Below are 71,681 nucleotides of genomic sequence, written 5' to 3' on the forward strand. Positions count from 1 at the left end.
AAAGGGTGTTGGGATGGAAGGGAAGGGTTGAATGATGGGAAGTACTGACTTCATTCTCCTCTCGGACCATGATTTTATTTATGCTTTTGAGTTAGTGTGCATGTGTGCGTGTGCGTGTGTGCTTTTGAGTTTGTGTGCGATAGTGTGTGTAAACAAGAGCTTCTTAGAAACACCGCAAGATCCAGAGAGTCCCGTTCATGGGAGGACACCTCCATTCACTGAGGTGACACTCGATAAGACCTCAAACAGCGGTCCGTTCAGATCTGAAACCTCCTCATCTATACCGCCTCGTATGTACGCATGCCAACAAGCTGCGCCATAGCCTAGATATCCTCAATGACAGGCTCAATTACCCTTAATAACCATTATTACAGTGAGGGTCCAATTAAGAATATAATTTCCTTGGGAATTTCTAAATAACATAACACGAAAACATTTAGAATTACCTTGGCATTTGTTGGACAGTGCTTTTTTTGTTGCATCGTTTAGTTTGATTAAGTTGTATTTCACTTTTGGGGGTATTTTCTGCGTGCCTACTCACCATTTCTCTCGTGCGCCGTGCTGTCACCTGCGCCCCGTCCTCCGTTTCTTGCTCGGTTCAACGAGACGTTACCGACTGCATCTAGCACCGGCGTGCTCTCGTGCGTGTATAGGATTTCCGTGGCGTCGTTCTTGAAAGCTTGGCAATTCTTCAAAAGGATGCATAGTAGGAATAAGAAGTTGCACGACTCGTACGCCCTCAAGTACATGGTGGCTTCGGGATGTGTGTGCGAAAGGAGAGAGTGGGTCCCGTGTCAGGTGAAGTGATGCTGCGCGCTTTGGAGTCGATCAACTGGTCCAATAGCTGCTCTTTGCCTCTTCTTATAGCCTGTCCTCCTCCTGCTCTGGCACGCGGCTCAGGTGGGTCTCTTGAGGAATCTCTGGTTGGGTCGCACCTCATTGCAGTGAATATCCCGCCCATCATTTCTGGAAACGTTGCAGACCCCTCCCTGTTGATGGGATTAAGGGGCTGCCGGAGAAGGGGATCGGGTCGTCGTGTGACAGTGTGACTCAATCAGGTTGGAAAAACGCGCAGGAGTTTCACCAACGACAATTTAATTATGCAGTATCCATACTGAGTTTTTAGCTTGCACCTTTGATAATTCAATTGTTGAAATCACTTATTTTACGATACCATGCATTAAGCAAGATGAATAAACCAACACATGAAGGAATTCATTGTCTGTTTATTCAGAACAATAACAAATAAATTAATGACGGACTCATCTCTCGACCAAAAATATCAGATTATCAGAGCATTCTTTTCATTGCCTAAAATCAAAAATGTCCCTGAGGTTGAACATCTTGTTCTATTTTGCTCATTTTAGTCAGAACTGTATAAAATAACCATGTACATCTATATCAATGCAAAACTCCCCAACAATGAAGCCTTTCCATAAAGATAAATAATGCTGGTCATTAAAACTTCTGATATTTTATTCGGTATCTCGCCATGGCAACAAACCGAATGTCCTCCTTGGAGAAGTTCCCGTTCAGTTTCCCTGACGTCAGGACCATCGTGTTGCCAAACATGTCAAACATTCAGGGGGGTTGGGGTCAGGAGTTATTCTTTCTTACAAGCTGAATCGAGCTAGACTTGCGACCAACCAGCAATTTCTTTGGTTTGGATCCCCCTTGAGTGACCACAGGATCTCTCCCGTCCCACAACAACATGAACCATCTCCTCCTTCCATGCAAAGCATTCAAAAATCCTCCTGTTTTGTCAGACATCTCCTGACACTAGGGACACATTTAAACAAATAGGTCCATAAATCATCTCTTCAATCAGTAACGTTGGCTTGCTTTTTAGCATGTTTGGAGCATCATTTCAGAAATATACGTTTGTAACCAAAAAACGTGCATTGGAGCAACCAACCAGTGGTTATCTTCTGGATTTCCCTCCATGAGATAACTAAGATGTAAAAAACACCCTCTGCCTTCAGAAAAGCACTGGTTGGTGGTGTTCCCAGTCAACGGCAATGTTCTCCATCGTATTCTGACTTGTCAGCCCACTTGTTTCATTCAAGGGAGGGAGGACATCGGATACGGTCCTGTGTGTGTGTGTGTGTGTGTGTGTGTGTGTGTGTGTGTGTGTGTGTGTGTGTGTGTGTGTGTGTGTGTGTGTGTGTGTGTGTGTGTGTGTGTGTGTGTGTGTAACTCACACCCAGTGTCTGTCACTCACCCTCGCGCCCAAACCTCTGGGTGCTGTCAGCCCCCAGAGGTCTAATCACCCGGGTCCTAGACTAACTGGAGTCATTGTGTGTGCTCTGTACAAAACAAGGGGAGATATAATTACTCTTGTGGGGAACAGTCATCTCAGCCCTTGTCTCCTCGCTGATTTAAAGAGGTGATTTGCACACCATTATGCATTGAGGGTAAGGAGAACCCCATATCGCTATACCTGCTGCTGTATGATGGCTGTAAGACAGCGGTAAACAGCATGATGTAGAGCTAGCCATCTTTTCCTGCGCGAGAATATTTTACATTCTGAGAGAATGAGGACTTTTGGAACATCCTTTAAACCACACGGTTGCTCTCTCGTCATTATCTCGTTATTCAAGCTAATATTCAGCTATATCTAAAATACTGAAATAGTTTGAGCCCACTGTGTACATCAGATTTACTTTCTATATCATGTATGACAAACAGCTGTTACAGCTAACAACATCAAAGCATGTTTCAGCAAGAAAAAGCTAAATGGCACCATAATGGCAATCATTACTCTTAATAATCAAAGCCATGATTTCTAAAGAAAATTACTATTATTCGAATGATTGATGTCAAGCAATAGGCCCATCAAAGAACGCTTCGGTGACAGACATCTCTGGCCTGAATGCATTTCAATAGGTAAACCCCATATCGTGTATTGTTTACACTGTGTTGCTGGTATTGTTCGTTTGTCTTTCCGTTTCCTTTAAGCCTGGAGCTTCGCAAAGCCCACTTCCTCGCGTAAATGAAAGACAACATTTGCATTGCCCTCCTCCAGTTGGACTAACGCATCGACTCCTTTAGAAGCACTTTGTGAAACCGAGTGAAATGAAAGCAAAAAAGAATAAGTGAATACGATAGGTGTGTTGTGTTCATGCCATGTAAAGGAGCGGAAACTTGAACCGCCTGGCTTGATTTTGTGTCCAGACTGAGTGGCGATGAGGAGCGAGTGAGGAGTGCTTCACCTTGGCCCCCTCCCATGGGATATGAAAGGTGCGCTTGGTTAATAGGTTGGCCTTTTGATGGGCGCCGTCCCATTGCCCTGGAGACCAGGAAGCGCGCCCTCATGGAGTTGGTAGCGGTATAAGGGGGGGGGGGGGGGGGGGGGGGGGGGGGGGGGGGGGGGGGGGGGGGGTTATGAGTAGCCTATGACAAAAGAAATGCGCAACAGCTGGAACAAAGCCAAGAAAGAAAGGTCATACCTGAATAGAAGTGGCAAGGTAACCAACAGGGAAAACTTTTCTTAGAATGTAGACAATTGATGTGGGCTGTGTGTTCTTCTTATAATTATTCGAATATTATGGTCTACGTCACGAGAAATAAACCAGTGTGTCTTGTGTGGTTTATCAAACTCTCGTGAAAAGGCGCCCTCTTGTGGTAAGATGCCATCACTGCCGTGCATTTGTATTACACAGAAGTTACGGAACATAACTCCTAATAATATGAACTGACGTATAATAACTACTGAAATATAAATAATAAAAATTCTCGTTGGATTTGTATCTAAAATTTATAAAATATGGTTGTTTGTTATCATCCAAATCAGAATGAGGCGTTTACTGGCGTCTGTGCGTCTGTTGATCAATTCGCGTGAAACGACGGCTTCTTGTGGTAAGTTGCTATCACTGCAGGTCAATTTGACAATTTTTAACAGAAGATGAGGAAAAAGCAAAAAAATATAGGCCTACCAATACCAAAAATATACCAAAAGAAAAAAAAAAATAGGTGTTCTTGGCGGTGGTGTGGTCATCTCAACAGGTTGCTGACATAAATCTTTTTAAAAACAATTTAAATAGAAATATGATAATATCACAAAATATCAGATATCTCCCACACAACATAAACTATTTGTTATGATCAGTTTATGGCTTAGGTTTGTGGTTATTTATTGCTGTTTAAGATGGACTATAAAGCCTATCATAATTTACAGCCCAGTAATTTCAGTTGTTCAGCTTTGTAAAAACTTTTCAAAAAATATAGGAGGGCAATTTAGTTTCTTCTTGTAGGATCTTTATAAAGAGATGTCTGCATATGAATACATAATATGTTAGACTGACATCGCCAAACGAAATGCATACTGCAATTGTCGGAAACCTCTCTGTTAATTTTAGATTTCAGAAAAGGTAGAAAGTGTCTCTGGCTCAAAATTAAGAAATCCTCCCAACTACCACAGTGCATTGCCCTCGCTGTACCCGGGCTGTACCACCCGCCTGTTTCCGTTTGGAGGGGGAAGGACCCATTAGCGCGAGCAAACTTTGTGTAAACATATCCCCATGATACGTTGACTAGTTTAGACTTCTGCTCTCGTTTTCATTTGTATATTACTGTACAGCATAAAAAGATTTGCTAATTACATATCAACACAACCTTTTCTCCCCAGTTGAAATAAGTGTTTATCTAGGCCTACTTTAGTATAACACACACTTGCAAACTTTTCGCTTTTCGGCGACAATCTTAGTTTGTAGGGCACTTTATCGTTTTATTTACTGTCATTTCTTATTTATTTTATATTTTGCAATCTACTGCATCAACAATCTCAATAACTGCAGGACCTTAAGCCTTTTTAGTATATAGTGCAGTCACCTTTTAAGGCCAATTGTTATTGTGTGTATTTATTGTATTGAGCTCCTGGATGGCTTTATTGATCCCCATTGGGACCAATACAGTATCTATCTATCTATCTATCTATCTATCTATCTATCTATCTATCTATCTATCTATCTATCTATCTATCCATCCATCTATATAGCCTTAACATAGCCACACATTTACATGTATGCAGCAGTAATTATCCATTTTAATTGAGCAAGCTCTTTTACATTTTATTGAGGTTTTTTTTATAAAATAACAAATAACTGTTGCCAGACAGAGAGGGATGCCCTTCTTCTCCTGCGCTGTAGGCGGGCAAGGAGAAGACGAAGGGTTTGGGTGCACTCCATCAATGAACGGAGACAAGAACAGGGGGTATGCCACAATCTGGTCCAGGAGCTCTGTGCAGATCCTGAGAGGCACGCCAATATTTCAATTCGCCACTAAGTGTGCAATGGCAGAACCATATGGTGCAGCCTATATGATGACCTATAATCTAGTTATTATCCCTCCCTGGTATACTCTTTTGCATATATATGTATATACTTTTTTTTGATCCCTCGGGATAAATACAGTGATGTTATTGCTGTGCTGGATTCAGTAGCCAGTGTATTTTATTTGAGTGCTCGACACTTAATGTTATTTTTCCTTAAATCCAGAGAGACAGTTAATACATGATCTGATACCAGAGAGACAGTTAATACATAACAATGCATTTTTGAGCTTTGCCTGTGTTTTCTTTTACTTATCTATTTTATTGTATGAGAATGTTTCTATGTGAAGCACTTTGAGTCTGCTTCATACATGAAAAGGGTCTATATAAATGAAGTTGCCTTGCCTTAAATAAAAATATATAGCTTTACAAGTAATCTGGTTTCTACCGACATGGTGTGATTATATGTGACTTGATTTCGTCTATTTCCCATTATGGTTAATGGTTTGGGTACTTAGTCCACCATTGTTGATTTCTCACCTGAAGAGCCAATCTCCAGAGCTATGGCTCGCCAGGCAATGTCCTTTTTGGTGTTGTCTTTATAATGACGGGAACTTTGGTCATATAATTCGACATACTTTTCCACCTCGACGACCAGTCTCTCATCGTCCATTCTCTCAGAATAGTTTTCTCACAAACGAAAGAGGGCGACATCCAGTGGTGAGGAGTAGATATAGAGGTGCCTCCGGGACCCGGGATGTACAAACCAGCTTTTAAAAAGCGTTTTTTTCAGGGGCGGCGACGCTAGGGAATAGAACATTGGCTCGAAGACTAGTTGGGCGGCGCGGCGCGGAACGCTGCCGGGCAGCTAGTCGGCGCCGGTGTGGGCTAGTACATCCGGAATAATGGGGGCGGAGTTTTTGACGCGCCGCTGCGGCGCCGGTGTATTTGGCACCCAGTGCAACTTTATGTAAACATTCAATGAAAAATAAACATTCAATTTCTAGTCTTTTTTACACGTAGTAAGTTTCAATAACTCCATACCATTACATATCGACATTCAAGGAGCAAAGATGAGACGTCGTTGTGTGGTGAGAACTGATAGAAAATCGTAAACAACAACAATCGCCGGTGGGGAGAAGCCATTTTTCCATTGACTGGAAGCCTGCTTTATTTATTGTAGGTTACAAAAAATAAAGAAAATGGCAGCATTGTTGTTGTTATCGATTTTGTATCAGTTCTCACCACACAACGACGTCTCATCTTTGCTGCTTAAATGTCGGTATGTAATGGTATGGAGTTATTGAAACTTACTACGTGTAAAAAAGACTAGAAATTGAATGTTTATTTTTAAGCCTCGAAAGTTGCACTGGGTGCCTTTAACGCGGTTGGTGTGGCCGTACCTTAAAGGCCTAAATACACCTGTCTATATAAATAACTGGCAAAACTCAAAATCAATTATCAGTACTCCACAGCCAGGCAGTTAAAAGGAAAGCCAACCTCATTACACAGGATCCCACCCACCCACCCCCTGCACAAGTCCTTCCAACTTCTGCAATCAGGCCGCCGATATATAGAGTACCCCTTTCTAAGAAAAACATACACAAAAACTCATTCATACCAATTGCCATAAACAGCTTAAATAAACAATGAACAATTAACAAATAAACCCTGACGCACTTTACACTTTACACATATTATCCACAGCTTTTATCTTGTTTAATTTTTCCAGTTTTTAATATCTATACTTGTTTTAAGATCTATCTATGTGTGCTCTCAGAAATCAATGTTGTATGACTGCCTCAGTACATTGTCCTGTTTGAATGTCGAGCCACGTCAAAGATTTTCTGTTACGACAGACAATATAGTTTTCTGAATCTGAATCTGAAAGTGCCAAGTAATAGGCTTCCTAAAGATTCCAAACCACCAAAGTAAATTAAAACTGTGTTAAGTTTTATGGTAATACACAGGGATGTGTTGGTAATATATATGAATAGTAGTAATGTTATTCTAAACGCAAAAAAAAAAAGTAAACATGACAGCTTCAGTCTCTCAAATATAAAGATTCTAGTATATGTATGCTATATGATTGAAACTGTTTATCCTCTCCGTGTTCTCCGACATGATGGAGGAATGTACTTTCATGGACATGTGTCCCTGAAAGTACATGTGACATGTGTCTTACGAACAAATTAAGGACTGTTTTTAAATATTGCTGTTTAAAATGAATGTCCATTCGTTCACAATTCCAGCCAAAGCCTCTTACAACATTGAGAGTGCATACATGCTATTGATTTATATTCTTTATTTTTTGTTTCTTTACGATTGTTTGGTTTCCTTATGGATGAAACGGTGGGCTGTAACAGAGAAGGAATACTGACCTAATGACAATAGCCACCGGGGGTTATAATTGGTCTTGTAGTCATACCCAATATGTATTATTTGGATTATTTGGATTACGTGCGCAAAAACAATTTGTTTTTCTTTACCCATTTGAATAACAAATTCCCCTAAACATTTGCCTTACACGTTAGCTTTGAATTGTACTGAGGAGAAAAAGGCTATATGTATGACATCAATGACATTTTGTCTAGACACATTTGAAATCCAAATAAGTCCTGCTGTACCTCTAAGAACAACAACAGCCTAGGATTCACTACATTGCAATCACATTTACATTTGGTCATTTAGCTGACGCTTTCATGCTAAAATGCATATAAGTTAGGCTGAGATAAATGTATCCATACAATCAAAGGATAGATGTATCCATACAATCATCAGAAGGAACTGATCACTTAAAAAAACTCAAACAATTTTTGTTGGTCTGATTCCTCAAAGAGATCTTACATGTTTCTTTGTTTACTCCCCTTTGGTTACTTTGTGTTTTTTAAATCTATGTAAATAAGTAATGCGAGAGGCGTCCCTTGTGTGTTTGTAGTGGGCTGGATTATCTGACTATTTATGGTTTCATTCATCTGTAATTTAATTCAAACACCCAGACAACTGCAGATCGGAACACTGACATGTAAGTAGGCCTACCTTTCAATAGATAGTTGTTTCAGCCATTGTTGATGTGTGTAATACTAATAATAAGATCATCATTAGATAAAACCTAGCGATGACCAGCGCATTGTTGTTGTTTTGTGGCAAAAAGGCTATAAATGTTTTGCAGTCGTAATGGCTCTTGAAGAAAATATATTATGTTTGTTAATTATTCTATGAATTGAGAGCTTTCAGGTTAACCTTATTTAGGTCTATATAGCAATCGTGAAAAGAATGACAGGAAATGTAGCTCTGCAAACTTGAGCTATGACACAAATGCAATTTGACAAAGATCAAATGCATACACAGACATACCTCTTCCACACAGGGGTGTTAAGGACCATTTTGCGCCAAGTCTGTTAATTGTTAGCCTAAACGAAAACTTGTCGCTTGGTTGTAACAATTCCCATGTATATTTATGCATTGCAAATTTAACCATGTTGATTGATTAAAGTGTCATTGGTATTTTATTTTGCAGTAAAACAAAGTAAGCCTATGGATACCCGGGTGCTCCTGATGCTCGTCCTTTCAGGTAGGCCTATAGTTATGGTGTACATAAATGTCATTTATTTTCACTATGAATGTCACAAGTCTCATTCAAACATGTGACGTTTCTACTGCAGCCATTATAAATATCTTGACTAGAAAATCTGTCAATAATAACCAAGGCCTACTCCAATCACGAGTCAATCCATTCAGGGAAATTTTCTCTATGAATTGTGTTAGTCAGGTCTACTTAACAAAATAAATCCAGCTGAATGTGGTTTCCAACAGTTTTACATTTAATAAAGGCTGTGGTTAAAGTCTGATTACGACCCATAATGTTTGTACGGTCACCATTAGCCTACATAGGTTTACGTGGTAAAAAAAGTGCAAAAAGCCTTTTTGCACAAAACCTTCTGATAACAACGACACACCTCTTTGCATTCAAAGGAGTATCCTTCTCTGTTGCTGGGCCCGTCAACAAATACATTGCAGTTAACATCCCGATGAGTTGGAGCGCTGCTCGGGAGTACTGCAACAACACTCACCTGGACCTGGCCACCGTCACGACATGGGAGGACCTGCTGATGCTGAGAGCAGCGGCGGGTGGTTCGACGCACTGGATCGAGCCGAACGAGGCCCTAGAAACTAGTACGGAGACCATACCCGTGAACCCAAACCCATGGAAATGGTCCTTAGGGTCTATATCAGAATATCTTAATTTTAAATCGGGTGAGCCTGTTGTTAAATGTGCCATCGGGGTGTGTGTGAAGATGGAGTCAAATGGTACCTGGATTGACCAAACGTGTTCTTCTCTAAACGATTTTGTTTGTTTTGCTGGTAAGAGAAGATTTTGTGTTTGACACATCTTTTGATTTTAAATGCTATGGAATTTTTTATATCTCAATTTAAAAACAATTGATTTGATACCCTTTAAATATTACTTTCAAAACAAGGTAATCTGACTGTATTCGCTTTCAATGTCAAATATTGCATTTCAGGTTGTAGTCCTACTGTTTCAAAAATAGGATTACCAAAATAAATAAATCAGCATTCACTAATTCAGATAAAAAAATTAAGGTTGCAGATATTTGAAATACGATATCCAATACTCTCCTATTGAAGTGGTCAAAATACGGACAAGAAAATTCAAGGCATAAAATTTAAACTGAAGTAGGACTGCAAAGGAAAGGCTCAAGCAATCAAAACTGAATGTACGCGAACCGACTGCTATCATCGTAGCTGTTGTTTTGTGTTATGCATTTTCTGAACCCCTTTTTTCTGAAACGCTTATTGAGGTCCGAGTTTGACATAACTAACAAAAACCGGACAACTTACCGGTGCCCCAACAGTCCTCCCTGTTGGCCAGTGTTGGGTTTAATTCTCAAGCAGTTTTCCTCGATCACATAAGATGCGATTGCATTCAGTCTCGATTGCTTAGGTCTTTTCTGCTGCTGCTGCAGTTTTTATGCCTTTAATTTTCCGGTCCGTATTTTCAACATGAATATGAATAAGGAAAAACGTATTTCGAATAACTGAAAAAAAAATGTTGTATCTGTCGTACGGATCAATGTTATGAATTAAATTGTTTTTATAAATACGACATTCAATATAATTTAACACATTAGATATGACACATTAGTCTACGCTGTTTTCAAATGCCTTTACTGTATAAACAACTGTGACGACTGAACGCTATATATTTCTGCCTTAGGACCTCTAACAGATAAATTATACCATCTCGTCCAACTGAAGCTGACGTGGGAGGCCGCCAGAGACCATTGCCAATTGTATTACTATGACCTCGCTGTGATTGAGTCTGCCGAGGAGATCGAAGAGGTTTTGTCCACATTAAATGCATTAACTACTTCTGCATGGATCGGTTTATACAGAGAGCCGTGGGTCTTGTCTGATGGGTGCAAAGACGTTCTAATTTACTGGTCTCCAGAACCAGAAGAGCATCCAGAATTAGAAATGCCTCCAGAATCAGATAAGCATCCTCCCAGGGGCCCTAAAAGTAAAATTGAGGAACCCACAGCCGACAATTTGGCGCAATGCGCCAAATTGGTTTCGGGCGGAATAAGTGACCACGACTGTGAGGATGTGCACCCATTTATCTGCAATAGAGGTGAGCAGCCGATTAAACATGCAATGCATCACTTTTTCTCATCATACATTGCCTATCTTATTTCTGGCAGTATTATACTGGTCTAAATATTAATATATTCCCTTCTCTGTGTTGCTCAATGCTCGCACAGCTCTAAGACAGAGAAGAACAAAGATAACAATGCAGTCCAGCTTGGATCTGACAAACCCAAACGCTCAGGACAACATCCTACTACAAGTAAGACTACCCACATATTTATCTTAAAGCTGCATTCAACACTTTATTCAAACCCCAGAAAAGTAACCACCTTCAGTTAAACACTTGTTATTTATGAATAACAGAATCAGATGATCCTGAACACTTATTTACCTATACCCTTACTTTTACCTATATTATTGCTTTATATATTTACTCAACATCAATATTCCACAATCTTCATCTCTAAATTAACATCTTTTTGTAATTTACTGCAGAATTAACCACCCTTGAAATCCAAGGGTGGTTATTTCTGATTTGCTAAAGTTGTCTGTGAACATGGAACAGGAATGTTACTTGGAGATAACTTGATCTGTGTGTTCGTCTACGCTAGTCAGCAGTTTGCATTTAGTTATTTAACTTCCCAATTCAGATTGTGTCATGTTCATAATGAACAGTTACCATATCAACTTTAACGCTCTCTTTGCTATTGATGAAGACAAAGATGATTTTAGAAGAATACATCGTTTGTTACAGCTGTTTCTGTTCCTCTACTCAGATGTCTGCACGTCTAGCCAGCACCGGAATGACTGCCTTCCACCTTCGCTGGAGCACTCTGCCACAGAAACTTGATCCAACTGTCTGGAAGGCTGATGAGGACCAATGTTAATGTTAGGTTCACAGAGTTGCATGGCTTGATCACTGGCTCCCGCTTCTTGAGTAGTAGAACTATATTTTAGTTTGTGAAATGTATTAAAAAGTATGATGGTGGTTAATTCATACATTACTTTGAAAAACTATAAAATAATAGCCGTTCTTTCGTTGACAAGGATGCAAAATGTAGGCCTATATCCCTGTGTACTGTACACTGGAACATTTATATTGATATGTATTATTGGAAGCATATATCTTGTGTGGCTATTTGGTAATTTTTAAGACAGGACGGCCCTGTCTTAAAATTTTAAAGTTAACTTGTTTTCACTAAACTCTTTACAAGCAAATTACCATAGAAAGCAACCTCGTATAATTTAAACTTCTTAAGTTGTTGTTGCCGAACTGTGAGTATATCAGCATAGTTTAGATTGTAGTTGTTAGCTGCAGTTAATTAGAAAATAATGTCATCACAAGTGTGGCATGTGGTCACAACCATGTATGCATCTTCATTCTCAGAACCCATCATCCAAGGGAAAGCGCTGCATAATGAGCCGAGTTGTAGTTCATGCTCAAGGCCCTATGAAGAGCAGTCAAGACCATGTCACTGAGTCTTGGTTGATGCTTGAGAGAACAGATTCTAATGGCTCTGTTAAATTGTCAAATATGTTGTCATAAATACATAATCTTAAATGTTATAAAACTTTATTATTTACTTGAACTAAATCATAGATGGAAACATGTATTATGATATAAAATGTAATTTGATACAATTTGTTCTAAGATATAACATGTAATCATAGACATTGGAAACAGACATGTTAGATTTGTAAAGACATTAATAACTTCAGTTATGTGGTATCTTCATGTGTCAAGTCTTTAGAAAGTGAAGCTCAAAACATTTGTAAACATGTCTCCACATATTCCTCTGATCTCAAATCTTAACGGCAAAATAAAACAAACTTTTCCAGTCTCCAGTCTTTACCACTTAAAAAAACGATGACAGAGTTCCTTGACGGAGGAACTCTCCACCTATCCAACCAATTTCATGTAAACAACTTTAATGTACCCATCAAAATACAGAGATCTCCTCAGTTATGACTGTTAGTCATAACATAAGTTAGTCATCAGTCTGTTCTTTTTTAAATTCTCTGTCATAGGGTATACACATTAGCTGTGTGTTCCAACTTTTATCAGTGCATGTGTAACTTTTCAAGGTTTTTAATTTCCCTTTTGTACAAACAAAATGGATGACATCTGCCAGCCTCCATTTAGTTCCTGTTTGAAACCATAACCCAACCACCAGCCTGGATTCGGTCTCTGATTTTACAGATTTCAATAGCCAGAAAAATCGAAATCAGCAACATCTGGTCGTTCATGGTTCCTCTAACATACATAAAATGTAATACATCCTAATAATCGAGGTACGGTTATTCAATGAGGTATGAAGGGAATTGTGATATATATATAATGTAGAACACAAACTATACAATCATGGGCTGCCACTGACTGACTATAAGGGTTTTACACTGTTCAAAAGACGACCGTCTTTCCTCTTCTTGTCTGTGATATCCCTCTTGGATTTCCAATCCTCACTGGCTTTTCAAACCTAGAAAAAGGGGCCCCGGCACCCGTATGCCCACAGGGGCAATGCTGTTCATTATTGCAGTGGTAATCTGATGAAGGGCAGATATGTCTAAGAGTATATCCCCTCATAACATGCCATCCACTCATGACACGCCCTTAAGGAACCTACACATGACGAGCTTTCAGCCTCATCGTACCAATGTTATCCTATAGAGTTGAGACGTCCAACCTTGCGCTGAGGCTAGCCTTGGCGTGGCACACAGCCCAGGTTCGTTTCACATTCTAGAACTAACGTGATCTAAAGACGGGCATTTCTTTGTTTCTAAACTGTGATCCAAGCTTAATGAATTAAAGAACTCTGTAGTTGGATGGCTTCATTCCGATGCCCACCCTAGCGCCCTTTGCTTTGCTGAAAGCTCATTATGCATTGACTACTTTGTGCTCAGCTTTAATATGTCTGAGGTTATATGTTTATACACCCTGCCACGAAGTGGAGCTTTCAATTTATATTGAGCCTGTATATTGCCATTCCACACATTACATATTAAAATGAGTGTTAAATTCAACCACAGCAGGCAAGGGGAGGGAAAAGTGTGTGAAGGTGGTGGCAGGCATCTGCATTGGCCCATAGTACAATATTCCCCAGGCCTCTCCAAGAGTGTGTATACCAGTCATGGCATCTGTTAATAGTACGCTGCCTTCAGACATAGAAGCAGGAGTCTAGAGGTTGAGTGAAGAAACACATGGGCTGTGGGACAGAGCCCATGTGTGGCACTCCACTCCAGCGGTTCTCCGCTCCAGACAGGTTCCTCTTGGGGTACTCCCCTCCAGAAGGGTTCCCTTTGGGGTACTCCGCTCCAGACAGGTTCTTCTTGGGATACTCTGCTCCAGAGGGGTTCCCTTTGGGGTACTCTGCTCCAGAAGGGTTCCCCTCTCCAGACATGTTCCCCGCTCCAAACAGGTTCCTCTTGGGTTTCCCCTCTCCAGACAGATTCCTCTTGGGGTTCCCCTCTCCAGAAGGGTTCCCCTTGGCGTAATCCTCTCCAGGCGGGCTCGCCTTGGCGTAATCCTCTCCAGACAGGATCCTCTTGGGGTTCCCCTCTCCAGAGGAGGACTTCCTCTTGGGCTTCTCCAGGTCCTTCAGGTCCTCCAACATCTCCTGGATCAGCGGGGGCATTGAGATGGGGATCTCCGTCTTCAATGTGACTACACGCTCGGCACCTGTTGTCACATGATACGCTTATCATGAGCAATAATTCCGCTTCCTTCTCCATTTTTTACTCAAACCATTCCTTCCCTTATATTGAACTATATTGACTTGACTTTGACAAATATCCTTTATGCATATCCTTTTTTTTGGTTAATCAAAGCCTATTGACCTTCTAGGACCTCCTTTGGAAATCATGAGAACTCGGACCATTATGTTGAGTTCTGAATCCAATCCTCCCCTGGATTCCCACCCAAATCACCAATATGGCCGCTAGGTCACTGAGGCCTATTTCGCAACCCGGGTTACCTTTGGCACTGATGCAGCGCAGATCGGCGATCTTCATGAGGGCCTTGGGGAACACCAGGGGCATGCTGGGCCGGCGCTGGCGGGAATAGACCTTCAGGGCCTCCAGCAGGGGCTCCTGCAGCACCTCCACCTTGGAGGGCTCCTCCAGGTCCTGGCGGTCTGGGTAGGAGGTAGGAAAGACCGCACGGTTTCAATAAAGGTCTGGTCGGGAGTCACACGACGTCAACCCTTTGAGGGCACTCTGAAACCGAAGTACCTCCGGACACCAGGCAGATGGCGCTGAGGAGCCCGCTCTCAGTCTCGTCCATCTCCAGGGGCAGCAGCTGGCCGGCAAACGTGAACACCTGGTCGGTAAGCGGACCGAAGCCAGCGTTGTGGACCTGGGTCCGGGTGAGGGTGAGGCCGTCGGAGAAGGTCATGGTGTCCTGGTCCGGAGTGTAGCGCGTGCAGATCCTCAGGATCTAAATCAGGAGACATGATGTGTGTTGGGTGTGAAATGATAAAGGTCTGATTGTTTGTGATAAATGCAACGCTTTGTATATTGTCTATTATTTACTAATTTAGCACCTAACAAGCGCCTAACACTCTAATGTTATTTTACATACATGTCATTAAAGAGCAGGTAGAGGTTAGGCATCTTGTTCAAAGACGGTTGCAGGGAGCTTGCGGTAATTGGTGTTTTAACCCAGGACCTTTTGACTGGGACAAGCACTAGCCACACTTAATTGTTACATTCGAATCGTACATTCCCATGTATATAGAGTGATGTAAATATTCAATGTACATGGAAAATATCGAAGGGATAATTTCAGGATTTCTCTAGCGATAGTGGGGCTATCCGCCGGCTACTGCTTAGGTTTAATGTAAAATGGATGATATTTGTTTTGGGTTATGTGATCAATATGCTGAATGGGGAAATTATCCAAAAAAATGTAAAGGTCTCTCGTCCTCAACAACCTCAGCACCCTGGTAACGGAGAGAAGGGAAGCAGAGACTAATCAATACATTAACTTGGCCTTTCAGCTTCCATGGATCAATCCCCGCAATTTATTGATATAATTGTTTCACAGAAAATAACCCACATCTCCAGGGCTAAATAAAGTACATCTTATCTTCCAAATGACATTAAGGCCAATTCCTGCTTCTACTCACCAGGATGTCAAGGCAGGCAGTTTTCAGCAAAGTGATCTGGTCGGCCATGGTCAGGCCTGTGAAGCCTGGCACTCGCTTGGCGAACTCCACCACCTTAATGATGCACTTGGTGGCCAGTTCGCTGAACTTATCCCAGAGCCCAAGGTCCAGCCGGACCCTGTGGTCGGAGCTCGAATGCTACGATGGGAGAGGGGGGGAACGATGGGAGAGACTAGTGGTTAAACAACATCAAATGACCCACAAATACCCACGGAGGACTACAGAGAGTAGTACACAGAACATTCAAAAAACATAAAGCATTTTTAAGGACTGTTGTATAAACGTTATTATTTATATATTAAAAAATAACATTTATAACAAGGACACTCCAATTTATTATATAGGGATACTTCTTTCTGTGCGGTCCTCAAAAGGAATATATAACCGCCCAGAGAGAAGCGTACAGTTGATCCATGATGTCACCATGGTGACCACAGGGCTTACCATAGCGACCTGGGGGATCACTGTGTTGTCGACCTACCATGGTGTACTTTCCCAGCTGGCCGAGGGCGGGGAAGGTGTCCCTGTGGGCCCGGCAGATCTTCTCCACCACCAGGCCCAGCTCTGCGCTCAGCTCGTAGGTCTCCAGCACCGCCATCTTCACTGCCGCCGTGCGCTCCTTCTTCTTGTTGCGGTCATTCCTCACCGCTGGGGGGAGGACCGGAAGGAAGAAGGGAGATCAGAAACAGAGTATGGTTCAAATGGCGTTGAAAACATTTGAGTGGCGTGGGAAACAAACAAGGGTCCATGGGAGGAGACACGTGTGTTTAAAGGCCTTTTTAGGACATGCTTTTTATATTTGTAAAGAATCTCTCCCCGCACCTCCCCTCCCCTCCACCTCCCCTCCTCTCATCCCCTTCTTTCCTCATCCCTCACTCTCTCTCCCCCGCCGGTCTAGCTGCCCTACATACGAGTGCTGTGTAAATCCTGGCTAGCAAAGAACTCACTCGATTCTAGACCAATCGGTGTAACAGCAGCAGCAGCAGTGGTCTAGTTACAGATAATCCATGCTACATGCATTTGACAGATGCGTGTTATCTGATCTGTCTGATTGCTATTAAGGAGCTGTGGTGTAGGCCCCCTACCCCCGCTGTAGGCTATAAATACACACATAAACATGCACGCACGAGCGCACACACACACACAACAAAATATGTTTTTTGTGTTCATCCCTCATTGAGTTAATCTGGGTCAACTGAGCTTTGTGGCGATGTGGAGCAGAATATGATGGTTTCAGAGGAAAGCTGCCTAGTGGAGGCACTTACTACGCTTCACTGCACTCACATCATGCAACGTTTCACCCTTTCTCTCACACACCATAGAAGGACAGTTCCCCCTGTTAGATGGTCATCATTATGCAACTATTAAAAAAATCAAAAACACTTTTACATAACTTTCTCTGCAGATGGAGGAAATGAATCAGTCATGTATGGGCTCTTATAAAGACTGCAACGGGCTTACACGCGTGGCTGACATTTTTTTCCATGATCCAATCAAATCCTGAATGATCAAATCTGTGAATGTGTGTGCATGCATGTGTGTGTGAGTGCATTTGTGTGTGTCTGTGTCTGTGTGTGTGTGTGTGTGTGTGTGTGTCTGTGTGTGTGTGTGTGTGTGTGTGTGTGTGTGTGTATTTGTGACACCCTGCAATGGACTGCATTGATTAAGTTTGTTTGATTAGTCAGGTTTGCTCAATATATTTTGTCTGACTGATTGAGTTAGTTAGTTTGATTTTAATGACTGGTTTGTTTGATGGAATTAGTCTGATTGATTGAGTTAGTTTGATTGATTCTGTCTGATAGACATAGGGTGTTGGGGCATGGTTACTTACATTCCCTTGACATGCCCACAGCGAAGCACTTGTGCAGCCGACAGTACTGACAGCGGTTCCTGGTGATCTTGTTGACCATACACTTCCTGTCCTTGTGACACTTGTATGCCATGTTCTTCTGGACGCTACGTCGAAAGAAGCCCTGCGTTGTCATGGTTAAAAATCTTAAGTTTGTATTCATGATGCAGCTCTTTGTTATTTCTCAGTGGCATTATTTACAATTTTTCCTTTTCCATATTAAGCAACTTCTGATCCAGGCTTCATGTGAAAATCGAATGGCATTACTTTAAAACATTGCAGTAATACATTACACACAGTTATACCCCACTCAGGCCAAAAGCCCCTAAATCCTTTCGCGAGCACACCACCAATATAACATAACATGTTAAATCAAGCATTGAAATAAATGTAAATGTCAATTTTGAACCTTTCGGCTGACAGCGGAACACCCTGACATGCTCACCTTGCAGCCCTCACAGGCACTGACGCCGTAATGGTAGCCGGATGACGTGTCCTGGCACACGAAACAGGGCTTGTAGGTGCGAGGGGGCGGGGCCAGAGGAGAGGCGGGGCTAGTGAGCACGTCGTCCGAGCTGGAGCTGGAGCTCTGGCTCTCACCTGCGGCACAGTGGACTCACTTTAATAACCATCATGAGGAATCTGATGTTAACTATTACTAATTAAGATCAATCATGTTCATAAATGATTAAGGATAAATAAATAATAAACTGTTAATTATGATGATTAATGTTATACTATTATTTCTAAGAAGAAGAAGAAGAACTCATATCTTCAAGAATGATGAACAATAAATTCATCCTTCTCAGAATACATTTATATTGACATTTTCAATACATTTTATGAAAACATGAACATACTGACTTTGATAAATAAAATAAGAGGATACAAGGAATGCAAATACATAATTAAACATCACTTAGTTTGATTTTGGTAAAGGGAGCATAACTATACCATGGTACGAGCTCTCCTGCTCTTCATAAGACTGACTGAGAGAAACTGCAGAAAGAAAGAGAGGGAGATTTTTTAAACCACAGGTCTCTGCAAGAGGTTCAATGTAATTGCAAGAGATATCAAATATTTTACATCAACACCCCACCTTTAAAGGTCCCATGACATGCTATTTTATGTATTCTTTAATTTAGGTATTAGTGGGCAACAGTATTCAAAGACGTTCCCGAAATTCAGCCGTGGTGCAGTTACAGCCACTCCGAGCCAGTCGCACATTGAGCTTCCCCCAAATGCGCTGTTTTGGTGTCTGTAGCTATAATGCAAATGAGGAGGAGCGAGGCGGGTCAAGGAGGAGGGTGGGGGTGTGGCCCTGAGCAGCTTGCAGCCACGGTACCATGCGCTCTGTTTACAGTGGATGTATCGCAATGGCGAGGCGCACACAGCCATGAGCCGTGTTCTGTAAATATTCTAGAACACACGGGAGTCCTGGAGCTCTGTATCTAAATATTATCATATAGCCTACATAAATATCTATATCATATAATATATATTATCACGGCCAAAAGCTGTGTGAGCCGATATTATGAATCTCAAACGACCGCGTTGGGTTCTCCGACGTTCCTGGTTCTTCAACGTCCACATCAATGTGAAGTAGACTGAACCGCGACAAGGAGGAGAATGGGATTGTTGCCGGGCAGAGCATAGGCACCTCCGCCTCCGGCGGTGGTCCCTCAGCGGGGCTCAAGCGGGAGACATTCGGCGCCAACAATCCCTTTCTCCTCCATGTCGTGGTTCATGTTCTTGAGGGAGTCAAAGCCAAAGTTCGTTCCCCCCAATTCATTCTCAACCTTGGCTGAGATAACCCCCACTACGAGTCTCGTTGTAGAAATACCAGAGACGAGAGTCCGACGTGTTATGCGCCATAACACCAAAAGCAGAACGGTTATCCAAATAACAAGGAAGTGTACAACACTTGCGTTACAGTCCTGGAGCTCTATATCATATAATACATAGATATCTATATCATATAATACATATTATCACGGCCAAAAGCGGTGTGCGCCTCCAGACGATATTATGAATCACAAACGACTTTGTCGAGTTCTGAGACGTCTCTGGTTCTTCTACTTTCACATCAACCTGAAGTCGACTGAACCGCGCGCTGCCTGCCGCCGGCTGCCGGTGTAAGTACCATATTGGCTCGGCTACCAGATCGGCTCGGGGTCCGTCGTCTGCTGATTACGTTACACAATATCATTGGCTGTACGCTTGAATGGGCGTACATTGTGATTGGCTGTACGTCGGACAGTTGTGATTGGCGGTTTTGTGCTGTAGCTCTGGCTGTAGTCATAGCAACCACGAGGCAACAGCGAGCACATGTGTGAGCGCGAGTAGGTCGATGTCTAGTTTTTGCATATATCCGGTTTTTCCAGCCTAACGTGATTCAAAGTAGCCAAATCAGGCTGGAAATGTGCCCAATCTGGCAACACGGACGGCTTATCTTAACAGCCAAGATGATTCCGAGGGATGTTTTGTTTTTAGAAGAAAACTATCCATACAGATAGGTTGGGAATGGTCTATGTTCAAAATGAAAGATCATTACAGGCTCTTTGCTCTTTAATTTAAGCCATAAAAGACCTTATTGCTGTAGATAGCGTATTGTGTGACGTAATCAGCAGACGACGGACCCCGAGCCGATCTGGTAGCCGAGCCAATATGGTACTTACACCGGCTGCCTGGCGATGCCTCGTGGCAACCGGCGGCATGTCGCAGTTCATGTACTTCAGCGAGTCAAAGCCAAAGTTCCTTTCCCCCAATTCCTTCTCAACCATGGCTCAGATAACCCCCACGGCAGTGTCGTTGTGGAAATACAAGAGACGTCAAAGAACCGACAAGAAACACTTGGGTTACAGTGTGTGTATTCACACACACACACACACACACACACACACACACACACACACACACACACACACACACACACACACACACACACACACACACACACACACACACACACACACACACACACACACACACACACACACGTGGCGCTCGCACGGTCGAGTCTCATTGGCGGGCCAACGTCTCTGGGCGGGCCAGGCAGAGTAAGGGGAGGAGCTTAGATGCTTTGTGAGTTTATGACGTCCTAAATTAAGACATTCCAAATCAGCGCGCTTGAGCCTCCGTTTTTTCAAAGGCGAGCAGAACAGCAGTGCTCGTTTTACACCAAACGCAAGTTTTAGCCACTGGGGGACCATAGGCAGGCTAGGGGAACTCATATTTATGTTAGAAAACCTCATAAAGTGAGATTTTCATATCATGGGACCTTTAAGGAATATATATATATATATATATATATATATATATATATATATATATATATATATATATATATATTTCACTTAAAAGGTGGGGTAGGTAGTAGTAAGCTAGAATTTTGTAGCATCCAACCCACAAAATCCCATCACTCCTTATAGGCCTCCCTCAAAAACCACATGACTTGCTAGCTTTTTAATTTTTCAGACTTGCTATACAATCAGCAATCACCAACGTTTACCACAGGGCCCACAAGGTTTAGCCCCGTAATCTTTCTGAAGGAAAAATTAAGCATATAAAAAAGAAAAAGTTCCACACATAACAATAGTTAGCAAAACGTCCTGCGACGATAAATCGGCCAAATGACAAATCGGTCGACCTCTAGCCAAGTAGGTAGGTAGACTGAAAGACAGGCCTTCCAATAATGAGCAAATCATTTAGTTTGCCGAAGGAAAGGATTGGATGAGCTTATTACAGCCTTCCTTTGTCCGATTGCTGCAGAATGTTCAAAAAGTATTCTAAAACAAATGGCCTACCCTAATATAACTGGTGGCGGACTTAACCTGCTGACATAAAACCTTCACTGTGTGATTTCTGTTCTGCTCGCCATCCAAGCAGGACTTTGAACACAAAGATGCCTTGAACCCTGCATGGAGGTAGGGGGGGGTATTACGTGGAAAATAAATGGGGGACCCCTCGTTCCATTTTAGGGCTTTAGTGTGTCCGCCACAAGGACCAAGAAAGGGCTTTTCATAGAAGGACAAAAAAATTACTCGTCTCTCTCCCTTGAACCCGTGGCCCCTGGTTGAACCTGGCATCACAGGGCCAAACCAGGACGGCCCGGTCGGCCCCTCTCTCACAGAGGGAAACAATGCAGATACACGATGGCCGAGTGTGAATGAGAGCCAGACAGAGAGAGAAGGATAGAGAGCATGGGAGAAAGAGAGAGAGAGAAAGGACCTGAGTGACAGGGATACTGGTCTGTGTGTAGCTGTTGGGTGGAGTGAGGTTAAAAACTATTTCAATGACATTAATAGTGACATACCTTATTGTAAATGTTTTTAATATGAGAAGACAACATATGTAATGACATTAAATAAGGAGTTAGGATTGACTGAAAATGTGTTTGCAGGAAGTATATCCTGTTTAGAAGTATACAAAAAATGCTTTTGCTTGAAAAGTTTGGTGCGTGTTAAAGAGACTTGTGTCATAGGCTGAGTGTGATTTATATAGAGACTAGAGAGGGACAGAGACTGAAGTTGATATAAACGGAGAGGGAGCAAGTGACCTAGACTGGGAGGGGGAGATGGGAGAGAGTGAGAAAAAGAATGGGAGAGAGACCGATATTATGAGAGGTAGGGGGAGAGAGCGAATGGTAGAAAGAGAGGGGGGAAGGGGGGCTGCAGAAGTCTAGATGTTGTCTGACCTCTTGGGCTGGTGACCGCCTGGTGAACCCAGTGTGTGAATATACTGACAATCTCTTTCGAACTGAACGAACCCCCATTCATCATCAGTTTATCAATACACCAAGTTTAACACAACTATCAGAGTGCATGTAGTTTACTTAAAATAAAAAGGAACGGCACCAAGAATAACAACAATAATTATTGTTATAAATAATAGCAATAACAACCATACATTAACCACAATAATAATACAAATAATAATAATACAATATGGGATAATAATAATAATAATAATAATAATAATAATAATAATAATAGATTAATATGGGCCTCAAGGGACATATATTTTCTCTACTATCAAGAGGGCGAAATCTCCCAACAGCATTGTCCAAATGTCAATGATATCAATGATTTGTATCAAGCCTGGTTATTTAACTTACATTCCGTGGAACAAGTCCGATGCACTTGCCAGTCGGTTCCCGTGAAATCAACGAAGCAATTTGCAAAAGACTGCTCCTCATTTGGCTGATAACACGGACTGGTATAAAAATCCAGATTTTCTCCCGGGCCGACTGCCAGAAAATCCATATAGTCAAACATTATATCAAGTGTTCACTCTACGATAAAAAACAACAACTAACTATTGACAAAGAAGCTATGTCAAAAACAAAACAAAATAGTTTAATCGCAACATTGAAGATAAAAGACGTAGAGGTATCCAAGAAATCTTTTATTTTCCCTTGGATTTTGAATTCGATTAATACAAATACGCTGACGTTTTTCGTTAAAAGTTATCTTCAATCATAGCGTGCGACGGAAAATGTCTCGTTATCCTCATGCAAAACAAGAAGACTGGTCGGGCTGCTCTTGAATAATCTAATTGCGTATTTGCAAAGAACGTTGCAGCAACGTTGTTCGTAGGCCTATCTCTTCCTTAAAGAAAAATACACGAGTTTTGAGATAAACGGCAGGCTTCTCGTTATCTCCCAAGTTATGTCACACAGACCGGCGGAATCAAATGCAAGTGAACTTTCTATGAACCTCCTCCGCTACGCTGCTAACCTTCACATGACCCAGCGAGCTCTGACGTCACCGAGTGCTCGGATCCCTTCGCCAACAAGTCATGGCAAATGCAACTTTCAGACTAATAAATAATAAAACGTGTTTCATGCGCCATCATACATAAAACATTTCCAATCAGTGGAACATTTACAATTTATATATTTTATTTAATCTGAGTTTTGTACATTTACGATTGCATATTGATAGTGGCAATGGTGATAATGTTTCTAGAGCGATTCTATATATAGTAGGCCTGGCCTAGTATCTCATATTTGTAGGTAATTGTAATGTCTGTACAAATACATACACATATAAATATGTACCAGTAAAAAAAATTAACAATATGTTTTTTTAATGGGTGCCTCACAATTAGTTTAGGGAAAAGGACAGCCGAGAATTCAAAGCAGATATTAATAAGGAAGATCAATTGGCATTACACCTAAAAGCTCTTAAATTAAACCTCTATATTCTGCAGGGTCCTCATCCATATCCACTTTGACAGTGTTGGATGTAAGGACTGGAGCAAAAACAAAAAATAGGATGAAGTAGTTAATCCGCACAGCGTTTTGCTGTTGACGTTGGATGGACATAGGCCGACTAAATAATAATAAAAATAGTCTGGGTTAAATGTTATTCTGACTGGTCTACGCATAAACATGCAGAGTTTGTTGAATTGCAAATGTTTCTATTTTTCCTCATAAATTACTTCTCTGCAATCCGACATTAAACAAGAGTAACATTTAGAATTTGTATTTATTCTACTTATTCAACCATATCCACCTTGCTAACACCAACAACGTAGCTATAGGAGGAATATGAAATGGGAAAATGAAACAAGCCTACGCATTACATTCTCATTAACATCAAATGTACTTTGCATTACAGTGCATGTGCAACACACACACAAGACCAGTGTCTAGCGGCTTGAGCAAGCGGGGCTGGAGCTGTTCCAGTGTGGAAACAGGCTGATTACCTGCAGTATCTCCCACACGCCACAGTAGGGAGGGGGGTCAGCCAGAGGACAAGCGTGTCAGACATTCCTGGGGCCCGCTGCTTCTGCCAGAATTGAATTCAAGTCCTATGCACTGAGCACATACAACACACGCACACGCACACACACACACACACACACACACACACACACACACACACACTCCAAATACCATAAACATTCTGGATATCATCATCATCATTGACAACTACAACAACCACTAGTATAAAACCAAAACCGACCTGTCAAACATGTTAATGTGCACAGTGCAAGTGTTCATTTGAAAAGTTGCAGCAAAGTCTATCATTTTCTGCCCTGTAACAACATTTCATTGTTTATTGATCAGCAGAAGGTAGTAGAAGGATAGGTGTTTAACAAAAAATGCCTGAACATCTCAGCCTAATTTGCTTTCTATAGAATATCTTCATTCCAATCCGAAGATAATCTGAAAAATCTGGGACTATAGTTCCCATTTCTGTCAATATCTATTATGCTTGAAATGATCCTCTGTTCAAAGAGCAAGTGAAGTGCAGTTTTAACTTATTTGCATAACTTTGATAGAAGAGTATCCTCAACAAAAAATATTTTTTTGCCTGCGTGAAAAAACATATGCAATTGACCATAGGCAGTATCTATTTTGATTTTAGTCTCAGTGATTAACATTCCAAATGGGAACATCAATGGCTTTACAAGATGAAACTTAAAAGCAATCCAATGTTTTATGTGTGAATTTTACAACAGGTTGTAAACCTGGACTCAAAGTAAAGGGTCGAGTTTGGGTTTTATTGGTGCCGTTGCTTCTGTTGTGGACTTTTGTGAGCTGACACAATGACAGGAGCAGGGGCTGGTAGAAGCTGGTCGCTCCATGGCCATTTGACAAATTATGAACATTGTTATTTATAAAAGCAATGAATAGCTCAAAATACACTAAGGCTAAACAAAGAGTAGGCCTAGCCCATCTATAGGTTGTCCCATGGAAGTGGATTTAACTTGTTAAGTCAAAATCTAGATGTGGGACTCGCAGAACCCCAACAAAAATCATTACTGCAATTGCATAAGTTTAAGACTGAAGTGGTATCAAGAATCATGAAATCAAAGAAAGAGAATATAAATCACGTCCCGCCCAAGTGAACCGTTGCATTGGTATTCATCAAAACACACTCAACGTGTATTTCAGCCTGAACGATGGTGTGAAAAAACAACAACACTATACGGCTGCAAGGCATTGTGTGAAATAATGTGTTTGATCGATACCTTCGCATTAGTAGGTCGACAACTAATTTTAATGAGGCTAGGACGCCTCATGTTAGGCTCCTCAGAGAGCCCTTCTTCCGTATGACTCATCACCACACAGAGAAACTACCAATCTGGTGCACCGTCCTTTGAGGGAAAGACACACGTGGATAGTTGGTATTATCTGACCTACTTAGGGTAACAAAATATATTCGTATAATTTTGCCATTATAGATCATCCTTCTGTTTATACTATATTCTTGAGTCTCCTTTCTCTGTGTGTTATGGTTCAATTCATGTATGTCAGCTTGTGACAGATGTCTTGTGACAGATGGTTTACCATATACATTAAGAGAATTTGTTAGGTAAATCCTCTAACAGGGTTAAGTATAACTCTGACCTGATGTTATATTAGATATGGCAGTAAAATCCCCATTGTATGATGTTTTCTCATCGGTAAAAAAAACACTGTGAACGTGACATAGTAGAAGTTGTTAACTAACTTAGCCATGGGTAATGAGTTAAATACTATAAAATAAAGGCATTTTTATTTTCTATAATATAAAATGCTAACTTTTAACATAGTGTACAATGGGTTGTGGTCTCCAAATTGACCAACCAATTTTATGCAAGAGAAAAGAGAGAGGGAAGCCAGGGAGGAATGATGTGCATGCACTGAATTAGTGTGAACTTTTTCTGGAAATGCAAAATAATGGGTAATGTAAGGTAATATGCATGTTCCTGAAAGTTAAAACTCCTTTCTCCCATAGAGTGGCGAAGTCACGCCCCTTCCGGTAGGGCTCATGGGACCTATAGATCGAAAAATATGAATGGGTGTCAATGGAGAGAAAATAATTATTTTCTGGTCCCAGTCTTTATATGCCCTGGATTACACATATGTTGTTTGTGGATTTAAATGATAATTTTTCATGCAAAGAAAACTAAAAATGTTCGAGAAGAAGTTTGATAATTTTAGGTTTTACGTGAGGCCGCTTTGTGAACTACAGCTCTTCGCTGCTCTAGACGCATATGATATACGTCACCACACCCGCCCTTGGAACTCGGCACAGAGATGGCGATCTCTCTGCCCCACTTCACCGCTTTTTCCAAGGGGAGGATAAAAGCATCGAAAGAGGTGAAAACCATTATAAGTCGGGGCACGTGCAGAGTTTCAGTTATGCCGATGGGAAGATTGTCGGTCTTCTCCACGCCAGTCGCAGGGAGTGTGACGTCACATACGAGCCGTGTAGTCTTTCTCGTTGTGTTTTCTCTACAGCCTTTATCTGAACAATAGCACAATAAACGGTCGAACTCTTTGCATGAAAAATTATCCTTTAAATCCACAAACAACATATGTGTAATCCAGGGCATATAAAGACCGGGACCAGAAAATAATTATTTTCTCTCCATTGACACCCATTCATATTTTTCGATCTCATAGGTCCCATGAGCCCTACCGGAAGAGGCGTGACTTCGCCACTCTATTCAAGTATGTAGGCGTGACAAGGTGTACAATAAGAGGTCCAGGAAGTGGGGCTTGCAATTTTCAAGATTTATTTAATTAAAAAATATAAATTAATTTGGACAAAGATACCATGCTTGCTTGACAGCCATGTTCAATGTTTATTTTCAATATGACCTTCGGGTATTCTACATGAAGTTGTTAGATTTGCTTCACAACAACATAAGTAGGCTACTTTATCATCGAGGGGCTTTGGAGAGAGTGTCTCGTGCACTTTCCCCGATAGGAGGAGGGTCCCTTGCTGCGAGAGCGCGCATGCAGTTAGGAAAGGTGGAGGTACGCTTCACTTTCACGCATGTGGATTGTTTATTTAATCGTGGAGTTTTAACAACGAGGTGTTGCAAGGTAACACATGGCTAACTATAAAAAGCTTTCATTCCATTGTACGTTAACTTTGGTCCACGTACAATTCATTCCTGAACACATCATCGTTCAGGCTGACAATTCAATTCATTGCAGCACATTGCCAATGCCTACTACTTAATGAAGGATTATTTTATCATACCTTATAGCCTTGGTGAATATCAAGCCCCCAGGAACACTGCATACTTCCGCAATCCACCAGTGCTCAGCGGCCATGCCTGGTATTGCAGCTGTTTAAGCGGGCTGTGGACGGGTCCCTCAAATCATGGGACCCAGAAGCAGATATCTCCATTCACCTCCACAAGTGGGGAACAGGAATGTGTCTCCGCAAAAAATGTCTGGATATCAATCAAAGGCTCATAATTACCTTCATGCCATGTCCTAAAAAAAAATGTACGATTTTTTCTTTTCAAAGCGCCACCTCAAACGTTTTATTAGCTGGGGAAGAGGGGTGTGCAGCTGAAAGGAGTCGTAGTGAAACAAATGGACTCCGAGAGGGCCTAGTTCATAGTGATGTTACGGTTTGCGTCGAGGCATCGGGGCGTGTGTCGAGTATGTCGGCTCCTCCCCCAGCGAAGCTCCGCTTCGAGTAGGATTCACGTTGGCGAAATGATGTAGCGTGTCGGGATGGGCAAAATGATTCTTTTCCGGGAACTAGTTCTTTCAGTTCAGTTCACTATAACGATTCGTTTATTTGATTCGGTCGTTTTGATTCGTTCGTTACGTCAGATTACATCTTAAAAAAAATAAAAAATAAAAAAACGTTTTTTAAAAAAAAAAACTTTTTTTTTAATTGGTCATGGGTCCGGATAGGATCGTCAAGACCGCAGTCCGCCGTTTGGAGATGCCTGCTATTTAGTAAAAAAAAAAAAAAATTACATCTTAAAAAAAATAAAAAATAAAAAAACGTTTTTTAAAAAAAAAAAACTTTTTTTTTAATTGGTCATGGGTCCGGATAGGATCGTCAAGACCGCAGTCCGCCGTTTGGAGATGCCTGCTATTTAGTATATTGAACGTCCCACCAATATTTATACCACTTGCTTACTCTCTATATTTCATTCATGGTTTTACATTTATAATTTTATTTTACTTTACATTTAATTCTTCATTGTTCAGGCATTACAGAACTTGCATGGTCATAAATAAAAAATACGAACTGCAGTTTAATTTCTTTGTTTGTTCTTAAATTGATGTAGAATGGAGCAAAGACTCCTGGGATTGGGAAATGCGTTTATCCAATAAACAGATTAGGCAGACAGTCTCGCAAAGCCAGACCAAACTACAGCAAGTAGAATGGTCTGGAGCCACGCTACCTCGAGCCGTCTATCCGTGGGGAAACTGGGCGGGCCTGTTTTTATTTCTTTAAACCAATCACAATCGTCTAGGGCGGGGCTAAGCCCGGGAAGCAGCAGCGGTGTCCATGCCAAATAGAACATCTTTCTTCCTCAGCAAATGCTGTAAGCAAATCTTTTGCAGTTCTTTGCAATTTGACGGAAAGAGCCAAACATGCCAACTTTACAGCGCCGTCAAAGTCCTCTTCAAAACTCGCCATACTGCCTAGTTTCCGAGTTTGAGGGGGAGCACAATACGGGAACGCCAGAAACCGGAAGGGGAGGAGTCGCGGCCAAATCCGACGCTAGGCAATAGACGCTGTCCACTTCCGTTCAGCCAGACTAGGCAGACAGAGAAAGCGCGCATATTCGACGGTACCGCCTTGTCATTGGTTTACCCAGGTGCCATTCCAACACCATTGCTACCTCTCATTGGCAGAATCTTTGAGCACGTTGTAGACTCAATCAATATAAGTCGCGGGGAGACGGAGCTCTGTTCGTTTGTATATTTTATTTTCGTGACCATATGTTTGGTTTATGTTAAAAAAAAAAGAATCAAAGAACCAGTTCTTCTTGTTTTGGGGAACCAGTTCTTGTCGTTCACGTTCGGGATTCGTTCGTTGTAACGAATCAGTCGCGACCGACACATCCCGCTTCGCCTTGGGGCCGGGCTACTGCTTCGAAATATGGGTTCAGTATTGGCGGGAGATTTCGACTATAAAGATGTCCCGTATACGCAGTGGCGTCTTTGCATTAGGGGCCAGTGGGGCACGGCCCCACCAGAGAACGCTGCCGTGCAGGGCACGATTATACTTTTCATTTTTTTTTCAAAAATGTCATTGAGCATAAGTTAATGATACATTAATTGTTAATAATTAATTACATGTCCGCAGTTTTAATTTGATGAACGCAATTGTTGTAGTGTAGTAGTGTAGTAGTAGTAGTGCTCCGTCTCGTCATTTCCGCTCGGTGGGGCACAGCCGAGATGGCCCCGTCTGCTGCAGTGTAGAAAACTGGTGCTGTTGCGCGAGCAAGCGCGTGCGCAGCGCCCGCTTCTGTTTCGGCGGTGGGGCCAGAAGTTTAGTGCCCCAAGGCTCTTCTCATTGGCTGATTTGTAGAAAGGGCGGGGTTTACGGCGGGAGCCGATCAGATCTTGCTAGCTGGCTAACGTAGTTACTGTTACAGTAAATAACAACAAATGGACGTTTCATTCTTTAAATGATGAATCGTGTTGAGTATCTGTCATGTGAGATTTAGCACTTGAACAGAAGTTGGAGATAAAACGTTTGGGACCACATCGCCGGACGGATTTAATCATTATTCAAGAGGGAAAGGACAAGAATAGATCGTTCAACCAGGAGTTGTTCAAGCGGAAAAAAATGCTTGTGTTTCACCTCAGCCACACAAAGGAGACCAGACAGCACTGTCCTTAAAGCACAGGTAATTACCATCTTAGCCCAAACTTACTTAAATTTTCACCCAGGATTATCCAGGTCTGAATAGGCAACCACTCTATCAGGCTAGATTCATTGTTAATTGTACAGTATGGTGGCCTGCAAACTTAATGCAACTTAAACCATACTTCTTCTTTTTTTGGTATATTGTGAGTGGTGCCTTTGTATATTGATTGCTGTGTAAAGGGTGTGCGCCGTTGTGTTTTTATTGTTGCCACGTTGTTGTTTTCTTGAGTTTTGATATTGTGAGATCTTGAACGCTGCCATTTGGTGGTGCTATTGCTATAATAGCCTAATATATGTTGTCAGATTCGCGTTTGAGTGATGGCATTATTCAGCTGCAATTTTGGTCCCCTCTGTCACTTGCTACTGTTTTTTTTGTGATGGTAGTAATATGTGGTATTTCTGGATTGCGTTATAATATTTTCCTGCATGGGCCCCACCAGAGTTTCCAAACCAAAATCGCCACTGCGTATACGATCACAACCTTGTGGTATATTCAATATACCACTAGTCTGTGATCGTAGTATGTATTTTCTGGAGTATCAATCGAAATATCACTTTCATCATTCATCATGGAGTTTGCCAAAAAGAGAATGTTTTCCCCTGTTTGGGAGTATTTTGATCTAGTTGCTCCAAATAAGGTTGGCCTATTCATAGATACTGCTATTCATTTTAAAGCATGGTTTGGCAAGTAGTAGCATAATGTTTTTTAATGTTGTCTTTTGTATTGGTTGTTTTTGTTTGTATAGGTGAAATGCCTAATCGGCAACAAGCTTCTTGGTTACAATAATAATACATCTTCCATGTTGAGGCATTACCGTGCCCTTCATGAGAAAGAGGAGACACCCACAGCACCTGCTGGGACTTGCACAGGTGCGTTTGGGTGGTCGCTTTTTTTTAATGGATGATGCATTATAAGATGGCTATACCATTAGGTTACTGCTTGTTCACTTGTTTTGTCTCTTTTGCCCAGCTTCCAGGAAAAAGGAACTGGACGAGGCCTTGGTGGACATGGTGGTGAAGGATTGCCAGCCTTTACTGTGGTCAACGACCAGGGATTCGGGGGGCTGTTACAATTACTTGACCCTTCATATGTTCTGCCCACCAGACAGGTATATATTATTATGTTATCATTCATTAACCTACATTATATATCTCTTTAAAAGTCATGCTAAAAAGTGTTCTTGATTTCTCAGGCTTTAAAGGCCATGGTGGAGGAACGCTACCACCAAGGCAAAAGGGAGGCCAAGGCCCTTGTAGTGAGGCTACTGCAGTCAGCCTCACTTCAGATATGTGGACTAAGGCTGGGGGTAAACGATTATTTATCAAACGATTAATCGGGCGATTATTTTATCGATTAGTCGACTGATCTAATGACCAATTGGACGTTTTTTTCAAAAAACGTTTCAAAAAAATCTTAATAATATACTTTATTTAATACGGAACCCGTAAAGGGACATGAAAAAAATGTGTGCGCATACTCTCTTGCGCTCCGCCTCCAACTACGAGTTACATCTTTCCTGCTGTCGGCTCCCAGACCGAGGAGCACAGGTGATACGTTCCCTCCAGGTCCGATGCGCTCTCGGGGGCATGACCCTTCACTTTGACCGACAGTGAGTCTGCTTATAGGTCGGAATATGATGGAATGAAGCGGCCACCGATTCTTGACAGGCTGGGTATTTTATTCTTACACACAACCGGACTCGTTCATGACTTCACTAGACTGACACGCACGCTATCGCTCGCTCTCCTCGCTCGTCCACCTACTCGCTGACGACACACACACACACACACACACACACACACACACACACACACACACACACACACACACACACACACACACACACACACACACACACACACACACACACACTGCCAGTGATATGCGCACGATGTTTCCCCATGCTCATGAGATACTTTCTCGTGCGCACGAGATACTTTCTCATGCGCACTAGATACTTTCTCGTTTGAGATGCTCCAACATTGCTGTCGTGCTCTTGTGATATGCCAACTCCATTTGGCAAAGAGTGCAAATCACAACACCTTTCCGTTTAGGATTTAACTTGAAGTATTTCCATACCTTTGATGATTTCGTGCGCAGACATTTTCCTTTATTGTGACTTTCGTCCATTTCTCCGTCGAAAATCGTCGACGGAGAAATTTGACGTCGACGAATTTTTGACGTCGACGTCATCGACGCATCGCTACAGCTCTAATGTGGACACCCATGAATATGGAGGCCAACCTTGCAGTCGACTGCCACTTTATTGCAGATGGTGTGCTGAATACCACACTGCTTGGGGTTCAGCATTTCCCACAGAGCCATACAGCCCATAACCTGGATGAAGCTAAGGGTGCCATTATGGAGGAGTGGGGCATCAGGCACAAGGTGACTTGTCTTGTAACTGATGCAGCTTCCAACATGCTTGCATGTGGCAGGGAGCTGCATTTGAAACAAGCCATCTGCATAGCATATGCCATCAACCTGATGGCAAAGAAATCCTTGGATGACACCCCTGGACTTGAGCAGCTGCGTACAAGTGCCAGAAGAATTGTAACACTCTTTCGGTCTAGTACCACTGCTAAGGTATTATGGCTTGTGCTGCATATTCTTTGTTTTAACATCACTTCTCTTTACTATATCATTATCCTGTTGACTGTTGTAGCACTGTCCAACTAATATTTTATATGTTCTTTTCTGTGTAAAGAAAAGTCTAGCCCAGATGCAGCAATGCATGGGAAGACCACAGTGTAAGCTGCTGAAGGAGGTGGAGACATGGTGGAACAGCACCTATATCATGTTGGAGAGGCTGCACTCAGAGAGAGAAGCTGTAAGTGCAGCTATGGCTTCTCTCCCTTGTGAAGTCACCATGTTTACTCCAATGGAGTTTACCGTAATTAAGGAGTGCCTCGGTGTGCTTGGCCCATTTAATGAATTGAATTGTCTGAAGAAAAGAGGGTGTCAGCCTCGAAGATTCTTCCACTATTGAAAATGGTCTCACTAACCCTCGGTGAACAGCGTGGATCCATCCACACTGACATGGCCCAACATCTCAACAAATCAATACAACTAAAGTTAATGGAACCCCTTAGCCGCTTCCAAATGACCAGTATCCTGACCCTCCCTACTCTCCTGGACCCACGATTCAAAACTCTCGGCTTCCTCACTCCATCCAAGGCTGACGAAGCTGTGAAAAGGCTCACCACTGAGTGTAGTCAAATAATAAGTGAAATACCGGTAAAATCATCTCCACTTCCATCAGCAGCGATCGATGAAGTCCCTTCCACCTCCTCTGGTAAATTCATAGAGACAATTTGATTTTGTTGTGTTTATTTTGTTATGATATTTAATACATTTTCTGTCTATTTTCCCTAGGTCAACTGTGGCGCCATTTGGACGCAACTGTGCAGCAGTTGAGCAAACAAAGTAATAGTGCCACAGCTGATGCCATTGTAGAGGTCCAGCGCTATTTAAGAGAACCGAAAATCAAAAGAAATGATGATCCACTCCAATACTGGGAAACGCACAAACTATTATTTCCACACCTCTACATGTTGCCATTGGAATTTTTGTGTACCCCTGCATCCTCGGTCGCTGCGAGCGTTTTTTTTCTAAGGCAGGAGAGGTTGTCTCAAAAAAGAGAAACCGGCTAAGCCCAAAGGTTTTGGAGCAAATCCTCTTTCTGAATAAATATCATTAGCCAAATCCTGTTTCTGAATAAAACAATTACCGCCCCCCCCCCCCCCCCCCCCCCACCCCTCCAAAGTTACACAAAACACTGTCCCCCACATTTCCCCCCTTTCCCCTCAGTTCTATCATGCTGCCAAAAAAATGTCAATAACCCATGTCCACCGACTCTGCCGTCGGTGTGTCAATGTGTGTATTAATCAATGTAATACGCTTTGGATAAAAGCGTCTGCTAAATGTAGTACTGTAGCTGATAAGACATTCTCTTTAGCCAAATGATTTATTTTCTAGCATGAGCTCTGGAGACATTTATGAATGGCACACTCACACACATGTATCACTGAAATTACTTAAATTCTCAAATGATTTAATGTTGTATCGACACACGAAGCAAAAATCACATTTTGGGTTGGGTTGTCATAGTTTCATTCACCACTAGATGTCCCTAGCGTACTCATTTGAAGCTTCGAGCACGAACCACTTTGGTGGTTCATCTGGCTGAGAGGCTTTGACGTTTCATGAGGCATCATCTCGGCACCACTACGAGTGCTCCGTTAACGTGTCCGATTTTTGGACTGGTTCATCTGCTGCTCAATAACTCTCACGGTCCTCTGCTTGCGATCATTGTGATTCATCATGTATTGATCCATTTATTCAAAAGATCCAAAGACAAAGAAGCGTTGCATTACGGTATCATTTTATATTGTTGTTGGACCGGAGTGGGGGGATGGACACGCATGCGTTCTATATTTCTGCATCCGGTACGTCACGGACTAGGCCACGTGTCTTGGCCCCTTAACGCGGAAGCAAATCGCTCCTGTATGTTACCCTGCGCCACTCATGTGGCGCTGTCACGTTAAAATTGTACCGGGGGCGAAAATTGTACCGGCCTACGTCATCGTTTGTTTACATCCTGACAACCTGACAACCTGCCCTGCAACAGACGACGCGATGCAGAAAACATGTTTCCAAACGACGAAATAACATAATACAGATAGCGGATCGCCATCTGAATTATGATATATAGCGATAACACTTGTTTTTACTTTATATTTGTATATTATTTAATTGTTTAATCGAAACAATAAAGAAAATTGACCGCGAAACGGGCGATCGCGTCAAATGACGCGTCAAATCACGTAGGAAGGTTCTTGAACATTCTAGACTATGAAACCTGCTTAAAACACTCAGTTTACTAGCTAAATTCGATTAAACAATTCAATACAATGCAAATATAAAGTAAAAACAAGTGTTTTCTAGCGATCCGTTATCTGTATTATGTTTCAAGAACCCTCCTACGTCATTTGACGCGATCGCCCGTTTCGCGGGCAAAACATTTGTCATTTGACGCGATCGCCCGTTTCGCGGGCAATTTTTTTTATTGTTTCGATTAAACAATTAAATACAATACAAATATAAAGTAAAAACAAGTGTTATCGCTATCTATCATAATACAGATAGCGATCCGCTATCTGTATTATGTTATTTCGTCGTTTGGAAACATGTTTTCTGCATCTCGTCGTCTGTTGCCGGGCAGGTTGTCAGGATGTAAACAAACGATGACGTAGGCCGGTACAATTTTCGCCCCCGGTACAATTTTAACGTGACAGCGCCACTGAGCAGTTTGTATAGGAATGAATGGGCGGCCATTTTCCAGTCCGTGGTCCATCCTTTATTATGTCCATCTATTTCCTATCACGTGTTACAGGTGACACATATTCTACTGCATTTTCTACCCGCTAAAAAAGGTTTCCCCTTTCCCCCCCCCTCAAGCATGTTTTTACGACCTTTATATACACGTCAAAGAAGTCCTTCTCATTGACCCTGTCCAAAATTGCCATGCACAGATATCGCAGCAGGTCAGAAAGATGTATTATCATGATGATAAAGGATTATCAGAGTTTAAGTAAGCCAACTAAACAGATAAACAAAACAACACTGGAAAAGATGCTGTGATGTGAGTGAATTTTACATCATAGAATACCTTTGAATGGTTTCTCAGCTATTGTAATTGGTGGGGATGGACATTATTTGGAAACGGAAGGAAACCATGAGTCAACATCAGTAGGCCTTGTGTACAGTGTGCTTGTTGACTATACCGAATGGCTTTGCCATTGGTCAAAGGTGGCCAAAGGAGTAACCCAATGCATTATAAAATTTGAAATGTAGTCTTCATATTGTTGATAAAGTAAATATTTCTTTCCCCAATATATTTTTTATTATTATTAGGTTTCCATTTAGATAGCACTTTTCATTTAGATAGCACTTTTTGCTCCGACTTTTTATATTATTTGTATTTGTACAGATCATTGTCTTAGTCTTATTGTACATGCAACTAATGTATTTCTTCAAAATGTTTCCCTTATGATTGCAGATCAACAAGAGTTGGCGGAATTCAGAAAATCCAAAGAAGCTACCATTGTTGGGAACGGCAGAATACCGTTCCACCTGAACGGCAGTTACCGTTCCTGAACGGCATATGCATATTTTTCTTCATTAGAATCAGTTGCATTGCACCAATACTGCCTGCCATAGAAAGGGGCTGCAACGTGAGTACAGTGGAAGGTTACGTCCACATTGATTTCGCTCCGCCCCCGACATCCTAAAAGTGTGTCACTGGGTTAAAGTGAGTGCTGCGACCCTGCCAAGGGGAGTGGCCGATAAATGGATCACATGAAGTACACCATTGAGAACATTCAGTTCTCTTGTTATCAGTCACTACTGGAAAGTCAAACAATAAGGGAGTTTCTACTACGCATCCGCTCCTATAGTTTCCTAAATACAACTCGAGAATCTGCTACAGACTTGCTATTTCAAAATACAACTTCGGCACTTCGATCTTTGAAACGACGCAAGTCTGCACCAGACTGTCAACTTGACAAACACTGGCGAAGTCGTTAATCTTGACAGCAGTGTTCAGCGAGCGTATTGCTTCCTGTTGACAATGCAGCAATCCAAGGTGCCTGAAGATAATGGAGCAACCAAGCCAGGTAAGACATCAAACCTCATTGAATGACGTTGATGCCTATAAAGTGTCCAATTACAAGATGTGTATCATTTGCACCATCGAGTAGGCTACAACGTAGCCTATGTGTTATCAAGTGTTGTTAAAATAGCCTTAAACGTAGGTTTAATGTTCCTGGAATACATGGGAGTGATTGATGATTTTTTTTTTCGAAATACTGTTGAAAAATGGTTGTTATTGTTATTCAATCAGGTATGACCCGTGCATCATTCATAAGTTGTGTTTTTTATATATTTATTTTCTGAATCAAATTTTTTATGAAATGATCTATTCAACTAAAATTCTGTATTTGGTGCAGTTTTCCAGTGAGATCGATGGGTAATATCCCGCATGTCATCCGTAAAAAAAACAACAACAATGTTCCGCTTTCTAGATCTCACATGGACAGAGCAGCCTAGCCATGTGCCACTGTGTATCACGGCATAGTACATGTTCCGCAGCTCTCTCTCCCAATTGGTCGAGATTAATCAGTGACGCGCCTGTTGCATAATCGGCGCTCCATGTCCCGGTGCAGACGCAGACTGCAGGTCCACGTGAGACGGCGAGAGACAGTAGCTGTGACCTAGATTTCCCCCTTCCACTCATAATGGAATAATCAATAATGTCATAATCAATCTTACTTTACATCTCGTTAAATATTCCGTTTGATTTTGTTAGTGTACATAGTATTTGTCTGTTCTGGTGTTCTGGTGGTGGCTGAGGTCCCTCCTTCACAGTAAAGCGTTTTTGAGTGTCTAGAAAAGCGCTATATAGGTTCAATCTATTATTATTATTAGCTTATTATTATTCAAGTTGTGTTTTTTCTAGATTGAACAAAAAACGTCTATTTATATTTTAATGGCAGTAGGCCTAGGAATTATTAGGTCTACCTGTCGGTATATCCCTTAATATATACGCTGACTATATTAACACCTCATCGCTTATTTTTTTTAATTTAACTTCGATTAAATGCATAATTGAATTGACAAGGGTCAAGCCCTTGTTTGTCATCTGATCCGGTCATTTTTTTTATTCTTGGATTCTTTTTGTTTCACTGGGGTAACTGTGAATCATATAAATTATGTGGAAAATGTGGTGCCAGAATTGCCACCCTTCATCCCTGCTTTGCATTTGACCGAGAATACATTTATTTTTCTATTATCATGAAATTCTCAATCGCCCTGTTACCCCCTCCTCTCCACAGGGGGTGTCATAGCGTACATCTCCTCTGGCTCCGCCTCCAGTCCTGAGTCTTGCATGAGCGACAGCTCCAGCAGCAGCTACCTGTCCTGCTCTCTGACGATGTCCCGCCCCTCGCTGCCCAGCCGTGCCGTGGGCATGCTGGTGGACATTGGGCCAATGACCAAAGCAGGCCAGCACCGCGGCCCTGGGGGTGAGAGGTCCAGACGCTCGTCATCGTCCTCTTCCTCCTCCAAGAGCAGCATCACTAGTAAGCCCACGCCCCCTGCTAATCGTAGCTCTACTACAATCCTAGGCAACGGACAAATGCTGGAGTAACTAAAAAGGGGTTGACAATGCATTCTAAATGCAAAAGGTATATAAAAAAAATGGAAAAATATTATTTCTAACATGAAAGAACAATTTAAAATAAATAAATAATAATAATATATATAATGCCGTTATGAACAAAGAACATAAAGTGTTAAAGCTAGTTGGCGTGAACCATGGCACTGTGCTTCAACCGGGTTAACTGAGTGTCTCTCCTGCCCCTCGGTTGTGTATGGCAGAGATCAACGGCTTGGTGCTGCTCTGCAAGGTGTGTGGCGATGTGGCGTCTGGCTTCCACTACGGCGTGCATGCCTGCGAGGGCTGCAAGGTGCGGACACACAAACACATCATCACACACCTGATTCAGGGTTTTTCCTGAATGATTGAAAATAATATGTATCCTCTATTACTCCTTAAGCTATACAGGCCCCTCAGTGACCGAAACATGTTCTTACGGTTCTCTCCCGGCTCCTCAGGGATTCTTCCGCAGGAGCATCCAGCAGAACATCCAGTACAAGAAGTGTCTGAAGTTGGAGAACTGCATCATTATGAGGAGCAACCGCAATCGCTGCCAACAGTGCAGATTCAAGAAGTGTCTGTCCGTAGGCATGTCAAGAGATGGTAAGGGCCCTTTCAGGCTCTATTATTACCATCTCAGCTTCACACATTGTCTGTGAAGAAGTGTCGGGTTTTATGAAGACCGGGAAAATGCCTTCGGGAACAGCTGAATGTAGGGATTCACCCGTCTTGAATAGTTTTTATTTGTGTTTTGGTCTCTTTTCTTCAAATAATAGTATTTTTGGGTTACCTGGTTGGGTTAGCTGGTTGGTATTTTCCAGTTGATAAACCAAACATCTTTGATCTTTAACAGATTATATACACCATGAGTTACTTATGAGTTATTACATGGTCGTTTAACGAGAAGTCCTTTTAGATCTGGCAGAAGTTGTAGAGCTTTGCCTTGATTGACCCAAGTTAAGACAGATGACCGTTTGTTGAGTTAATAGAGTTAAAGTGAACATAGGACAAGTTGATAGGAATCCCACTGTTGTGCATCTAAAGAACCTTTCTGCTAACTCCTTCCCTGCAGCTGTGCGCTTTGGTCGGATCCCGAAGCGCGAGAAGCAGAGGATGCTGCTGGAGATGCAGAATGCCATGAACAACATGATGTGCGGCGGCAGCGGCGGCAGCGGCGGCAGCGGTGGCGTACTGCCTGGCCACCAGAGCACAACACCTCCTTTTAAGGCCATGGCCCTCCACACCAGCAGCTTGCCTTCCTCATCGTCATCCTCTTCATCCTGCTCCTCGTCCTCCTCATCCTGCTCAAGTCGCTTCTCAGCCCGCTGCCCCCAGGGCACCGAGGCGGTGGTTGCCATGGAGACCAACTCCAGCTCCGCTTCCTCTTGTGGCTCCGACAGCGGCGAGGACGAGACTGTCAACATGGTAACGGCGTGGCCACAGGAAAGTTTCACCAACAGCAGGCAAGGGTCACCGGGGCTTGGGTTGCCCGGCCTGGTCGCTGTGGAGACCCCGGTGACGAGTGACAACCATTTCGAAGTCGAGCAGACCAGATGGAACTGTTGGAACAACAACAACATCAATGTCGCATCAGAGGAATACCAGCAACGTAACCAAGGCAACAGCCAGCGTGTCACCAACACAGCTTACAGGGAAGAGGGAGTTGACCACCAGCAGCAGCAGCTCAGCAGCGCCCCTGGTGGTGAAAGGTCAGATGGCGTCCACAGCCTTCCGCAAGACCAGCACACCTTTTGCGCCCCAAGCGTATCCAATGGCAACAGTGGACCAATCAACAGCCTGCACAACAGAGCTCACTTGGTGAGTGTTTGGTAAACAAGCTAAAGCTTTTTCAACTCCAAAGTTAAATCCTCACAAGTGGAGGCAGGATAGTTTAGGCTGGATTAGAGGCTTTAGCTCTCAGCCACTAGGTGCAACCCAAATGTCCACATTCCACCTGTAGGTATCCTTGAGCAAGTTGCCCTAACCCAAACATGCTCGTGCAGCTCTGACTTGGAGCTAAAAATGGTCTGATGGTTCAGGTGTCGCCAACGAACGACTCGCCACACGTGGAGCCCAGGGGGCCCAGCCAGGAAATCTGGGAGGACTTCTCCATGAGCTTTACTCCGGCTGTGCGCGAGGTGGTGGACTTCGCCAAGAGGATCCTGGGCTTCCGCCAGCTCTCTGAACAGGACCAGGTCGGCCTGCTGAAGGCCGGCACCTTCGAGGTGAGCCACACCTTCCAGAGCTCCTCTGTAGAATTAAGATGAACATATATTTCATGTAGTGTGTGCTGCTGAAGCCCGCCCCGGCTCAACAATCAGAGCCGACGTCATCCCTGACGGCCACCGTCGCCCCCCCCTTTGTAACGATCCCTGAATGTGCTCTCTCTCCGTGTCTCCAGGTGCTAATGGTTCGCTTCGCCTCTCTGTTCGACGTGGCCGAGCACACGGTCACCTTCCTGAGCGGGAGGCGCTACAGCCTGGGGGCCCTGCGAGCGCTGGGCGCCGGTGAGCTCCTCAACGCCATGTGTGAGTTCAGCGAGAAGCTGGCGGCTCTCCGTCTGGACTGCGATGAGATGAGCCTGTTCACTGCCGTCGTGCTCGTCTCCGCCGGTATGAACCCCCTACAATACCCACCTACCTAACTACCTACCTGATGAGTTAGGTAGGTAGAGTTTATTGTTTCATGCTGATTCCTTGATTTAGTTATTTATTTCAAAAGAGATGCAGCATCTAGTTTTTAAGGGGGTCCACAGGTACAAAACGTTCAGAGACAATTACAAGACCTAAAACAATCAACCTAGGAACGTCAACAAGGACATGCACATAGGGGTATCTTTCATAGAGCATCATGGCTTATCCTTTCGTCTCTTCCCCCCTCTCTTCCCGGTACCAGACCGCTCTGGGATCCAGGACCTGGACTCTGTGGAGGCCCTGCAGGAACACCTGATCCAGGCCTTGCGGGACCTGGTGACGAGGAACCACGGGCACAACGGCGCCACCACCTTCACCAAGCTGCTGCTCAAGCTTCCAGAGCTGCGCTCGCTCAACAATGTGCACTCGGAGGAGCTGCTCTCTTTCAAAGTGCACCCTTGATGCCACCCGGGTCGGGCCTCGCCTTAGCTTACCCTCAAGGCCTGGTATCGTCCCTTACCTGGGACGGTCCCCAGGCCCTTTCAAGATACGGGCGCCAGTTTCATCTCTTACCTTCTCTTACCCTAAGGACTGGGGTCCTTGCCCTGTCTTACCCTAAAGGAGAGATTTTGAGAAGGACCAGTATAGGGCATGGATGCTCTGTCCCCTGTGCGCTTTTAAATTATGATTAACAAAGCCACAACGACCATGACTATATACAGATGATCCCCCCCCCCCCCCCCCTGCAGATACTTACTCCTTCCCATTCTCCCTTTCTATTTGAACGATTTGATTGCTTTGTTTATTTTGTATTACAAGTTTTGTTTAAGTAAACAAGAGGACGACGTTAGGAGAGAATATCAGATGTACTGTATTTATGCATTGAAATGTTTAATTTGCCGGTGACTTGTTGCAAACACAAGTAACCTAATTTCAATATCAGAGCCAGGCTAAGGATAAAGGGGTGCTATGCTCGTTTTAGTCGGGCGGAGGGTGGACTTTAGGTGGCTTAATGAAATTAGATTTATGCGAAAGCCTTTATAAGTGTATCGGCTCAAAACAAATGTCAGTGAGACTGTGCATCCCTTTTTATGTAGAGAATGTTTTGTTTATAGTCAGTAATTTTTACTTTAATTGTGATTCATATTCACCTTGGAAAGCAAGCTATCAGAAAACGTTTCAAAGGATGTGTAATGATTGCTGCTAACTCATTGCTTGCTAACCGCCATACCCTCATCAGGGTAAAGTAATATTACCACGGCAAAAACAAACAACATTCAATATTCCAGCTTCTAGGTTTTAGCTTTCCATTTGTTCAAATGTTCTATCCCATATTGCATACATGATCAATTCTGGTGCAAGTCCATCGCTGGGTAGGATAGGATGCTAAAGGTCTTATATGCTGAACTGCTGACTGCTAGGCTAACTCAAAAGCCCTACCATGCTGCTATAAGTGAAAAAACATTGACTTTATTAACGTGTCTAGGTTTCTTATCACGAGTCACATTTGTTGACAATTAGTTTAAGAATTTAGGACTGGTAGGAATGATTCTTGAACATTTCACATAATTTGAAATAAAAAGGTATATGTGTGTGTGTGAAATGTATACACAGAAATGTGTATCCAAGTATGTTTCTTCCACAGGCAACACTGCAATATGTTTATAGTTGTGCCATTCATGAACATAAATATATGAATACAATACTATGAAATAAAATACAGATGAAGTCATGTGATCATTTTGTATGTGTTTGTTTCAATCAGACTGGAAGAACCAGTCTGATTAAAAAAAAACATAAGTTCCACTTATTTATCATAATTTCCCATAAACTGTGAACTAAACAAACAAATATCAACCAATAATTCCAAGTTTATCATAACATTAATGCAGAAGTTCGTAAATGGTGGAATCTTTTTTCCCAAAGATTGTTTAAAGGTCCCATGACATGCTATTTTATGTATTCTATAATATAGGTATTAGTGGGCAACTAACACAGTATTCAAAGACGTTCCCGAAATTCAGCCGTGGTGCAGAGTTACAGCCACTCCGAGCCAGTCGCACATTGAGCTTCCCCCAAATGCGCTGTTTTGGTGTCTGTAGCTATAGTGCAATTGAGGAGGAGCGAGGCGGGTCAAGGAGGAGGGTGGGGGTGTGGCCCTGAGCAGCTTGCAGCCACGGTACCATGCGCTCTATATACAGTGGATGTATCGCAATGGCGAGGCGCACACAGCCATTAGCCGTGTTCTGTAAATATTCTAGAACACACGGGAGTCCTTGAGCTCTGTATCTAAATATTATCACATAGATATCTATATCATATAACATATATTATCACGGCCAAAAGCTGTGTGTGCCGATATTATGAATCTCAAACGACCGCGTTGGGTTCTCAGACGTTCCTGGTTCTTCAACGTCCACATCAATGTGAAGTAGACTTAACCGCGACAAGGAGGAGAAAGGGATTGTTGCCTGGCAGCGCTTAGGCGCCTCCGCCTCCGGCGGTGGTCCCTCAGCGGGTCTCAAGCGGGAGACATTCACCGCCAACAATCCCTTTCTCCTCCATGTCGTGGTTCATGTTCTTGAGGGAGTCAAAGCCAAAGTTCCTTCCCCCCAATTCATTCTCAACCTTGGCTGAGATAACCCCCACTACGAGTCTCGTTGTAGAAATACCAGAGACGAGAGTCTGACGTGTTATAATACATAGATATCTATATCATATAATACATATTATCACCTCTCCTGGAACCGTCACCTTATCGTGGTGGAGAGGTTTGCGTGTCCCTGTGAACCTGAGAGCTGTGTTGTCTGGAGCCTTGTGCTCCTGGTAGGGTCTCTCATGGCAGAGTGGTCTCAGGTGAGGGGCCAGACTAAGAATGGTTGAAAAACCTCAATGAATAACTTAAGAAGAGGAGATGTGACCCGGCCCGGAGGAAGCCCGGGGCCCCCGTCTGGAGCCAGGCCCAGACGGAGGGCTCAATGGCGAGCGCCTGGTGGCCGGGTTTGCCACGGAGCCCGGTCGGGCACAGCCCGAACAAACTACGTGGCACCCCCCCTCTCTTCATCCCATGGGCTCACCACCTGTGGGAAGACCCGTTGGGGTCGGGTGCGCAGCCACATGGGTGGCAGCGAAGGTCAGGGGTCTCGACGGACCAGACCCGGGCGGCAGAAGCTGGCTCTTGGGACGTGGAACGTCACCTCGTTGTGGGGAAAGGAACCGGAGCTTGTGAGGGAGGTGGAGCGCATCAGATCTGGTGGGGCTTACCTCCACGCCCAGTCTCAGCTCTGGTACCGTACTCCTGGATAGGGGTTGGACTCTATTCTTCTCCCGAGTTGCCGAGGGCGTGAGGTGCCGGGCGGGTGTGGAGATACTCATAAATCCCCGGCTGAGCGCCGTGGTGTTGGAGTTTACCCCGGTAGATGAGAGGGTCACCTCCCTGCGCCTAAGGGTTGTAGAGGGGAAAAGTCTGACTGTTGTTTGTGCGTATGCACCACAGCAGTTCAGAGTACTCGGCCTTCTTGGAGACCCTGAATGGAGTCCTGTATGGGGCTCCAGTAGGGGACTCCGTAGTTCTGCTGGGAGACTTCAACGCCCATCTGGGCAACGATGGAGACACCTGGAGAGGCGTGGTGGGGAGGAACGGCCTCCCTGATCTAAACCCGAGCGGTCGTTTGTTATTGGACTTCTGTGCTAGTCATGGATTATCCATAACGAACACCATGTTCGAACTTAAGGGTGCTCATAACATTATAGTGACAAGAGTATATCGTACAAGCTCTCTTAAAATATCAACATGAATGGATTCATACCTTTTACCTTGGAATTCTTCTCATCATTAACAGAATAACGTTGTATTACGATTATGATGACTTTGATAAAATACATTTTATAATTAACCAACTTGAACAGGATTTGATGAACTGGGCCACACTCATCTTTAATATGCATGGCGTATGAGGATTATAGATCACATGTTGCCAAGGATGAAACAGTCATGCTTATTATGCACTAAATTGGCACAGCACACACAGGTAGCTTGCAGTCAAATCACATCAAAAGTTATGAAAATAAAGGTTTCATTCCAAGAAACAGCATCAACTTGTGGACAAACTTATTATGCATCACATCAATGAATGTATTCATAATTCATGTATTCATCAATGGTTGTCATCATTCAAGCCTGCTGGATCGAGTTTTTCTGGTGGAGCGCTCCAGCTCAGGTTGAAGTCAGTCCTCCCGGCTCTTGTCAGAGATGCAGACAGCTGAGGAGAGGAACAGGGAGAGCATATGTTCCTCTTACAGTCTTCTTTGACTTCAGTTTAACATCAATAACGGAGAGACCTTTAAAGTCTCTCTGTAAACCTGTTGTAACTGTTCACTATAAACATGACACTAGTGTATTTCATCCTGTTTCTTTTTGTATTTGTAACAATACATTCTTAAGGTTGTCATATGGGAGTATTAATGAAATCATTAAGGAAATAGCAACTGCAATAACAAGTTACTGGTTTGGTTATGGTTTATCTGTAGTTAGCATTTTGAATACAGTTTTAAAAGAATGATGTCAGACGTCTTACTTGTAGAAGGATGTTATCCTTAGTGTTGTGGTTTGTCAGGTCCAAGTTAGACTCAATCATTATCTTTATTCTGCTGTATTTCCGACCTATTTTAGCTGGAACACAGGGAAGATATCAAACCTTTGACTGGAAACACCTTCATTTCTTAGGTAAATCTCCCCTTTGCCCAATGAATCACACCCTAGAACGTGTCAAGAATGACACCAGGATGACTTGGCAGCACTCTTATGATGTTTAACCAATATCTGTTAACGTGCTGATACATTGGCATTGTTCATAATCAATCAATAACGGTGACCTTTAACGGCCCGATATGCAAATTGGAACCTGTCTTTGTGTTCCTACTTTTTCTGGTGGTTATTATTACCATGTTGCATTCGTATTCCCAAAATGCTTACTCTGACCGAAAACCCACTTAATCTTAGTAACCATAATAAACGCATGCCACAGTTACCAACATTTAACTTAAAATTATCAGAAAGTAGACGAAATCAAGCCATATGAATATTTCATTTACCTGAGCAGATAAATGGGAACGTTCTAGTGCATCTCTTGTCGGTAAATCCACCGCCATACACTGAGGCACATAACTGACCATTGTAAAGATTATTGGGCTCCCATCCCCACCAGTGTCTGAAGGAGCTGTTGGTCCCATCAGAAAACGTCCAGGGAACTCTGAAAAGACCGATCCAAGCAGAGGTAGTGATGTTGGACAAAACCTTTTGGTTCTCTTCTTCATTCTCTATCATAGCAAGGTCAGTGTAATTAGTACGGCAGTAACTCTTAGCTGACTCCCATGACAGCGTCTGCTCGATAAGATGGTAGGTTTTAGTATTTGATGATCCTAGAGCAGAAAGAAATTGTGTTCAGCATTAACAGGCATGGCATGAAAACAACATTTTATAGTGTTTGTCTCAATGTGGGCTGCTTGAAGCTGTTCGTAAAACATGCCAATTATGCATGTTTTTCATCTGAATATACAAGATGATGTATATTTTCATGTTATAATCTCTGTCAACAATAGAATAACAAAGCATGGTGTAGTATTCCTGTATGTTTGTATACCTCGGTGGCTGTGTAGTGTATGCACGTGTGTGGGTTTTGTTTTATTCTTACCAGAAAAACAAACAAAGTGATACAAAGCAGAACAATTGTAATCACTCCAGGTACCATCAGTCCCAGTCTTCACACATTCCTCTCTGCCTGACAAATTATTAGGCTCACCAGATTTAAAATTCATATAACCTGACCGGCTCCTAGTCTGGGTGGACCATCTCCATGAGTTTGGGTACAAGTCCATGGTCTTCCTGTTGAAATCATTCAGGCCTATCCATGACTGTACTGCTGTCATATCTGACAGCTGGTTTAGGTCCTCCATGTTTGTGACACTGGCCAGGTCACCATTTCTGCTCCTGCAGTACTCCTGAGCCTCATACCAGGTCTTATCCTCTTCAACTAAAACGTATTTATCGAGTCCAGCACTGGTGAAGCATACACCTTTGATGGATGGAAGTGTGTGTGCATAATTAGGTTATTGATCAAAAAGCATAAAACCTTTCATTATTCAATTGAAAATCAATTAATTGATTAATTTGAGCCAATTGATTAATTCCTGGAAACACAAACAGAGAAATACAAAGGCCTGACTAATGCCTTAAATTGATCAGTTAACCAGAGATTCATATTTAATGCAGATGTTACCTGATTTGGCCGATAAACAGAGATGGTTTTAGTATGACCTTGGTTCCTTTCGAGTCCCGTCAACCAGACTCATTTACAGACTACTTAATCCTTCCCAACTGAATAAATCTGTCAGCCGGGCTGGGCGGGCTGATATTCCCCGAAAATAATACTTGGCAACTGTGTCCGCATATTCTCCATGCATTTTAAGGTACAATCACGGTGGTCAGTGGACCAGCAAATGTGAGGATGGCAGTACCAGAGTAGTCACCTAACTTTTGTGGCTGATTTTTATTGTTTTTATTTCTTGTTTTGCTAACTGCTAGGTTGCTGTGAGTTAATAGTTATTTTAGCTCACAAAACACTGGCAAGCTGATGTGAGTTGAGTAAATGTTTCATGTATGTTCAGAATTGTGATGAGACTCTAGTCTTGCTGTTATCTAAATATAAAACACACCTCTCACCACTAGAATTTTCACTGGTCATCAGGTATTGAAACGATGACTTTCCAATTATTAAATAGGCTTATTATAAAGTGCATATAAAGTAGCCTTCCTAAACAAAAGATTTGTATCTCCCCCATACCTGAGAAGAGGAGGCAAATAAGCACCCTGGTGTCCATACTTGGTTTTACTGCAAAATGTTATCCAGAAAAGTGCAAATTAGATTTAGATGATTGACAAAGCCATGATACCGATCATTTTTCAATGGATTGATACAAGATACAATGGGAAATACCACTTGTAATTTTGGACATGATCAGTTTGTATCAAAATTACCCTGTAATTCAATTAACATGTCTTCCGCGTGTGATAATGTTCAGTATGGGATTGTTTATACTTACATGGTAAGAATCCAAGGTTCCAGTCTGCCGTGTCATTGTTGTTAAATAGTTGATGAGCATAGCTCAGCTTAAGTATCTGTCTTTACCCACCTTGTTACATAAAAAACGAATGAGGTCACTACCGCTTTTTATTTGAATATTTAAATAGTGCTTAACAGTTTGTATACGGATACATTGGATAAGGAGAAGTTGTGTGCTACTACGTCGCCTATGTTTTCCCAAGAAGAGTTTAACATAAGGGAGCTAATAAGGGTAATCTTATCTGATCTGATTGTATAATGAACTATTCATGGATGGGGGATTTTACAGAAAATGCTGAAATCCGGGTTTGGGACATTCAGCCATTTTATGTTCTATGTTTCTCAATATGGTACAATACTTAGGCCTATGTTTAACCATATCTAGAGTAAATATAAGGCAAATGTCTTCCTCGCCCCTGCAAAGATACTTTTTTACATCTGTCTGTCAATATCTAATAGGATTGATGAAAAGATAATCTATATTGTAAATATATTGTAATTTTATCAAATTGATGTTAAGGGGATAAATTACTTTTCGAAGGTGGCAATAACAATTGTTACTTATTTCTAGCATGAATTCAACTTAATTGTCTTATTATTTATGGATGTTTATTTCCATAAAATCTGAGAATTTCATTGTTTTCCAAATCCTTTTCTGGTAGGGGACTGCAATTTGGTAGATTTTAAATATTGCCTATGCAAGGGCGTAGGAACCGGGGGGGACGGAGGGGACGTGTCCCCTCCAATTTTCGAGACAGGCGCATTTGTCCCCCCCCAAAAAATTATACCGCAAAATATATATATATATTTTTTATATTTTACTCGCTTTTATTTTGAAAGCGCAACACAGCGTCTTGTCACCTGCCCCATGTATGGCAGCGCGCAGGGTTGGGGGCGGTTGGAAGTTATAAGGACTTCAGGCTGGAAACGCCTTCGAATCGCTGCCTAGAAGAAAAGTTGCCTGCTTTCCATCGGGGACGTAAGCGCCGCTGTCACCGCTGCTGATCGCTGCCAGCCAGCAACTCTAATCGCGTGATCTCGTGATCTCGCGTGAATACGTCTCACTCGCAAGACAGCCGCCGCATCCCATCAACGGCTCAGACTGTTTGAGATGCGGGTGTCTGTAGCTAACGCAACAGGTTAGAGCTGTTAAAATGAAAAGACAGCAGTAGAATAGCTGAGAAGTTTTAGTGTCCTCCGCAGGCTCAAAACCTGGCTCCGGTCCACAATGTCTCAAAACAGACTCAACCATGTTGCTGTCTGTCATTTCCATCAGGATAGACTTGACTTACTGACAAGAAGTCAATTAGCAAGCATTTCGTGGCTGCAAATGACAGGAGAAGAAAACATTTTGGCTCTTTTGCCTAGGCCATAGTTTTTCAACCTTTTGTGTGTCACGGCACGTTTGACACTGTTGGATAACACACTACAGTGCTATCTAGCTTTTATTTGTATCAGCAGCCTATGCATTGGGGCTGTAACGATACGCGTATCCAAACCGAAATCGCGACACTCAAAGCCACGAACCTGTCTCGCGGTGTGAGAAGGCCGAAGCGCGATACGCCCTTTCTAACTCTCCGGTCAAAATGTCAGATTGAAATTTGCTAATAATTTTTCTAAATAATAGTCTGCTGACACCGCTCCTCTTATCGATGCCGTAAGTCTGCGACGAGATGCCCGCTCTCTGTGATGACAGCTCTCCGCGGCTACGGAGGATTGCATTTCTCCACAGCCGTCGAAGTCCTCATGCGATATGAACGACATTTATCCAGAGTGGGCCAAGCGCGAAAAAAATAGCCTGTGTGATCCTTGTCTCTATTGTTTTGTGTGATTTGACCGGCAGTTGGTCTGTTTATAGGTCGGAATGAAGCGGCCACCGATTATTGACAGGGTTGGTAATTTATTCTACCGGACTCGTTAGTTTCTTCACTAGACACGCACGCTACCGCTCGCTCTCCTCGCTCGTCCACTCACTCGCTGACGTCACTCACACGCACACTGCCATTCTCGCGCATACACATACGCTACTCGTAACACTATGCCTCGTCATTGCGACGTTCATGTTTTTTCCCATCTATTTGAAAGTTAGGCTATTAAACATGTTCTATACGGCATGATTATGTCATTATTTAAGCAACATAGCCTAATAAGAAGAGCTAATAGGATATTTGACTAAACCACCAAACTAGTTGAGGGTTTTTGCCTACCTGCAAGCATCCTCCAACTGCAATCGTTGGTTATTTATTTATAAATGTAGCTATACTTTAGTAGTATTCTTTCTGTTCAAATCAGTTCAGTGTTCCAAATTATTTGTTATTAAATGTTACATTGAGTTCATTGTTATATAAGTGTGAAATAAAATGCTTTTTAAATTAAAAAAAATCGTGGGATGTATCGAACCGTGGGTCAAAAATCGTGATACAAACCAAATCGTGAGATGGTGCATCGCTAAAGCCCTACTATGCATGCCCATTATATTTCCTTTTCACCATGTGGAAAAAGCTACTCGTTTGACAAAATATTTACATTATTTTAATCTAGTTTGAACTTTGCATGGATCTGCATCACTTCCTGGTTTCACACTGGAACACAGGAAATATATTATGGAAAGCATTGCTTTTGCATGTCTTCAAAGGAAAAAACGAGGAGAAGACAAGCAAAGACAGGGCCGAAACCTAATAACTGTCACTAACACAACATGGGGGAGGATCTTCAGATGGGCCGGATGTCTTTAGATCTTAAACACACACTGTTCTTATCGTAAAATATTATTTATTGTATTATAAGTAATATACTTTTAAATCAATAAGCACAAACAAGAAGATAATTCAATGTAGTTAGGTCTGCTTACAGTTCAAGATAATACAATAAATCTAGCCGGTCCAAGGTGCACCTGACATAGCGCAAGAAACTATAGATGGACGCCTGGTAACCACTTCCTCCGCACAAACTTTTAAACAAAAGCCTCTGGTCTGATCCATCAGCATCCTCCATATAGAACAACTCCCACACATCAACCTCACCATCTCTGACCACCTTGCTATCATTATAGAGATCAACACTCCCACCCCCCAACCCATATCAAATCCATCTGCCCAATCTCCCTCTCCACATGTTGTGGCATCCCGCCCCGTAAACCTCAGCCCGGACCAGCCCGAGGGTTGGTCCTGGATGGCCGATACCACCGTCACCCACCAGCCGGCGACGGAGAGCACCGACCGGGGACACCTTGCCGAAAGCCGAGGAGCCATCTTAAAAGGAGCACGAGGACTGACATTTGGGCAGACCAGGAACGGGAGCGAGGAAGGTGGAAGCGCTCGGGTCCGCGAGCGGCTAGAGGCTCACGGAGGTCTTAGAGACTGCGACTTTAATGGATTGCCTTAAAGGCACCCAGTGCAACTTTCGAGGCTTAAAAATAAACACGTTTTTACACGTAGTAAGTTTCAATAACTCCATACCATTACATACCGACATTTAAGCAGCAAAGATGAGACGTCGTTGTGTGGTGAGAACTGATAAAAAATCGATAACAACAACAATGCCGCCATTTTCTTTATTTTTTGTAACCTACAATCAGGGGCGTTGCGAGGTAGTGTGGGGGCCCCAAGCAAGACGGAGCGATTGTTGACGGGGGGGGGGGCCTTTTGGGGGCCCTAGTAGTGGCCCGGGGCCCCAAGCAATTGCCTGGTATGCCTAATGGGACGCGGCGCCTCTGCCTACAATAAATACAGCAGGCTTCCAGTCAATGGAAAAATGGCTTCTCCCCACCGGCGATTGTTGTTGTTTACGATTTTCTATCAGTTCTCACCACACAACGACGTCTCATCTTTGCTCCTTGAATGTCGATATGTAATGGTATGGAGTTATTGAAACTTACTACGTGTAAAAAAGACTAGAAATTGAATGTTTATTTTTCATTGAATGTTTACATAAAGTTGCACTGGGTGCCTTTAAGTTGTATGCAATAAATGCCGAGTGTGGCTAAACCCTCACTAACAAGCGTCATTTGTACCTGGAACCCGGCTCATTCGAGGAGCGGGTTGCCACAATGTATATCCAACATTCTTGCTGACTCCACCTTCCCTGAAAACCCAACTCAGACGGTCTTGTCAACCTCTATAACCACACTCTGTCCACCAGCCTCAACCAGCTGGCCCCGATAAAAACGGTCAAAATAAAAACGGTCAAATTGTCAAATTCACACAATAATTACATATGTCCCATCTTAAAACACCATTTTCAGATACTCATTCAAAAACATATTTGCACTGTGAGAAATGTAAAAACGAGAATATATGAGAATGCTGGAACCATCCAAATCAATATCTTTTAGACATGTACAGCTTTGCAAAACCATGTGAAGGCGATGCATAAAGGCCACTTGCAACAATATTTTAAATATTTTCTTCTCTATTACTCACAACATAGGTTTAAAAACTATTAATTTATCCCGTTTCAGAACACTGCTTTCTCTAACTAATTGAACCATATTTGCACTGCAAGGAAAAGCCCAAAACAGAATATATATTTATATAAGTGTATATATAAGTGTGCCCATGATTATGCTGCCCCATGCCAGTGGTGGCACGGGTGCCTAGGGTTGCCGACCCCTGCGCTACTGCATAATAGGGATGGGCATGATTAATCGACGATCAACTAATTGATCGTTAAGAATTTCTTCGATTACGTAAATTTTTCATCGATAAAACTAATGCAGTGTGCAATTAAACATTTCACCAATTAATTTCCAACAATTTCACCATTAAATTTGCGGCTCCTCCCCCGCAATAAACATCCGATAAACATCCGATCCAATAAACTTTGAACGGCGAGCTCTTTACGCCTAGCAGCTATAAAAAGCTATAAAAACTACGACTTAATACAGGGTATGTGGAAAATGCGCCGACTTTGGCTCAGCCTGGCTCTGCCCTCTTCCGCTACGTAGCTAAGATGGCTGCCATTGAGTACGAAAAGTGGACATCGCCACACACTTAGCGATTTGACCGTTTTCAGTACACTTATTTTCGCCCGATCTGAATCGGAACGCCCTACGTACTCAAACTTAGACTAGTAAGTACGGATAGTATGGATATTGGAACGCGGCGATGTAATCATGAAGCGGACGAGGCCACAGCGAAGTCTGGTGTGGGACCAATATGATTTAAAAAATGACTTCTTGGGGAGCACTATAGGCCTACCACTCAAGGCGAGGTTAGCATCGAAGCAGAAATAAAAAACTTTCAGAGCCCCTGGATTGTGGAAAGTTGTTCCCCCGCCTTGCCAAGTTAGCACGGAGGTATTTGTGCATCACGGCAACGTCGGTCCCCTCAGAGCGGGTGTTTTCGGCGGCTGGACTGACGGTCACCAGGCTGCGGTCGCGTCTGACCCCAGAGCATGTCAACATGCTCATCTTTCTGAACAAAAATCCGTAGACTGGTTGGTTAAGTTATAACATGATCGTTTTTTTGATATTATTATTGTTACCAGAATATTAAGCCGACAGGAGTAGTAGTGAACGGGTTAATTTAATATGCTTATTAAGTGGCATCCACACAAGGCATTATTAAGCCTATTTTTTTTTTACACATGTGAATGGCACATTCAGATGTGCCATGTAAACGCGGCTAGTGAGGGGACATGGAACAGCAGCGGATTTAGCAGTTTTAACAGCTCCACCAAGACAGCTTTAAAACATCAGGCCATGGGTGATGGGTGAGATTTTCTTTGCACTGTGTAGGACCGATAATGTTGTTGTGGTACTTTAGTTCATAACGCATTTTTTTTAATGGTTTGAAACACAAGTATATTGATGGAATTTGGGCAGTAGGCTTAATGGTAATGCTTTGTGTGGATGCCGCTTAATAAGCATATTAAATTAACCCGTTCACTACTACTCCTGTGGGCTTATTATTCTTGCTGGAATAGCTGTTGTAAAATATGTGGCATAAAGGCCTACTTGTATGTTTCATTTTTGTTAATGAACTTGCGTGTCGCTATAGGCTACTTTATTGAATCTGTTGGAGTTGCGAAAGCATCCGGTGAAAATAACAATAACTGTGTCTGTGAACACTTGTTTTTGTGTCGTGTGTGATGTGCAATCTGGTTGCGGAGTGACAAACGGAAAGATCTGATGGTGATGCTGCATCACTCTAGCTCTGCGGTAATGCAAAGTGGTGTGCGTGTGCACTGTTGTTGTTGCTGTTGATCAACTGTCTTGTTGTGTATGTTATGCAGTAGCGCATATTGTGGCTGTAAGTGGCGTGCACAGACATTTTGGGGGGCAGGTGCTCAGTGAAAAATAAGGGCACTTTGTGCGGTGCTACGTCCCGTAAGGGGAGTAACATAGTACAATGTCAAAAACAGTAACACTCTTCCGCTACGTAGCTAAGATGGCTGCCATTGAGTACGAAAAGTGGACATCGCCACATTCGTATTACTGCAATACCCTACTGCGTCCGTATCTCTGCCTATGGCCTATAGCCTACTTATTTCGGAGCGCCTGGTATTCTGCAAATGCTCCCGCGACGACAGCTATCCGGGTGGCGTCCATGTTTTTCTGACATGACTTGAACTTTAGCAACTTTTTCCATATATATTCAGCGCACTGTCATACCGGGAAAACACTTCCACCAGTTCAAGGAAGTTTCCACGGTTCGGTTGCTACTGGACTGGCCTTCATCATGACCTCGGAATGCTTGTCCCTGACGAGGGACATTGGTCCATCTAACCATGCTTGTCCCTGACGAGGGACATTGGTCCATCTAACCATGCTTGTCCCTGACGAGGGACATTGGTCCATCCAACCATGCTTGTCATGTGCATCTCTGTGATGGAGTGCTGCTTGTTTTTTTCAAGAGCAGCATTCGGCTTTCTTATGCCATCAATTCTCCACTCTGTTCTGTGTTTATACTTCTCTTCAAAAAGGAAAAGCCGACAACTAAAACAGTGGATTGAATTAGCAGTGGGAGAGTATTCCAGCCACACATTCCCAGAAACCATTGTTTCTGGAATGACCGCCCCTCAGCATTTTTTGGGTAAGGCACATCTGGTTGAGATGGGCCTACACTGCAGCACATTGAAATGTAGCTGTCATTCCACTTGATATGAAATGTGTCAACATGTGAAGCATCTGTTGGATATTGCTTAACAGCTATCTTTTTAATTGTGTCATCACTTTCACATACAGCTGCTTCAACATGCCTTTCTTGTTCTCCCTCATCTTGGTAATCAGAGAGCACTGTTTCTGTTTCTGAACCTGTTGCTGCACTGGACTCTGCTTTATCTATATATTCTGGGGATTCATCTCCCTCATCTTCCAAGCTGGTAGATGCCCTGGCCAGGCTGGCCCTATTGCAGGACAGAACTGAGCTGCTTCCCTGCTGTAGCTGCCTAGAATAAAATAATAATTGTTTTAATAATATCCTATTAAGGTAAATACAAGATTACTGCAAGTCTTGTAACATAGAAATAACTTATGGTTGGGACAAAATTATATAATTAAACGATATAATAATAATAATAATAATACATTTAATTTAGAGGCGCCTTTCAAGACACCCAAGGTCACCTTACAGAGCATATAGTCATCATTCAAAACTATGTAAAACAGACTAGGATAAAAGGAAAACAGAGGTTAAACATGAAGAATAATAATAATTAATAACACTCAAAGACGCCTAAAGTGAAGGGGGGACCTCACTAACCACCACCAATATGTAGCACCCACTTGGGTGATGCACGGCAGCCAATCGGTGCCAGAACGCTCACTACACACCAGCTTGAGGTGGAGAGTTAGGGATGAGGTGGAGAGTGAGGGAAAAGAACATATTTAAACACTATCGACCATATTTAAACACTGTCGATCACATTTAAACAATATCGACCACATGTAAACACTATCGACCACATTTAAACACTATCGACCATATTTAAACACTATGGACCACATGTAAACCCTATCGACCACATGTAAACCCTATCGACCACATGTAAACCCTATCGACCACATTTAAACACTATCACCCACATTTAAACACTATGGACCACACGTAAACCCTATCGACCACATTTAAACACTATCGCCCACATTTAAACACTATCGCCCACATTTAAACACTATGGACCACATTTAAACACTATGGACCACATGTAAACCCTATCGACCACATGTAAACCCTATCGACCATATATAAACACTATCGACCACATTTAAACATGTAAACCCTATCGACCACAATTAAACACTATCGACCACATTTAAACATGTAAACCCTATCGACCACATTTAAACACTATCGACCACATTTAAACACTATCGACCACATCCAAACACCATCGACCACATTTAAACACTCTCGCCCACACCTACACACTATCGACCACATTTAAACACTGTACACATTACACATTAGTCATGATATAGCCTCATGACTGATTTAGTACCACCAACCCACCTTGCGTAGTTAAAATAAAAGCTTTTAAGCTTTTAAATAACAGCTTTTAAGATATTTCAATAAAATAGGAGGAACAGTTCAACATTGAAATCTGAGCTTTAAAAGGCCCTGAACAGATAACATGACTCTGGTCTTTCATCTTCATCTTCCTCCTTGCTGCTGGTGGATGCTTTCATCCAGGAGAGCAGAGAGCTGCTCCCATGGGCTGCTTGCTGTAGCTCCCTTTCATTTTCCTCTTTTAACCTCTCCTTTCTAGGCATTATACTGCAATTGGTAAATGAAAAGGGACCAACCATATGAATAAGACTGCTTGGTTACATTACAAAAAAAAAAAAAAAAGAACTTTCAGATTATTTTTTTTTTTTCAAAAGGGCACTTCATTGGGCCAGGGGGCAAAGGGCAGGTGCTATAGCACCACCTTGGGTCTACCTGTGCACGACACTGGTGGCTGTGTTGGCTGTATTGGCACCTAATATGAAATTTGTGTGCATGTCTGAGTGTTCGGGGGTTGGCCGTTGGTGGAGTTCATTACTGAAGGCCCTGACTTAAACCCCACAGTACGCTACTGATGCTGCTACAGTAATTCAGTCTAGAGGTTATGAAGGCATGAATGAGTTTTTCTGCAGTAGAGGGGGAGGGAGTGGGTCGAAGGCGAGCAATGTTACGAAGCTGGAAGAAAGATATTTTGGTGATGTTCTTGATGTGAGATTTTAAGGAGAGAGTGGGATCCAGGATGACTCCAAGGTTTCGGACCTAGGGCGAGGGAGTGATCATCTGTGTCCATCCGTGAGTGTGTGTCCATCAATGAAGAGTAAGAAGTCTTGGGAGGAGGGGAGGCGGGATTTGGGGCCAATGAAGATGATTTCCAATTTATTGAAGTTGAGCTTGAGGAAATTGTTGTTCATCCAGGTTCTTTATTTCAGGGTTGTCGGAGTCCAGGCCGGGCTTTCTGAGGATTGGTTTGATGGCAGCAAGCTGAACGAAGGGGGTACAATATCAGAGGTGAGGGAGGAGTTTAGAATGTCAGTGATGAGTGGAGTAAGATTAGGGAGACAGGCTTTGACAAGGGTAGAGGGGATGGGATCCAAGGGGCAGGTGGAAGGTTTAATGCCAGATAGCATTTTGGAGAGGTCAGATTTTGTTATGGGTGAGAAGGAGGAAAAACATTGGTCTGCAAGAAGGGGGTGTGAGAGTTCCAGGTCGGGGGAGCTGGGAGGGAGGTGGTTAGCTGGCTGAGTATGTTTAACATTTTTGAGTGAAAAAATGATAAGAAATGATTGCATTTTCCGGGGTGAGAAGTGTGGGGTATTGTCCATTGGTTTTAGGAGTTTGTTTATAGTGGAAAACTGAGTGCGGGGGTTTGAGGAGCCAGAGTGAATGATCTTGGAGAAGAAGGTGGAGTGGACTTCATGGAGTGCAGTCTTGTACAGCTGAATGTGCTCTTTGTATGCCTGGTTGTGTATAGTGAGTCCAGTTTCTTTGAGAAGGCGATCCAGTTGTATGCGTTGTTTCTTCAGTTTGTGGGAATTTGAGCGTTTTTATTTTGAACGTTTTTATCGGGGCCAGCTGGTTGAGGCTGGTGGACAGAGTGTGGTTATAGAGGTTGACAAGACCATCTGAGTTGGGTTTTCAGGGATGGTGGAGTCAGCAAGAATGTTGGATATACATGTGGAGAGGGAGATTGGGCAGATGGATTTGATATGGGTTGGGGGGTGGGATTGTTGATCTCTATAATGATAGCGAGGTGGTCAGAGATGGTGAGGTCGATGTGTGAGAGTTGTTCTATATGGATGCTGATGGATCAGACCAGAGGCTTTTATTTTAAAGTTTGTGCAGAGGAAGTGGTTACCGGGCGTCCATATATAGTTTCTTGCGCTATGTCAGGTGCACCTTGGACCGGCTAGATTTATTGTATTATCTTGAACTGTAAGCAGACCTAACTACATTGAATTCTGTTCTTGTTTGTGCTTATTGATTTAAAAGTATATTACTAATAGTACAATAAATAATATTTTACGATAAGAACAGTGTGTGTTTAAGATCTAAAGACATCTGGCCCATCTGAAGATCCTCTCCCATGTTGTGTAGTGACAGTAGTTATTAGGTTTCGGCCCTGTCTTTGCTTGTCTTTCCCTCATTTTTTCCCTTTCAGATATGCAAAACCAATGCTTTCCATAATATATGTCCTGTGTTCCAGTGTGAAACCAGGAAGGGATGCAGACCCATGCAAAGTTCAAACTAGATTAAAATAATGTAAATATTTTGTCAAACGAGTAGCTATTTCCACATGGTGAAAAGGAAGGCAAGGCAAGGCAAGGCAAGGCGACTTTATTTATATAGCACTTTTCATACACAAGGCAGACTCAAAGTGCTTCACATATAAACATTGTCATACAATAAAATTAAATAATAGATAAGTAAAAAAAAACATAGAAATTTAAAAAGGCATTTTAGTATTAAAATAGAAAATAAAGGCAAAGTTAAAAAAGCTTTTTAGAAATTGCAATGTATTTAAGATTTAGCAGAAAGCTAAAGCAAACATAAAAGTCTTCAGTCTTGTTTTAAAGGTGCTCAGAGTTGGGGCAAGTCTTAAATCCTCTGGGAGTTTATTTCAGCTATTTGTTGCATAGTAACTAAATCCTGCTTTCCCATGTTTCGTGTTTACTCTAGGGATAATTAACAGATTGGTCTCAGAGGATCTTAGTGGTCCAGAAGGCTTATGTAGTGGAAGCATATCAGTTAAATATTTTGGGCCTAAACCATGTAGGGATTTATAGGTTAGCAACATGATTTTAAAATCAATTCTCTGACCTACAGGAAGCCAATGTAACGATTTCAGAATTGGTGTAATATGTTCAAATTTTTTGGTCTTTGTTAGAACTCTGACCTGACCTGTAAGGAGACCATTGCAGTAATCAAGCTTACTAGTGATAAAGGCATGTACAAGTTTTTGTAAGTCTTCGGTGGACATGAGCCCTCTAAGTCTTGCTACATTTTTAAGGTGATAATATGCCGATTTTGTAACTGATTTGATGTGACTGTCGAATTGTAAATCTGAATCCATGATAACCCTTAGATTTCTGGCTTCGATTGAGGTTTTCATAGACAGAGAGTGAAGGTGTTGGGTTATTAAGCCTTTCCGTTTTAGAACCAAATACAATTATCTCTGTTTTGTCCTCATTTATCTCATCTCATCTCATCTTCGTCCGCTTATCCGGGGTCGGGTCGCGGGGGGAGCAGCTCAAGCAGGGGGCCCCAGACTTCCCTTTCCCGGGCCACATTGACCAGCTCTGACGGGGGGATCCCGAGGCGTTCCCAGGCCAGTGTTGAGATATAATCTCTCCACCTAGTCCTGGGTCTTCCCCGAGGTCTCCTCCCCACTGGACGTGCCTGAAACACCTCCCAAGGGAGGCGCCCAGTGGGCATCCTTACCAGATGCCCGAAACCACCTCAGCTGACTCCTTTCTAAGTAAAGGAGCAGCGGCTCTAATCCGAGTTCCTCACGGATGGCTGAGCTTCTCACCCTATCCCTAAGGGAGACGCCAGCCACCCTTCTGAGAAAACTCATCTCGCCGCTTGTACCCGTGATCTCATCCTTTCGGTCATCACCCAACCCTCATGACCATAGGTGAGGATAGGAACGAAGATCGACCGGTAGATCGAGAACTTTGCCTTGCGGCTCAGCTCTCTTTTCGTAACAACGGTGCGGTAAAGCGAACGCAATATCTCCCCCGCTACTCCGATTCTCCGGCCAATCTCACGCTCCATAGTACCCTCACTCGCGAACAAGACCCAGAGGTACTTGAACTCCTTCACTTGGGCTAAGGACTCATTTCCTACCCGGAGTAAGCAATCCACCAGTTTCCTGCTAAGAGTAATGGCCTCAGATTTAGCGGTGCTGATCCTCATCCCAGCCGCTTCACACTCGGCCACCAGCCGATCCAGTGAGTGCTGAAGGTCACAGGCCGATGATCCAATGAGGACCACATCATCCGCAAAAAGCAGTGACGAGATCCTCAGACCACCGAACTGCAACCCCTCCCCACCACGACTACGCCTCGATATCCTGTCCATGTATATCACAAACAGGATTGGTGACAAGGCGCAGCCCTGGCGGAGACCAGCACCCACTGAGAACGAAACTGACTGGCTGCCGAGGACGCAAACACAGCTCTCGCTTTGGGAGTACAGAGATTGGATGGCCCTGAGGAGTGACCCCCTTACCCCATGCTCCCACAGCACCTCCCACAGTTTCTCCCGGGGGACCCGGTCATACGCCTTTTCCAGATCCACAAAACACATGTAGACCGGATGGGCATACTCACAGGCCCCCTCCAGGATCCTTAAGAGAGTGAAGAGCTGGTCCGTAGTTCCACGTCCGGGGCGAAAACCGCATTGTTCCTCTTCAATCTGAGGTTCGACGATCGGCCGAACCCTCCTTTCCAGCACCTTGGAGTAGACTTTACCAGGGAGGCTGAGAAGTGTGATAATTGTGATAAGAAGTGGAATTGGCACACACCAGTGTTGTTTTTGGCAGGCATTTTAGATTTAGTTTTAGTCTCAGTCTTTTTGACGAAATGCTTCTTAGTTTTAGTCCCATTTTAGTCATTTCTATCTTTGAAAGTTTTAGTCTAGTTTTAGTCTGACGAAAACTCAAAAGGTTTTAGTCTAGTTTTAGTCCGACGAAAACTCCGTGTGCCGTGTGCGTGCAGGCGCAGCTGCGCGCGAGCGAGGCTTTTAGTGTGTGATGGGGGCGTGACTGTTAGGACAAGCAGCTGGCTCCATTTCTGATGTCTGAGCTCTTGATTGACATTGCACGCATATTATAGTTGGCGGGAAAAAAGCATGTTTTGAAACTTTGTTCGTCCACTCACTAACAATTTAGTCTCGTCTAGTTCTCGTCTGACGAAAATGTCTACATTTTTCGTCACATTTTAGTCTTTATATGGCTTTGGTGACGTTCGTCTTAGTCTCATTTTCGTCATGGAAAAAAGGGGTCTGACGACGTCATTTTCGTTTTCGTCTTGCCTGACGAAAACAACACTGGCACACACTCTCTGGTTCCCCTTTTTGAACAGGGGAACCACCACCCCGGTTTGCCACTCCTTTGGCACTGTACCCGACTCCCACGCGATGTTGAATAGGCGTGTCAACCATGACAGCCCCTCAACACCCAGAGCCTTTAGCATTTCTGTCTGGATCTCATCAATCCCTGGGGCTTTGCCACTGCGGAGATGTTTGACTACCTCAGTGACCTCCACCAGGGAAATTGACGACGAAACACCATCAACCTCGAGCTCTGCCTCCAACATAGAGGGCGTGTTATTCGGATTCAGGAGTTCCTCAAAGTGTTCCGTCGACCTCCTCAGTTGAGGTCAACAGAATCCCATCCTTACTGTACACAGCTTGGATGGTTCCCTGTTTCCCCCTCCTGAGGTGCCGGATAGTCTTCCAGAAACACTTTGGTGCCGACCGAAAGTCCTTCTCCATGGCCTCTCCGAACTTCTCCCACATCCGCTGCTTAGCCTCCGACACGGCAGCAGCTGCAGCCCTTCGAGCCTGTCGGTACCCTGCAACCGAGTCAGGAGTCCTCCAGGATATCATATCCCGGAAGGCCTCCTTCTTCAATCGGACGGCTTCCCTGACCACCGGTGTCCACCACGGTGTCCGGAGGTTACCGCCCCTTGAGGAGCCTAAGACCCTGAGGCCACAGCTAGCCACCGCAGTTTCAGCAATGGAGGCTTCGAACACCGCCCACTCCGGCTCAATGCCCCCAACCTCCACAGGAATGCCAGAAAAACTCCGCCGGAGGTGTGAGTTGAAGACGTTCCCAATTCACCAGACATTCCCAATTCACCCCCACTACTCGTTTGGGCTTACCAGGTCTATCCGGAAATTTCCCCCATTCCCTGATCCAACTCACCACCAGATGGTGGTCGGTTGACAGTTCCGCCTCTCTCTTAACCCGAGTGTCCAAAACATGCGGCCTCAGATCAGATCAGATGACACGATCACGAAATCGATCATCGATCTTCGGCCTAGGGTACTCTGGTACCAAGTTCACTTATGAGCACCCTAATGTTCGAACATGGTGTTCGTTATGGATAATCCATGACTAGCACAGAAGTCCAATAACAAACGACCGCTCGGGTTTAGATCAGGGAGGCCGTTCCTCCCCACCACGCCTCTCCAGGTGTCTCCATCGTTGCCCACATGGGCGTTGAAGTCTCCCAGCAGAACTACGGAGTCCCCTACTGGAGCCCCATAAAGGACTCCATTCAGGGTCTCCAAGAAGGCTGAGTACTCTGAACTGCTGTTTGGTGCATACGCACAAACAACAGTCAGAGTTTTCCCCCCTACAACCCTTAGGCGCAGGGAGGCGACCCTCTCGTCTACCGGGGTAAACTCCAACACCGCGGCGCTCAGCCAGGGATTTATGAGTATCCCCACACCCGCCCGGCGCCTCACGCCCTCGGCAACTCCGGAGAAGAATAGAGTCCAACCCCTATCCAGGAGTACGGTACCAGAGCTGAGACTGTGCGTTGAGGTAAGCCCCACCAGATCTAACTGATAGCGCTCCACCTCCCTCACAAGCTCCGGTTCCTTTCCCCACAGCGAGGTGACGTTCCACGTCCCCAGAGCCAGCTTCTGCCGCCCGGGTCTGGTCCGTCGAGACCCCTGACCTTCGCTGCCACCCATGTGGCTGCGCACCCGATCCCAACGGGTCTTCCCACAGGTGATGGGCCCATGGGATGAAGAGAGGGGGGTGCCACGTAGTTTGTTCGGGCTATGCCCGACCGGGCTCCGTGGCAAACCTGGCCACCAGGCGCTCGCCATCGAGCCCTCCGTCTGGGCCTGGCTCCAGACGGGGGCCCCGGGCTTCCTCCGGGCCGGGTCACATCTCCTCTTCTTATGTTATTCATTGAGGTTTTTGAACCATTCTTAGTCTGGCCCCTCACCTGAGACCACTCTGCCATGAGAGACCCTACCAGGAGCACAAGGCTCCAGACAACACAGCCCTCAGGTTCACAGGGACACGCAAACCTCTCCACCACGATATGGTCACGGTTCCAGGAGAGGTCCTCATTTAGTTGAAGGAAATTTCGGCACATCCATTCTTTCACTTGCTCAATGCACTGGCACAGCAGATCTATGGGCCGATAGTCATTTGGTGATAGCGATACATAGATTTGCGTGTCATCAGCATAGCAATGATGGTCAATATTGTTATTTTGCATGATTTGCCCTAGTGGGAGCATGTAAATGTTGAATAAAGAGGGTCCTAAGATCGAACCTTGTGGGACTCCACATGTCACGTTGGTTGATTCTGATACAAAGTCGCCAATGGAAACAAAGTAGTTCCTATTTTGTAGGTAGGACCTGAACCAATTTAAGACAGTGCCTGAAAGCCCCACCCAGTTTTCTAACCTATCCAGGTAATGTATGGTCTTCAACAGCGGTTCCCAACCACCGGGCCGCGGACATTCCTAACCGGGCCGTAGGTTAGTAGGCTACGACATGACTAGAAAAAAAATTAAAATTAAATTAAATTTGTGCAAAATGCATGCACACCTAATAAACTAAATTTACTTCGCAATACTGTCACTCTTTTACATGCCATAAGTCTATATGCAGTTGTTAGATTGCATATAACATGTTTGCATTTTTGGCAAGGTCTTAACTTATTTTCTTAGGCATAACTGTCTGTCTGTCCCGTCCTCAACACGTATTGGCTTCAGCGGCTTCGCACGCAGCCTAAGCTCACTTCACTTGTTCAGTTCAACAGTAGTGTCACACTTTGAGCTCAGCTCAACCTGACACTCCAGAGGGGAGAATGACGACTGTCTTCAAACTGGCAGATATAGTTGCTGCATTTAAAGCCAAGCTTGATTTGTGGGGACGACAAGTGGACAGGGGAGTATTCGATATGTTCCAAACATTAGTGGGGATTTTGGGAGAGACTGAGGCAGGGCCCATTCTCTTGCAGCTGGTGCGCGATCACCTTGATGAGCATTCAAATGTATTCAAACGTTACTTCCCATCCTCCAAAGATCCATGGCGAACGAATGAGTGGATCCGCAACCCATTTGTCAATGTCCCGAATCACTTGTCAGTGCAGGAGGAAGATCAAATGATCGAAATAGCTAATGATGGTGGTCTTAAAAGTGTGTTTGAGCAAACCTCTCTGGCGGGTTTTTGGATCAAAACCAAAGCGGAATATCCCGAGATATCCGTAAAAGCGCTGAAAACGTTGCTTCCATTTCCCACCACGTACCTATGCGAGGCCGGGTTTTCGGCCATGACTGCAACTAAAACAAAATTGCGCAAACGATTGGACATTTCAAACACGCTAAGGGTGTCACTGTCTTCCATCACCCCCAGATGGAACCTTCTTGTTGCAGGGAAACAAGCACAGGGCTCCCACTGATTAAAATGAATTGTAGCCTATTCTGTGGCCTCACAAACGTGTGTTAAGTCCCCTTACTGACATTTTGTGTTGAGCATGTTTACACTTGATAGATGTTACTTCAAGTATAGTTCAATATATTTACGTTTATTTTCAATACAATTTATTTTCATTTTTCACTTGTTCAAGTTCACATACTTTTTTTAAGAGTTTTTTACCTTCACTGTTCATAAATAACTGGAACTAATTATTTTAAATGAATGCATGCACAACACTATATGAAAATATCAACAAATTGGCAACCTCTGCGCAACATAACCCGCCCCACCGGTCCGTGAAATTTTTTGGAGAATCAAACCGGTCCTTAGTGCTGAAAAGTTTGGGGACCCCTGGTCTACAGTGTCGAATGCAGCACTGAGGTCAAGTAGCATTAGTATTGAGGTTTTGCCAGAGTCTGTGTTAAGACAGATGTCGTTTACAACTTTAATAAGGGCGGTCTCAGTGCTGTGCAGGGGTCGAAATCGTGATTGGAAGGTGTCATAGCAACCAGTTGATGCCAGGAAGTGATTAAGTTGCTGGAGGACAACTTTCTCAATGATTTTACTCAGGGGTAGATTTGATATTGGTCTGTAGTTGTTAATAATAGAGGCATCTAGGCTCCGCTTTTTAAAAAGGGGTTTAATAACTGCAGTTTTCAAAGCTTTTGGGAAATTGCCTGACTGGAGAGAGTTGTTAACCATCTGCAATATGCCTACTGCTAGGCAGTCGAAAACATTCTTAAAGAGGTTGGTAGGTAAAGTATCAAGGCAACAGGTGGATGGCTTTAGTTGTGTCACAGTTTCCACAAGATTTTGAGAGTCTATAACATTAAAGCATGCCATCCTTGCCACGTTACTTTCGCCTGAACAGGGTGGTAGTCCAACATTTTTGTTGGACTACCACCAAATATAATGGACATGCATAGGCAATATTTAAAATCTACCAAATAGCAGTCCCCCACCAGAAAAGGATTTGGAAAACAATGAAATGCTGAGGTTTTATGGAAATAAATATCCATAAATAATAATACAATTAAGTTGAATTCATGCTAGAAATAAGTAACAATTGTTATTGCCACCTTCGAAAAGTAATTTATCCCCTTAACATTAATTTGATAAAATTACAATATATTTACAATATAGATGATCTTTTCATCAATCCTATTAGATATTGACAGAGAGATGTAAAAAAGTATCTTTGCAGGGGCGAGGAAGAGATTTGTCTTATATTTACTCTAGATATGGTTAAACATAAGTATTGTACCATATTGGGAAAAATAGAACATAAAATCGCTGACTGTCCCAAACCCGGATTTCAGCATTTTCTGTAAAATCCCCCATCCATGAATAGTTCATTATACAATCAGATCAGATAAGATTACCCTTATTGGCTCCCTTATGTTAAACTCTTCTTGGGTGTTTGAGAAAACATAGGTGACGTAGTAGCACAAAACCTCTCCTTATCCGATGTATCCGTATACAAACTGTTAAGCACTATTTAAATATTCAAATAAAAAGCGGTAGTGACCTCATTCGTTTTTTATGTAACAAGGTGGGTAAAGACAGATACTTAAGCTGAGCAATGCTCATCAACTATTTAACAACAATGACCACGGCAGACTGGAACCTTGGATTCTTACCATGTAAGTATAAACAATCACTGAACATTATCACACGCGGAAGACATGTTAATTGAATTACAGGGTAATTTAGATACAAACTGATCATGTCCAAAATTATAAAATTATAAGTGGTATTTCCCATTGTACCTTGTATCAATCCATTGAAAAATGATCGGTATCATGGCTTTGTCAATAATCTAAATCTAATTTGCACTTTTCTGGATTACATTTTGCAGTAAAACCAAGTATGGACACCAGGGTGCTTATTTGCCTCCTCTTCTCAGGTATGGAGGAGAGACAAATCTTTTGTTTAAGAAGGCTACTTTATATGCACTTTATAATAGGCCTATTTGATGATTGGAAAGTTATCGTTTCTACACCTGATGTTACACCATGACCAGTGAAAATTCTAGTGGTGAGAGGTGTGCTTTATATTTAGATAACAGCACGACTAGAGTCTCATAACAATTCTGAACATACATGAAACATTTACTCAACAACTTGATCAGCTTGCCAGTGTTTTGTGAGCTAAAATAACTATTAACTCACAGCAACCTAGCAGTTAGCAAAACAAGAAATAAAAACAATAAAAATCAGCCACAAAAGTTAGGTGATACTCTGGTACTGCCATCCTCACATTTGCTGGTCCACTGACCACCATGATTGTAGCTTAAAATGCGTGGAGAATATGCGGACACAGTTGCCAAGTATTATTTTCGGGAATATCAGCCTGCCCAGCCCGGCTGACAAACAAATTGTGTAGATATGTTCCAGACAGTGTTGTATAGTAGCGAAGTAGAAATACTTTGTTACTGTACTTAAGTAGTTTTTTTGGATATTTGTACTTTACTTTACTACTTATATTTCTCTGTACTTTTACTTTTACTTCGCTACATTTTGCGAAGAAAACTGATACTTTTACTCCACTACATTTCCCTTGAAACCTTCTTTACTCGTTACAAAATCAACTCATCTTTAGAAAAAAAAAAATTAATCATGAGAGATATGAGGATAACGTCGGGGACTGTGGTAGAACACAGACTGCGAGCCTGTTTGGCGAATCAGCTGTCCCAGCGCACGTTCGCAAAGCCCCCTTGCTTAGTTACTGTTGCTACGTCGATCAAAACTCCTACGACTGTCAACACACAAATGCATGGCTAGGACGAGGGCAAGGGCTATCAAAATTCTACTATTTGTATCAGGCTGGTTTGTACACGCAGTATTACAACACTATCTTATACACTTCAATACGCTGTATATGTGCCATTTTTGCTACAAAGCTAATTTAAATACCCTTTTTGGGCAGGGACTTAAGTTTTCCGAAAATCCGCGATCCTGGATGACACCAAAATCAATATTAAGTAACGTGTACCAGCGCTTGCGGGATAATAGGTCGGGCTATGATATCTGTCAGTGTCAGTGATTTTTTTTTTGGAGTAACTCCGCGACAGCATCCAGATCATGGCAAAATGGACTGCAATATGCAGTGGAAGGATGTTTTCAAAAAAGATCAACAACGAAGGGGAAACAACAATAATCAAAGCAAAATCATACAGGTCTCAATCAAAAAATTAGAAACTTCACGACCTCAAAATAAATACCACCAGCACAACATTTTAAACTAGTAAGGTTCTTTCACCGCTGGGTAATATTTGTATTTAATATTTCAAGCTAGCTAATAACCTATAAAGATTATTTATTCTTATTCCATCTCTGGCGAGGTATCTATCAAGCCAGTTAGTGCTAAGGCATGATTGGACGAGGGCAGTTATAGGGAGGAGTTTCGATAACGGTTACTTGTACTTTTACTTTCAGTACTTAAGTACATTTAATATCAGAAAAGTACTTTTGATACTTAAGTACAGTAAAGATCAGATACTTTAATACTTTTACTTAAGTACTATTCTAAAAGGTGACTTTTACTTTTACTTAAGTAATTTTCCAGTAAGGTATCTGTACTTTTACTTAAGTATGGCTTTTGAGTACTTTATACACCACTGGTTCCAGATTTATTCAGTTGGGAAAGATTAAGTAGTCTGTAAATGAGTCTGGTTGACGGGACTCGAAAGGAACCAAGGTCAATACTAAAACCATCTCTGTTTATCGGCCAAATCAGGTAACATCTGCATTCAATATGAATCTCTGGTTAATAAATCAATTTAAGGCGTTAGTCAGGCCTATGTATTTCTCTGTTTGTGTTTCCAGCAATTCATAAATTAATTGATTTTCAATTGAATAATGAAAGGTTTTATGCTTTTTGTTTAATAACCTAATTATACACACACTTCCATCCATCAAAGGTGTATGCTTCACCGGCGCTGGACTCAATAAATACGTTTTAGTTGAAGAGGATAAAACCTGGTATGAGGCTCAGGAGTACTGCAGGAGCAGAAATGGTGACCTGGCCAGTGTCACAAACATGGAGGACCTAAACCAGCTGTCAGATATGACAGCAGGTGCAGAGTCATGGATAGGATTGAATGATTTCAACAGGACGACCATGGACTTGTACCCAAACTCGTGGAGATGGTCCACCCAGACTCGGAGCCGGTCAGGTTATATGAATTTTGTATCTGGTGAGCCTAACTATAGGTCAGGCAAAGAGGAATGTGTGACGACTGGGACTGATGGTACCTGGAAAGATGACAAGTGTTCTGCTTTGTATCCCTTTGTTTGTTTTTCTGGTAAGAATAAAACAAAACCCACACATGTGCATACACTACACAGCCACCGAGGTATACAAACGTACAGGAGCACTACACCATGCTTAGTTCTTCTATCGTTGACAGAGATTATAACATGAAAATATACATCATCTTGTATATTAAGATGAAAAACATGCATAAATTGGCATGTTTTACGAATAGCTTCAAGCAGCCCACAGAGATACAAACACTATAAAATGTTGTTTTCATGCCATGCCTGTTAATGCTGAACACAATTTCTTTCTGCTCTAGGATCATCAAATAATAAAACCTACCATCTTATCGAGCAGACGCTGTCATGGGAGTCAGCTAAGAGTTACTGCCGTACTAATTACACTGACCTCGCCATGATAGAGAATGAAGAAGAGAACCGAAAGGTTTTGTACAACATCACTACCCCTGCTTGGATTGGTCTTTACAGAGTTCCCTGGACGTTTTCTGATGGGACCAACAGCTCCTTCAGAACCTGGTGGAGCTATGAGCCCAATAATGTTAACAATAATCAGTTATGTGTCGGGCTGTATGAAGGTGGATTTAGCGACATGGGATGCACATCAACGTTCCCATTTATCTGCTCAGGTAAATTAAATATTCATACGGCTTCATTTCGGCAGCCTACATTCTGATCATTTTAAGTTTTATGTTGGTAACTGTGGCATGCGTTTATTATGGTTACTAAGATTTAGTGGGTTTTCGGTCAGAGTAAGCATTTTGGGAAAACAAATGCAACATGGTAATAATAACCACCAGAAAAAGTAGGAACACAAAGACAGGTTCCAATTTGCATATCGGGCCGTTAAAGGTCACCGTTATTGATTGATTATGAACAATGCCAATGTATCAGCACGTTAACAGATATTGGTTAAACATCATAAGAGTGCTGCCAAGTCATCCTGGTGTCATTCTTGACACGTTCTAGGGTGTGATTCATTGGGCAAAGGGGAGATTTACCTAAGAAATGAAGGTGTTTCCAGTCAAAAGTTTGATATCTTCCCTGTGTTCCGGCTAAAGTAGGTCGGAAATACAGCAGAATAAAGATAATGATTGAGTCTAACTTGGACCTGACAAACCACAACACTAAGGATAACATCCTTCTACAAGTAAGACGTCTGACATCATTCTTATAAAACTGTATTCAAAATGCTAACTATAGATAAAGCATAACCAAACCAGTAACTTGTTTTGCAGTTGCTCTTTCCTTAATGATTTCATTAAAATTCCCATATGACGACCTTAAGAATGTATTGTTACAAATACAAAAAGAAACAGGATGAAATACACTAGTGTCATGTTTATAATGAACAGTTTTAGCAGGTTTACCTTTAAATGTCTCTCTGTTATTGATGTTAAACTGAAGTCAAAGAAGACTGTAAGAGGAACATATGCTCTCCCTGTTCCTCTCCTCAGCTGTCTGCATCTCTGACCAGAGCCGGGAGGACTGACTTCAACCTGAGCTGGAGCGCTCCACCAGAAAAACTAGATCCAGCAGGCTTGAATGATGACAACCAATAATGAATACATGAATTATGAATATATGCATGATATTAGTGTAGGGGAGAGTGGGGTAAGATGAGCCAGTGGTTAAGTGGACCCACCCCCTATATTTATGCACCTGTACACACAATTGTAATTTGACCATCAATTCAGGAAGCACCCATCGTGTATGTCTGGCTGTGGAGAGAAACCCATGGTCAAGTTGCAAGTATGTTTTTTTTCACAATAAACTTTTTTTTCTTGTCAAAGTAAGTTTTTAATATAGCAGGTATAATGACTGCTATGTCAAAGCAATTTTATCCATGCGTACAAATATATATTATGAATGTTGGTGATTTGCCAAGGTATAAAGCCATGGGAATAATTTAGCTAAAGATTGGCCTGAATTGTTAAACAAGTTTCCAAAATTGTGGGTGTGGGACAACGTAAGCCACATGCTGTGGGCAAAGTTGAGTCGTTCA

At 42.8% G+C, this 71,681-nt stretch overlaps 5 protein-coding genes across 7 annotated transcripts in view; 2 read left to right on the forward strand and 3 right to left on the reverse strand.

Moving 5' to 3' along the window:
- The window catches only part of sostdc1a (sclerostin domain containing 1a), a 2,772-nt gene extending 1,835 nt beyond the window's left edge, over positions 1-937 (reverse strand). The window contains exon 1 of one of the 2 annotated variants that reach the window (XM_060064417.1): positions 542-937. In XM_060064417.1, the coding sequence (XP_059920400.1) occupies positions 542-749 (208 nt within the window). In that variant the 5' untranslated portion in view covers positions 750-937. The remainder of the gene's footprint in view (positions 1-541) is intronic. The other variant, XM_060064416.1, reaches the window with a different exon arrangement.
- An 11,498-nt stretch (positions 938-12,435) lies between these two features.
- LOC132467665 (retinoic acid receptor beta-like) lies at positions 12,436-23,627 on the reverse strand. Of its 2 annotated transcripts, XM_060065129.1 has the most exons (9): positions 23,007-23,627; positions 18,845-18,889; positions 18,336-18,490; positions 17,873-18,014; positions 16,523-16,689; positions 16,003-16,179; positions 15,107-15,311; positions 14,851-15,009; positions 12,436-14,555 (listed from the first exon to the last, which is right to left on the reverse strand). In XM_060065129.1, exons 1-9 carry the CDS (start codon positions 23,164-23,166, stop codon positions 14,035-14,037), a joined length of 1,731 nt encoding a protein of 576 aa, XP_059921112.1. In that variant the 5' UTR covers positions 23,167-23,627; the 3' UTR covers positions 12,436-14,034. The 2 variants fall into 2 exon arrangements, with proteins under 2 accessions (XP_059921112.1, XP_059921113.1); XM_060065130.1 differs by lacking the exon at positions 18,845-18,889.
- A 13,209-nt stretch (positions 23,628-36,836) lies between these two features.
- Positions 36,837-43,117, forward strand: nr1d2a (nuclear receptor subfamily 1, group D, member 2a). The gene is made up of 8 exons (XM_060064599.1): positions 36,837-37,206; positions 38,425-38,670; positions 38,969-39,057; positions 39,206-39,350; positions 39,820-40,565; positions 40,787-40,972; positions 41,149-41,359; positions 41,643-43,117. The coding sequence occupies exons 1-8, from the start codon at positions 37,161-37,163 to the stop codon at positions 41,840-41,842; spliced, it is 1,869 nt and encodes a 622-aa protein (XP_059920582.1). The 5' UTR covers positions 36,837-37,160; the 3' UTR covers positions 41,843-43,117.
- Positions 43,118-45,291: 2,174 nt separating this feature from the next.
- Positions 45,292-48,693, reverse strand: LOC132467844 (macrophage mannose receptor 1-like). Its single transcript, XM_060065406.1, has 6 exons — positions 48,482-48,693; positions 48,223-48,270; positions 47,074-47,454; positions 46,475-46,801; positions 45,958-46,052; positions 45,292-45,642 (listed from the first exon to the last, which is right to left on the reverse strand). Exons 2-6 carry the CDS (start codon positions 48,257-48,259, stop codon positions 45,538-45,540), a joined length of 945 nt encoding a protein of 314 aa, XP_059921389.1. The 5' UTR covers positions 48,260-48,270; positions 48,482-48,693; the 3' UTR covers positions 45,292-45,537.
- Positions 48,694-66,772: 18,079 nt separating this feature from the next.
- LOC132467251 (C-type mannose receptor 2-like) overlaps positions 66,773-71,681 on the forward strand; it is a 5,902-nt gene continuing 993 nt past the window's right edge. The window contains exons 1-6 of the mRNA XM_060064426.1: positions 66,773-67,042; positions 67,258-67,305; positions 69,322-69,705; positions 69,979-70,305; positions 70,741-70,826; positions 71,134-71,681. The exon at positions 71,134-71,681 is cut by the window's right edge and continues 993 nt beyond it. Coding sequence (XP_059920409.1) covers positions 66,982-67,042; positions 67,258-67,305; positions 69,322-69,705; positions 69,979-70,305; positions 70,741-70,826; positions 71,134-71,238 — 1,011 coding nt within the window. The 5' untranslated portion in view covers positions 66,773-66,981 and the 3' untranslated portion in view covers positions 71,239-71,681. The remainder of the gene's footprint in view (positions 67,043-67,257; positions 67,306-69,321; positions 69,706-69,978; positions 70,306-70,740; positions 70,827-71,133) is intronic.

Source organism: Gadus macrocephalus, chromosome 11 (assembly GCF_031168955.1).
Source record: "Gadus macrocephalus chromosome 11, ASM3116895v1".
NCBI lineage: Eukaryota > Metazoa > Chordata > Actinopteri > Gadiformes > Gadidae > Gadus > Gadus macrocephalus.

What these genes read in the sequence shown, in the direction of transcription:
- LOC132467665 (XM_060065129.1), bottom strand. Translation starts at nt 23,166, where the DNA reads ATGTTTGACTATATGGATTTTCTGGCAGTCGGCCCGGGAGAAAATCTG. An exon ending in TCGGACTTGTTCCACGGAAT is followed by an intron (nt 18,890 to 23,006) that starts GTAAGTTAAATA and finishes TTCTTTCTGCAG; the next exon opens with TTTCTCTCAGTCAGTCTTAT. An exon ending in GTGCCTGTGAGGGCTGCAAG is followed by an intron (nt 18,015 to 18,335) that starts GTGAGCATGTCA and finishes ATGACAACGCAG; the next exon opens with GGCTTCTTTCGACGTAGCGT.
- nr1d2a (XM_060064599.1), top strand. Translation starts at nt 37,161, where the DNA reads ATGCAGCAATCCAAGGTGCCTGAAGATAATGGAGCAACCAAGCCAG. An exon ending in TAATGGAGCAACCAAGCCAG is followed by an intron (nt 37,207 to 38,424) that starts GTAAGACATCAA and finishes TCCTCTCCACAG; the next exon opens with GGGGTGTCATAGCGTACATC. An exon ending in CGTCGTGCTCGTCTCCGCCG is followed by an intron (nt 41,360 to 41,642) that starts GTATGAACCCCC and finishes TCCCGGTACCAG; the next exon opens with ACCGCTCTGGGATCCAGGAC.
- LOC132467844 (XM_060065406.1), bottom strand. Translation starts at nt 48,259, where the DNA reads ATGGACACCAGGGTGCTTATTTGCCTCCTCTTCTCAG. An exon ending in TCACTTTGTTTGTTTTTCTG is followed by an intron (nt 46,802 to 47,073) that starts GTAAGAATAAAA and finishes TTTCTGCTCTAG; the next exon opens with GATCATCAAATACTAAAACC. An exon ending in AGGATAACATCCTTCTACAA is followed by an intron (nt 45,643 to 45,957) that starts GTAAGACGTCTG and finishes TCCTCTCCTCAG; the next exon opens with CTGTCTGCATCTCTGACAAG.